The sequence below is a fragment of the Lontra canadensis genome, unplaced genomic scaffold (genome assembly GCF_010015895.1).
Source record: "Lontra canadensis isolate GAN:19392208 unplaced genomic scaffold, GSC_riverotter_1.0 scaffold7, whole genome shotgun sequence".
In the NCBI taxonomy this organism is placed as follows: Eukaryota; Metazoa; Chordata; class Mammalia; order Carnivora; family Mustelidae; genus Lontra; species Lontra canadensis.
The window spans coordinates 32,676,695-32,748,783 of record NW_022631001.1 but is presented as its reverse complement, the minus strand read 5'-3'; the positions used below and the strand labels follow the sequence as shown (position 1 = coordinate 32,748,783).

The 72,089-nt window shown below is 41.5% G+C and overlaps 1 protein-coding gene and 1 pseudogene across 6 annotated transcripts; both read right to left on the bottom strand.

Annotated features, from left to right (window-relative positions):
- Positions 1-254: 254 nt before the first annotated feature.
- Positions 255-397, bottom strand: LOC116865437 (annotated as a pseudogene).
- A 14,639-nt stretch (positions 398-15,036) lies between these two features.
- On the bottom strand, positions 15,037-71,842 carry ZNF143 (zinc finger protein 143). Of its 6 annotated transcripts, XM_032853447.1 has the most exons (17): positions 71,762-71,825; positions 60,807-60,882; positions 55,785-55,903; positions 55,485-55,577; positions 54,559-54,642; positions 53,953-54,036; positions 52,363-52,559; positions 51,725-51,799; positions 42,659-42,778; positions 41,091-41,166; positions 40,247-40,372; positions 36,677-36,856; positions 31,293-31,520; positions 26,458-26,606; positions 22,719-22,880; positions 16,603-16,749; positions 15,037-15,570 (listed from the first exon to the last, which is right to left on the bottom strand). In XM_032853447.1, exons 3-17 carry the CDS (start codon positions 55,894-55,896, stop codon positions 15,487-15,489), a joined length of 1,917 nt encoding a protein of 638 aa, XP_032709338.1. In that variant the 5' UTR covers positions 55,897-55,903; positions 60,807-60,882; positions 71,762-71,825; the 3' UTR covers positions 15,037-15,486. The 6 variants fall into 6 exon arrangements, with proteins under 6 accessions (XP_032709338.1, XP_032709337.1, XP_032709334.1 ...); XM_032853446.1 differs by lacking the exon at positions 60,807-60,882 and having other exon boundaries at positions 71,762-71,842; XM_032853443.1 differs by lacking the exon at positions 60,807-60,882 and having other exon boundaries at positions 55,785-55,899; positions 71,762-71,828.
- Positions 71,843-72,089: the final 247 nt, after the last annotated feature.

Genomic DNA, 72,089 nt, shown 5'->3' with positions numbered 1-72,089 from the left:
GATTCAATTTCTTAAAAAATATCCTGAGCAAATATATTTATCCCACGGAAGACATCTAAGGAAATACCTGTTAAAGAGTTGTTGTATGGATTGGATGAGAGAACATGTCGAAGTGCCTAGGTGCCAACTAAAGAAAGAGCCTAAATAAAGAGTAAGGTAGGTCTTACTGCAGTCTCTAAAAACAGATGGGGCAGACAGGATTATGACACAAGTCCTGAAGACCCATACCTTTGTCTTTTTTTTTTCTTTCCAATCAGGGGAGAGCACAAATGCAGTCGCCCATGACCACAAATTATGCAGTGGAATTTCCCACATCTGGGGGAATCACAAGGGTGCAATAGATAACCCTGGGAAAACCACCTTCATGATCATGGTCTTTTCACTGCCAGGGAAGTATACCCTTGCCTTTTCTGATGTACTTGGAGCTCTCCTCTCAGGTCGCTGATGTCTGAGCCCTCCTCCCCTCTCCTCGCTTCCCCACATCCCTATCCCCCCCCCCTTTTGCTCTTGAGAAAGGATCCTGAGCTTCTGTTTTCTTAGCCCAGTTACTCCATCTGAACTGGTCTTCCTTCTCTTCTCACACAAGCAACCTTGTGCTCTGGCTGCAGTCTGTGGTGAGATGCTGATAAGGAAGAGGGCTTCCAGGACCCCTCTGATTTATTATAGGCTCACTTCTAAGGGCAGAATAAAAAGGCTTCATCCATGGTTCCCAGCTCCAGAATATAACCAAGCCAGGAGCTCAGTTTGGGGGATGGGGTTGCTCACACGGGTTCCTGCCAGTGTTGACTAACCCACCTGCATGGCCATCGAGGTTTCTGAAGTAGTTAACCCTTAAGTGTTTGGTGCCCACCCTTACTCCCCACTACTACTAACAAACTTCTCTGACTTCCCCCGGCCCTGTGTATCCATATGCTTGTCAACCAGTTGTTAGAAACAACACACAGCACAGAAAAATGGCCAGTATAAAATAAATACTCAAAAAATGTTCTAGGGCACCTGGGTGGCTCAGTCGTTAAGCATCTGTCTTCGACTCATGTCATGATCCTAGGGTCCTGGGATCGAGCCCCACATCGGGCTCCCTGCTCAGCAGGAAGCCTGCTTCTCTCTCTCCCCCTCCTCCTGCTTGTGTTCCCTCTCTCTCTCTCTCTGTGTGTCTCTCTCAAATAAATAAAATCTTAAAAAAAATGTTTTGTGGCCTTACACAGTTTCTAATAATTCTTCAGTTGATTATTCTGATTTCTAGGTAGACAATCATATAATTAATAATAATTCTTCTGGTATTTATGACTTCTTTGGTTGTATTGTCTAATTGTATTAACTAGCACTTGCAGAACAACATTAAATAATAGGAGAGGTGTTTGGGGGCGCCTGGGTGGCTCAGTGGGTTAAAGCCTCTGCCTTCGGCTCAGGTCATGATCCCAGGGTCCTGGAATTGAGCCCCACATCAGGCTCTCCGCTCCTTGGGGAGCCTGCTTTCTCCTCTCTCTCTCTGCCTGCCTCTCTGCCTACTTGTGATCTCTGTCTGTCAAATAAATAAATAAAATCTTTAAAAAAAAAAATAATAGGAGAGGTGTTCAATGGCCGGTTAGCTCAGTTGGTTAGAGCACAGTGCTAATAATAGGAGAGGTGGTGAGGAGCCTTGTCTTCCTCCTGACTTTAATGGTAATATTAAGAGTAATACTGGGGCACCTGGGTGGCTCAGTGGGTTAAAGCCTCTGCTTTTGGCTCAGGTCATGGTCCCAGGGTCCTGGGATCCAGCCCCACATCGGGCTCTCTGCTCAGCAGAGAGCCTGCTTCCCTCTCTGCCTGCTTCTCTGCCTACTTGTGATCTGTCTGTCAAATAAATAAAATCTTAAAAAAAAAAAAAAGTAATACTGCTGGGGGCGTCTGGCTCTTTCAGTCAGTGAAGCATGCAACCCTTGATCACAGGGTTGTGAGTTCAAGTTCCATGCTGGGCATAGAGCTTACCTTAAATACATACATACATACACACCCAAAAAGTAATACTGGTTGATAGATGTATACACGTGTGTGAGTACACAGGCACAGGATTTCTACCTGTGTTATGTTAAAGAAGTCTTCTTTTCCTTTTATCAGAATTTTGTTAGGAATAAATATTAAATATTAAATTTTTAGCATTTCTCTTAATTATTCTGCTTTTTCCTCTTTTGATTTATCTCTATTGTGAATTGGATTAATGGATTTCCTTATACTACTCTATCATTCCTGAAACAAATAAATGTGTTTAGTCAAGTCATTTTCAAGATACCCTGGAAAATTATATTCATATATTTCATTTAGGCATCTGTATTTATAAATAGGACTGCTCCCTAGTTTTTCTGTTGTACAATCTTTTTTTTTTTAAGATTTTATTTATTTATTTGACAGAGATCACAAGTAGGCAGAGAGGCAGGCGGGGTGGGGGGGAAGCAGGCTCCCTGCTGAGCAGAGAGCCCGATGTGGGGCTCGATTATAAGATTTTATAAGATTTATAAGATTTTTTTATAAGATAATTTATAAAATTTTGGCTTCATGAAACACTGGGCTATTTACTTCTTTCTCTATGCTTTGGAATAGCTTTAATAGTAAGAATGATTGATTTCCTGAAAGTTTGAAAGAAGTTGCTCATGAACATATCTAGGTTCTGCTTTTTTTTTTTTTGGAGGTGTATAGCTTTTAACAGCTTTTGCCCATGATTATTTGTGTTTAGATTTTCTCTTTTCTTTGAGTCCCTATTGGTAATTTATATTTCCTGAGCATTACCCATTTCATTCAGATTTTATATTTTATTTTTATTTTTTAAAGATTTTATTTATTCATTTGAGACAGAGTGATACAGCGAGAAAGCACATATGAGCAGGGGGAGAGGGAGAAGCACACTCCCTGCTGAGCTGGGAGCCCAACGCAAGGCTTGATCCCAGCACCTGGAGATCAGGACCGGAGCCCAAGGCAGGACCCAACCATCTGAGACACCCAGGTGCCCCTCATTCAGATTTTAAATTACATTAGCATAGGTAGAATTGGACAAATGCTGACTGAACCCTCTCCCTTGTATTTCCCATTTTTTCTATACCCATCTGTAAATGCTTCTTCATTCCTAATTTGTGCATTTCTGTTTTGTCTTTCTTTTTTATTATGTTAGCTGGTGGCTTATTAGTTTTGTTGTTTGCTTCCTCCTGACCCAAAGAACTAGATCTTAGATTTATTCATCAATCATGTCTTTTCTCTGATTTTGAAATCGTTCACGTTTCTTGTGTGTTTGTTAACTCCTTTCACTGTCTTTGCATTTCGCTTTCTGCTGTGGCTTTTTTTTCCCCCTTCTAATTTCCTGTGTTTTCTGCTTTCTTTTTTTTTTTTAAAGGTTTTTTTTGGTTTTTTTTTTTTTTGACAGAGAGATCGCAAGTAGGCAGAGAGGTAGGCAGAGAGAGAGGGGAGGAAGCAGGCTCCCTGCAGAGCAGAGAGCCTGATGCGGGGCTCAATCCCAGGACTCTGGGACCATGACCTGAGCTGAAGGCAGAGGCTTTAACCCACTGAACCACCCAGGTGCCCCTGTGTTGTCTGCTTTCTTAATAAATTTTTCTTTTTTCTTATTTAGCAATTAAAGTGTTTAGAGCCATCCATTTTCTTGTGAATACAACTGTGGCAGCATTCCATAAACAGTGTTTCATTGAGTTGTTTTTAAAATAGCCTATGATTCAGTTTTTAAAATTTTGTGCTGAAGTATGATACACAGAAGGGCAAACACATCAACATATGTACAGTTTAGTGAATATTCACAAATTCAACACCTAGATTAACAAACTGGGGCGCCTGGGTAGCTCATTTGTTTAAGCATCTGCCTTTGGTTCAGGTCATGATCTCGGGGTCCTGAGATGGAGCCCTGGATCCCCTGGATCGGGCTTCCTGCTCAGCAGAGAGCTTGCTTCTCCCTCTACCTCTCCCTCCACTTGTGTTCTCTCTGTCAAGTAAATGAATAAAATCTAAAGAAAGAAAGAAAGAGAGAGAGTGAGAGAAGAAAGGAAGAAAGAAAGGATATTACCAATACCCAGGACTACTACATAATTTATAGGGCCTGGTGAGAAATGGAAATATAATGTTCACATTTATTAAGACCTATAAGATGCGTGACAGCAGATCATTAAAGCCACTGTGGGATCTTTCTTTTCTTTTTTTAAGATTTTGTTAAAATCTCAGAGAAAGAGGGAGCCAGAGTGCACAAGCAGTGGAAGCAGCAGGCAGAGGGAGAAGCAGGCTCCCTGCTGGGAGCTCAACACTGGGGACCGACCCCAGGACCCTGGGATCAGGACCTGAGCCAAAGGCAGCCACTTAACCGACTGAGCCGCCCAGTCATCCCTCACCATGGGATCTTTCTAAACACAGGGTCCTGTGTGCACACTAACGAAGCTGGCCCGGCCGGCATGCCTCTGGGCTCTCCGCCCATCCCTAACCCACCTCCTTGCCAGGGGTGTCCACTCTCCTGATTTCAGATGGCAAGAATAGCTTTGCCTGAGCTCTTCTGTGTCTAGTTCCCACTGCTCAGCATTATACTTGTGGAGATCATCCATACTTTCACATGTAGTTGAAGTCCATACCTTCTCATTGCTACATAGTTAAAATGAGTCTGTAATTCAGTTTTGGTTTGTTGCTGATCAAAGAGTTGTTTAAGAGAACTTGAAAATTTTCCTAGTTTGAGTGCATCAGGCTGACTAAGGACCAACTGCCTAGTTTCAGGCTCTTTTTCCTCTGAATGAGTGAGTCCTTACTCATAGAACATACCCTATGAGTAAGAGAGGCGCCTGGGCGTCTCAGTCAGTTAAACGTGGGACTCCTTGATGTAGGCTCAGGTCGTGATCTCAGGGGTCTGGGATCGAGGCCCGCATCCACGCCCAATCTGCTTGAGATTCTCTCCCTCTCCCTATGTTTCTCTCCCTGCTCATACTCTCAAAATAAATAAATTAATTAAAAAAACATATAGTAAGAAACAGTGAGATTTATTCCTTCCTCATGTTCTCCTGATACACAATGAAGAAGAAAGATGTTAACCAAAGTTAAAGGCAACAGCTTTTTTAAGCTCTCCAGGCAGAGGTTGTTTTTTTTTTTAATTTTGCCAGAGTAGTAGCACACACAGATGGTAGACAAGGGACCGAGGTCGTGCTGTCAGCCTGTGAGTTACCAAGGAAAGTGGAAAGAAATTGGGTCTTTTGTCAAGTCAAGGAAAGCACAGGGCTTCTCTCATGGATCCAAACAGCAATGTCCCCTGCATGTCCATTACCTCAGGCTGTCCTGGAGCAGTGACCAGTGGGCCCTTTCTATGTATGGGGACAACTGGCTACAGTCCTGACATTGCGAATGGCTGGATATTCGGGGATGAGACCAGATAAGTAGTCCACTGGTCCTTAAAAGATGTATCACTAGGGGCACCTGGGTGGCACCCCAGCTCTTGGTTTCAGCTCAGGGTTATGAGATGGAGCCCTGGGTCGGGCTCTGCACTGAGCAGGGAGTCTGCTTAAGACTGTCTCCCTCCCCCTTTGCCCCTCCGCTCTCTCTCTCAAATAAGTAAATCTTTAAAAAAAAAAAAAAAGTATTGCTAAAAGCCAGTCACATTTTCACACTTCCAACCTAATGCTGAAGGCTAAATTCAAACTATTTTACTATAATCAACTTGCACCAGCCAACCTTATATTTAATGAAGGCCTATAGCACAAGTTTGGTGACCAAACATAGACAATCTTTTCAACAAAGTGCTACAGGCAGAGGTGAAAGGTCTATCATTGAATCCGAGATTTATCTATTTTTAGGTAATAAAAAGCTCATAATACAAAATTCAAAAGGCACAAAAAGGTATGTAGTCAAATGTGAGCCTCCCTTTCAACTCCAGCTTCTAGCCTGTTCCTCAGGGGCAACCAGCATTATTATTTTCTTGTCTATCTTTTCAGAAATGGTCTATGCAAAATATGAAATCTTTTAAATATTTGTATAAGAACTTATAGCATATCATGCATACTGTTCTGCACCTTGCTTTTTCATTAACTGTTTCTTGGATGTTGCTGCATGTTAATATATATAGGACTAGTCCGTTCATTCTTTTTATTTTGTTTAAGGCTTATTATTTTTTTTTTTTAGTAATTGCTACACCCATAGGAGGCACAAGCTCATGACCCTGAGATCAAGAGTCACATATTCCACCAACTGAGCTAGCTAGATGCCCCCATTCTTTTCAAAGGCTACATAGTATTCCCTTGTCTAGACGAACCATAATTTTTTAAAGGTTTTTTAACATCTTTATTGAAATAAATTTGCATACCATAACATTCACCTATGAAAGTATACAATTCAGTGATTTTTAGTGAATTTATAGTTATGTGCCCTCACCACAATCCAGTTTTACAATGTTTCTGTCAGCCCAAAAAGTTGCCTTATGCCTATAATTTATCTTTTAACTATTTAGTTAAACTCTGTTTTTCCTTCTCAGTAATTCCTTTTAATGAATTAATTTAATTTAATTTTAATTCATTTAATTCATTTTTAATTCCTTTTAATTTAATTTAGTTTAATTCATTTTAATTCATACAGTCTTTTGTTTTACAACACTGGAGAGGATTTGGAATGGTGACAATGTGTTGAGAGCATTTCAAACCTTATATAGTATTGCTCCTCTCTTTCGAAGAGTCACAATTCTCCGTTTCATTCAAGGCCGCTGTGAATTTGGAAAGTGAGAAGGAGATCTTGAATGCTCTGCCAGTGAGCTGTTTGCTTTTACTCTTTTCCTCATCAAAAATGAGTAATCTTTTTTTTTTTTAATTTTTCAAGTTTATGTATTTTTAAGTTTATGTATTTTAATCTCTACACCCAACATGGGGCTCGAACTCACAACGCTGAGATCTTCCAGCTGAGCCAGCCAGGTGTCCCCAAAATAAGTAGTTGGAATGGGCAAGCATCACTCCCTCCAGAAGGTTGCTGGTCATGATGATCAGTAGCTAAGTTACAATGACTACAGATTGCCCTGGGAGAAGAGCACAGAGCTCCTCGTATTCACTAACACACTGTCTTGGGCGGGTACCCTGCATGTAGCTGAGGGTCACCGGGCTGATCAGAGAGTGTGTGTGTCTTGTTCCACTCATAGCCCATGGTCGGCTTACATAGAGCGCAATGGAAGGTGACGTCAGGAGAACACAGACTTGCAGAAGAGCCCGCAGTAGCCCTGTCGTCCTGTGGTCCAGAGCGCGAAGCTAGCATCAGATGGCTGTAGTTCTGCCTCTTTCCTCATCTCTGGTCAGTCAGCACTCTCTTGCCTCCGATGTACGGCCGTCCGTAGCTCATGCTCCAGAAGGGGAAATGTCACACTGGAATATACAGTGCAAATAAAACTTCTATTTTCTGAATCTGCTCTTCCAAAATTAGAGCATTTTTTTGTTTTTCTCTGGCCCTTTTTTCCTCCCTGGTGTTAAAACTAGAGTTATGTACCTTTCTGTTCCTGTTAATGTATAGCCTCATTTAGATATGTATTTTCAAAATCCATAATTCTCCAGTCAAAAACTAAGCAGGTGGATCCTGTTCTCTTCATCTCTCACAGGGAGGAGAGAAGGGCAGATACACAGCGTGATCAAAACAGAGCCCTAGGGGCGCCTGGGTGGCTCAGTGGGTTAGGCCTCTGCCTTCGGCTCAGGTCATGATCCCAGTGTCCTGGGATCGAGCCCCATGTCGGGCTCCCTGCTCGGTGGGAGGCCTGCTTCTCCCTCTCCCACTCCCCCTGCTTGCATTCCCTCTCTAGCTGTGTCTCTCTCTCTCTGTCAAATTAATTAATTAATTAAAAATCTTAAAAAAAAAAAACAAAAACAGAGCCCTAGTGGAGCACAGAGGAAGGGCTTCTAGGCCTTTCCCACTGTGCTGGCTCTGACCAGGGCATTGGCACTCCTAGACTGTTAGGGGGGAAGTGATTCTCCAGGAGGAAGTCATTACCTGGCCATCCTCAGGGTCCTCCTTGAGAGCGTGCCCTCCCTCCTGCTGGGAAGGACCCTCGTGACTCAACTTGCAAGTACGGGAAGACCATCAAGCCAGAGCATCTGTGTGCTTCAAAAATCCAAACTCAGGGTCCAGAAAGAACAGGAGTCTGAGGACATCTCTGTAGAAGGTGCAAATGCCAATGGACCAGTCGATACAGTTGCCCTTGTGAGAGCTGCCAGTGCGGGTGGAGGCCTTTCCGTGCCTTTTTCATGAACTAATCTCTGAGAGAAGATCCAGGTTGCTCTTTCCTCATGGCCTGGACAAGTGGTGGTTTGACTTCTCTGTCAACTCCATTGGGCTCCAACTCCAATGCCAATGCATGGATGGGGGCACCAAGAACCAGCAAAGGACGGGTTTCACCTGCAGTGGGCACTTCACTTAGATGCTGTCCTTGGTCCCTGGGTCAGATGGGCTGGACCAGTGGCCACAGTTTAGCAAGTATGGGGACCAGGAGAGGTGACCAAGACAGAGTCAATCCTTGGGAACAAGGTCAGAGCCCACTTACTAGACTTGGAGCCAAGCGCAGGGCAGCAAAGGGCATTTATCCCAAGAGCTGCTGTCTAAAAACATGGAATAGGATCTATGGGCATCCTGTTGCCTCCAGTCATGGTAGACACTGGGTCCCTGGGCTGTGCTCTGTCTTTGGGTGAGCAAGTGACTCTGGAGATAGAGGACAGTGTCCCTATAGACCTTCCACTTCCCCTGAGACTGTAATGTGATGCAGAATGCCAAATACTGCCAGCAACCTGCCCATCCATTAGGACTGGCCTTAGGAGTGTTGAGTGTTGCTAGGAATAAGTGACTGGGACTTGGGACTCCTCAGGTCTGGCAGAGATTTGCCCTGTCAGTGCTCGTGTAAGAGTGATACTCAGTCCTCTGCACATCGAAGTCACAAAGATTGCCATTGGCATCTCAGGACTGAATCTGAGACGCCCTTGAAAAAATTTCTTTAGTCAATTTGATTAGAGATCCAAAAGTGACTGTCAGGCAAGGAGACAATCTCCTGTTGGGCAAGGAGACAAAGCCAGTCTCCCAGGTCTGGTGTGGGCACGTCCTCCTTAGTATCATCCCAGCAACCTGAGGAGGCATTTGGGGTCCTTTCCCCATCACTCAACGTGTTTTCTCCCAGCATTAAATAATTTCCTTCCAGGTAGAGAAGACCACCTCCCCCCACCCCACTCTGGCCCAGGCACAGCAGGTTGATTTGTTCGAGAAGGAGGTGGTGAAGCAAGCCGCTCAATGAGCCACCCAGGTGCCCCAGCTAAGATTACTTCTGCAGAAAAAAATGGTCCAGTTTTCTACTGTTCCTGATTTTCTGTTGAAAGGAACATTAAGCAATTTCAGGATGTTAGAAACTAGCCTTAAAACTGCGGAGAAGCTGCTTGCCTGATCAACTGTATCTGGATAAAAGATCTTCTGAGTGTGAAGAGCTGCTCCCAGGGCCCTCATGGGCTCAAAAGCCCGTGGCTGACTTGGAGAAAAACTTCCCCACTGAGAAAGATAAGACAACCCCCTTGCGGCAAAAGAGATTTCACCTCTTTGCTTTTTCCATAGAAATTACAGAATTTGGGGGCACCTGGGTGGCTCAGTGGGTTAAAGCCTCTGCCTTTGGCTCAGGTCATGATCCCAGGTTCCTGGGATCAAGCCCCACATCGGGTTCTGTGCTCGGCGGGGAGCCTGCTTCCCTGTCTCTGTCTCTGCCTGCCTCTCTGCCTACCTGTTATCTCTGTCTGTCAAATAAATAAATAAAATCTTAAAAAAAAAAAAAAAGAAATTGCAGAATTTGGAGGCCACTAGAACTGAGTCTGTAACCAAGATTAGAGCTGTTTTCCACAACCCTTTCTTGGGCAGGTGGGGCTTTGGGACAGATTACCAAAAGTGTTGTTTTGTGGATGCTGCCAGTGGGCCCAGAGAAACCCTGTGGAGGTGAGGCAAACCAGGGAGACATTTGGGATTGACATTAGAGCAGGAATCCCATCCTCCTTCATGAGAATGCAGAAAAGTAACAAGAAAAATCTTTCCCTGGGTAATTTTCATTTTAACTATTTATGCAGTTTTCCCAGATCTTGAGCATTGTTTGCTCTCAGCGTGACCTTCTGCCCTTCAATTTTAGATGTGCTTCAGAAGCCAAATGAAACCCCTGCATGGGGACTGGAAGATTCTCTGTACCCCTCAAGCCAGGTGAGCTTAGAGCTGGGGGCAGCAGCTCGAGGGGACCTGCTGCTCTATGAGGCCTCTGGGAGTTATGGGGAAGCTGCAGTCCCCAGTTACTCTAAGGGAGCCCATGCTCTAAAAAGAGAAGCAGATAATGTATTTTCAAAACACAAGTCATACCTCTTGTGTGGCAGTGAAAAGAGAAGGGCTAAGAGAAGCGCTTTCCTAGTTGGGCAGGCTACAGACTCTGTGGGACTCAGTGCAAAAAGAAAATGCCCGCCTCTTGGTCAAAAAACAGGAATAAAGTTCTGTTAAAGGTACATGTAAAGCCAGACACAGAAGGTCAAATAGTGGGCGCCTGGGTGGCTCAGGGGTTAAGCATCTGCCTTCAGCTCAGGTCATGATCTTGGAATCCTGAGATCCAATTCCACATCGGGCTCCCTGCTCACCAGTGAGTCTGCTTCTCCCTCTGGCCAACGCCCCCCACCTCTTCCCGCTCATGCTGGAGTGCTCTTACTCTCTCACACAAAAATAAGTAAAATCTTAAAAAAAAAGAAAAAAAAGAAGAAGAAGAAGAAGAAGAAGAAGGACAACTAGTGATTCTACTTATATGAGGTCCTGAGAGTAGTCAAATTTATAGAAAGTGAAAGAAGGGTGGTTGCCAGGGACTGGGAGGATGGGGGAATGGGAGGTACCATTAAATGGGTAGAGTTTCAGTTTGGGAAGATGAAAAAATTCTGGAGTTGAATGGTGGGAATATTTGCACAATGATTTGAAGGTGCTTAATGATACTGAACTGTACACTCAAAAATGGTTAAAATGGCATATTTTATGTTATATATATTTTACAACCCCCCCCCCACATACACACACAGGAATACATGAGTTTTTTTCCTTCTCTCAAGGTCTCGCTCTCGACTTGTCATGAGTTTTTTTAATTTGCTATCTAATATTGTTCTAAGTAAAGAAAAATTAATCTCAAATTTTTGGTGTGAATTTTACCCTTCATCTTTTTATTGCACAATGCTAGTTTTTTTTTAAGATTTTGTTTATGTATTTGGGACACCTGGGTGGCTCAGTTGGTTAAGCCACTGCCTTCGGCTCAGGTCATGATCCCAGGATTCTGGGATCGAGTCCCACATTGGACTCCTTGCTCGGCAGGGAGCCTGCTTCTCTTGTTGCCTCTGCCTGCCACTTTCTTGCCTATGTGTACCCTCTCTCTCTCTGAGAAATAAATGAATAAATAAAATCTTTAAAAAAAAAAGATTTTATTCATGTATTTGACAGAGAGAGGGAGGCAGAAAGCACAAGCAGGCAGAGCGGTAGGCAGAGGGAGAGCAAGAAGCAGACTCCCCGCTGAGCAAGGAGCCTGATGGGGGGCTTGATTCCAGGACCTTGGGATCATGACCGAAGCTAAAGGCAGATGCTCAACCGACTGAGCCACCCAGGCGCCCCAAGTGCAACGCTAGTTTTAAATGAAAATATCAAAGTATTTAACTTGTATTTGAAATCACTGAAATTACACAATTCAAATTTTCTTGCTCCCAGAGGGTACCTCGTGCTGGCTGGAAGAGACAAACTCAAGCCAGGCTTGGGAAAGGTGGAAGGAGGAGGAAGCCAGGATCACCCGGGCACAGAGCCTGTAGAAAGAGTCCTCCAGGGCATGGGACTTCACAGGTGTCTGAGGAGGGTACATCTTGGACCTGACAGCTGCCAGGTCCCCCTCCCATACAGCCCAGGCCTCCCACAGGCCTACCACCTCCCACAGGCCTACCCCTCCAGCCCACAACAAACAGGTTACCCCCAGGTATCTCCAAAATTCGGAACTGAGAAGCACTCAGCACAGGGATGAGCCTCTTGGCTGGGGTCAGCTGCCCACCTCAAGCTCTGTGGTGCCATCACCTTGCCAGCCTCCACAGGGTGCATGCGCCCGACACCGACCTGTCAAAAGCAAGAGGGCACAGTGGCAGGTGCGGAGTGAGGGAGAGAACGGGAGGGCAGGTAGGGGACTGACAGAGAGCCCATGTAGGGTGGACGTGGGGGTTGGCACTGTGTCCTATTGCTCCACGAGACTTCACAGAACACAAACTCCAAGGTAAAACAATTAAGAATTCCAAGATTTGCAACCACAGTGCATTAAATCCCAAGGGCAAAGTCTTGTTCAACTGTACTGGTCACACATCCATGAGCCAGCCACATTCTCAGGGCCAAAGAGAGAGGGGATTTGGCTGGAGTCTTCCTTGTAAGATCTCCTCATCCTCTTTTTTTTTTTTTTTTTTTTTTTTTAAGATTTCATGTATTTGACAGAGAGAGAGAGATCACAAGTAGGCAGAGAGCAGCAGGCAGAGAGAGAGGGGGAAGCAGGCTCCCTACTGAGCAGAGAGCCCAACATGGGGCTCGATCCCAGGACCCTGAGATCATGACCTGAGCCAAAGGCAAAGGCTTAACCCACTGAGCCACCAAAGTGCCCCAGATCTCCTCCTCCTTAAGGAAACCTAAGGGTAGAGTGCTTACAGCAGAGGGGGCTGGGCTCCCTTTTCTCGCTCACCAGCAGACCTCAGCTGTGCCCTGTCCTTTTCACCCTCTCACTCCCTGCTCACTGTTGGGATATGCCAATTGTTGACTGGTCTACAGTCTTACCTGAGCTAGGAAATACTGGACCATAAGTCCCTGAATCCAGTCCATTTCAGCTCTGAGTGCGGGGTTTCCCAAGTTACTTCCGTAGTCCCAGAGCTGCCATGCTTGATGGGTAGCATGGGAGACCCTCCAAAGCTGGTTTGCCCCAGCCAGCCTGGGGGCATAGGGTGGGGTGGGGGTGGGGGCACAGGGCTCCCCTGGCCGTCTGGGCAGCTGCAGCGCTTGAAGCGTTGAGGAAGCCAAGCCTTTCTCTCACTCTATTCCCTGAATTCTTACAACTGCAGACCGTAGGCAGTATCCTTTCTTTTTGTAGTGGCCTCCAGTTGTGTCTGCGAGAGTGGGGGTTTTTCTTGGATGAAGTTTTGCCTTGAGGCCTGTCCAGCTCACGTTGCTGAGTTATGCTCCAAGCAGCTCCATCGGTAAAGTACTCTTGTTTCATCAAGTGTCTTTGGGGAATTTTCAACTTCGGAGGCCTCCTCTCTGCATCCTACACTGGGAAGAAACCGCACACCGGCTTTACTAGCAACTCTCTGCACATCAGCTGGAGTCTTCCCTTGGGGGAAATGTGCCCCTTCCTTAGGCGCCCGAGGTCCTGTTCCCAGGCAGGCAGCCAGGCAGCCAGGCAGGGGACACACCGGCAGCCTCCCTCTGCCCTCTTCTCTGGTGCCGGTAGGAAGGCATTTTCTTTCAAGCTGAGGGATAATCGGGCCTGCCAGTGCAGTCCAGCTCTGCCCTGTCCAGTCCAGCTAGCAAAGGAGCTAGGGTGAGGGAGAAAGCCTGGGATCTGAGCAAAGGCCGCTGTCAGGGGGGCAGGGAGGCTGCGAGCCTGGGTTTGGTTCTGGGCAGCACAGCGGAGGAGCTCCCGGTCAGTGGCCATGACCCTGGGACTTTGCAGTTCCTCTTCTTCCTCTGTTTTCCCACGTCAGCCCCTATCTGAGCCTCAGCAGGCCTCAGCTGGCAGTTCTAAGACTGTGTGTGCCAGTCTAAGACCGAAGACTGGATCTGTGTCTGACTAAGACCTTTTCTAATGTTAACTATCTGTGAGGAGCTTTGAAGGGAAAGCAACCAGTCCCCCGCCCAACCCCCACTTCAGATGACTGAGTCATGACCCTTTTTAACAAGACTTCAAAGAAACCTCATCAAAGATAACATTTATATTGAAGAAAACAGTACAACAGTTTTCCTTTTTTTTACTGTAAAGCTTGGAATGAAACACGAGAACCCCATTTCAGCTTTCTGGCAAACAAAGCACAGTGAAGGAGTGGTTATTGCAAGACAAACCTTCCCTCCCTCACCCCGCCTTTTTTTGGACCTTGGTGGCCCCTAAGCTGAATCTCTGACATCAGACCTGGTTTTTCAAGTGCTCAGGTCATTAGGCAATCAGAAAACACCAGAGCTCATCTTGATCATCTCTGCCACAAATTCTAATCTGAGAAGGCACAGTTTCGGTGTGGTGAAGGCTCGTGGGATGAGGGGTCACAAAGTCTGGGTTTTGCCCTGTCTTTGCCCTCCTTCTGCACAGCCAGAGGCCCCAGAAGACATTTAGCTTCTTTGGAAACTGTTTCCCTTTGTACAAAGGGGGGATAATAAATCCTTTGTATCTCACAAAATTGCTTTAAGTACATTAAAATGTATGAAAAAATACTTATTCTGTGCTTGATCAACAATATACTCCCGATATACGTGTGTTGGGTTATAATCGATGCCATTGGTGATGTTTTCTGCAACACTTTCCCCCACCCCCATACCAGTTTAATAAAACAAAGGTAAAGGTAACAATTTAAAAATCGCTGTATTCAAAATTAATAATAAACTTTAGGGTAAATAAGCTTTAAAACAAAAGTACATAAGCAAAAATAAATAATTTACACCGACCCACTAACCTAATTTTCAGAGTAAAGCCATTTTCAATTACAGCACTGTTATCCCGGGCTCCAGCCTGTGGTCAAACTTTGATAGTTCATTATTTTTAAAAAACAGTAACAAAAAATTGAACGCTAAGTAAAATCTTTAACAAAACCAAAGCACTGGATTTAACTTTTTAATTTTAAATAACCAAACTTTGTCATTTCATACATAATCCAATGTAATGGATCCAATTCAATATAATTAGCATTTCAGCTTGAAGAGGTGGTATTTTAACAGGGATGGAAAACTGTAATGAATAGTCTTCAAACGGTGAGGTACAAATAAAAACATACAAGTATACAGTAGAACAAAAACTGCAGACACTCTATTAACTTGGGGAAATATCCGAAGGCTTTACATCCTTTATTATCCATGATGGCTTTTGGAATTGATTGTTTGAAGTATAGACCCTTTGATGTTTTAGATACAGCCTTTATTTTATTTTTTCACAGTAAGTTAAAAATCCATCATAAGACTCCAAAGACTCCACTGATCTTGCACGTAGACTCTAGGAGTTTGCAAAGTGATAAAAGAGTAACGTGAAAATTTACCGTATTGCCCTAATTTCATACATCCTTGTACACAATGAATCAGTTTGGGAATCTATTCCAAGAGTTATATACACAAAAGCATCAAGAATAAAATGTTCTCCACTCTTGCATAAAAATGTGTACAGTATGTTAGGAATGGAAAAACTCTAATTTTCCTGGGCCCGGGCTCTCAGATGTCTGCTGCCTGAAGATGAAAGGCTCCTCCAGATGTAGTGCTCCACTGTTTCGAGGACTAATCATCCAACCCTGGCGTTTCTCCTTGTTGGATCCTAGATGCTATTCTGATGGCTTCTTCCAGAGATGGCTGTTCTCCAAGCTGGAACAGGAACAAACCCATGGGCATAGTTAAGATAATACCAAAGAAATAGTATATGCCAGAAGTTTAAAAAAAAAAAAAATCAAGACTTTTATTTATTTCACAGAGAGAGAAAGAGACAGTACAAGAAGGGGGAGCTGCAGGCAGAGGGAGAGGGAGAAGCAGGATCCCGCTGAGCAGAGGGATCACGGACCCTGGGATCATGACCTGGGCTGAAGGCAGACGCTTAATCGACTGAGACACCCAGGTGCCCCCAGAAGTAAAGTTTCTTTCTGTAATTCTGACAGCTGGACTTAAGACACTACTGCTGAGCCAATCATTAAGAGCTTTAAAAAAAAAATCCTTGCAGGAGAATGATGTAGCTTCTTTCTGTAGGATTTTGATAAACCTTCACTCGTACAACAGAAAAAAGATGCTCACCTTTTCCAATGGGTCACTGAGAACACCCTGTGCCTTTGGCTTCCGTTCCCATAAATTAAATTAAAACCAATGGTCAGCATTTTCCTGAATGTGTTCTCTTTTCCAAGTAAATACATGAGAAACAACTCTTCCCCAGGAAAGGTAATCTGCGCCTAGCATTCTAGACTCTCGGCTTCAATCCAGTGACTTCCCCAAGAAGAGTTTTTTTCTGTCTTCTGATTTTCCCCCAATGTAAAATACAGCTATGCAGGGACTCTCAGGGGATTAACCTAGGGTCTCTGTTTACACGAGGTTCATTTGCAAGGAGGAGCTGTTAAGTGCTTTATAGAATCCGCCTAATGAGATTTATTTGGAAAGTAAAGATGGCTGGGTGGGGGCATGCTGGGATATTTACCAGAAGCTTTTCTTTTTTCTTGTTATAAACCCCCTAAAACACGCAGAGATACTAGAGAACAAAGTGCCGGTCTCTTCGAGTGCACCGCAAACAGCAGTTCTCTTCAAGGAGCTAAGTGCCATACATTATTCTGTGTCCTACCTCCTGTGAAGGTTATGAATAAAGGGCAGTGTATGAGGCCAAGAGCTATGAAGGAGTCCGGCTGTCACCATACTCACCTGAACTGCAATCTGGGTGCCGTTGGATGTGGCCACTAAGGTCAGAGGCCTGGTTTCTGTGGTGACTAAGTGATGGCTGTGCTGTTGGTGCCCCATTTCTGATGAGGCAGTATGGAACGCTGCCAAGTCCTGAGCCACAATTGCAACCTTTATCAAAAAGGACACAGAAGGAAAGCTATGATTAAGTACATTAAACTCCGCTTAATGCAAGGGACTGTCTTTGGATCTGAAAGGAAAAACTCCCTTCTGATCACAGACTTGTAGAAGCCTAAAGCTGGAAAGGAACTTACAAATTGTCTATTCTAATCTTTTTTTTTTTTTTTTAAAGATTTGTTTATTTTATATAGAGATAGCAGAGCAGGGGTAGAGGGAAAGAGAGAATCCCCAGTAGACTCCCTCCCTGCTGAGCAAGCAGCCCCACACAGGGCTCAATCCGGGGATCGAGCCCCGCCCGCATAGGGCTCTCTCTACTCAGCGGGGAGCCTGCTTCCCCACCCCCCCTCCCCACCTCTCTGCCTACTTGTGATCTCTGTCAAGTAAATAAATAAAATCTTTAAAAAAAAAAAAGATCTGTATGTTTCATTGTGTGTAAATTTTACCTCAGTTAAGAAAAAACAGATTGTAGGCTGATATGAAAAACCTCGTTAGTGGTCAGACAAATGACAATAGAAACAGAATTCAACTTTCGCTTGTGAATTATGCAAATTAAAAAAAAATCCTCAATACTAGCAAGAAGAGTACAGAAGAACCAGGAAGCTTTTAGACCCATAACATAATTGTTAAAACTTTTTGGAAAACAATTTGGCAGTATGTAGCAAACAGCTTAAAATACTTTATACCATTAATTCAATAATTCCATGTCTAGAATTTATTCCTATGAATATAACCAAAGTCTTATACAACAATTTATGTATATAGCATGAGTTAATTAGGTCCATTTGATGGATTACTTTACAAATGATAAAAATCCTTTTAAAAGACCATTTAATTGGTATGAGAAAGTGCTCAGAATACAGTGTTAGATGGACGACAAGCACAAAATTATAATCCTAACTCTGTACACACACACACACACACACACACAAAGTAAGTAGTTAAGTAGTTCTAAATGTTGAGACTAGTTATTTTAACATCAAAAGAATATAGTAGATTTTTAAAAAATATGTTATTTTTAAGTAATCTCTAAACCCACTGTGGGGCTTGAACTCATAACCTTGAGATCAAGAGTCATATGATCCACTGACTGAACCTGCCAGGCACCCCGATTACAGCAGATTTTTAGTTTGAGTCTCTATTTTTAATTACTTTGGATATATTGCTACAAGTGGAATTATAGGATCACATGTAATTCTATGTCCATTAAGTAGGCTCTATGCCCAATAGAGAGCTTGAACTCATGACCCAAGATCAAGAGTCACACACTACCAACTGAGCCAGCCAGGCACCCCATTATGTTCAACTTTTTTTTTTAAAGATTTTATTTATTTTTTAGATTTTATTTATTTGACAGACAGATATCATAAGTAGGCAGAGAGGCAGGTGGGGGGGAAGCAAGCTCCCCGCTGAGCAGAGAGCCCGATGCGGGGCTCGATTCCCGGACTCCAGGACCATGACCCAAGCCGAAGGCAGAGGCCCCAACCCACTGAGCCACCCAGATGCCCCTATTTATTTATTTTAGATTAAGAGAGAGAGAAAGTGTGAACAGGGTAGAGGGAGAGAGAGAATTCCAAGCAGACTCCATGCTCAGCACAGAGCCTGACGCGGGGCTCGATCTCACAACCCTGAGATCACAACCTGAGCTGAAACCAAGAGTCAGACACTTAACCGACTGAGCCATTCAGGAACCCGGAACTGCTAAACTGTTTTCCATAGTATTGCACCATTTTACATTCCCATGAGCAATGTACCAGCGTTCCAATTTTTGAGTTGGATCCTCAGCAACACTTGTTACTGACTTTTGAATAATAGCCCAACCTAATGGGAGAAAAGTGGTATGTCAGTGTGGTTTTGATTTGCATTTCCCTGATGACTAATGATGTGGAACATCTTTTCATGAGTTAATTGGCCATCTCTAAAACTTTTTTTTTTTTTTTAAGATTTTATTTATCTATTTGACAGACAGAGATCACAAGCAGGCAGAGGCAGGCAGAGAGAGAAAGGAAAGCAGGCTCCCCGCCGAGCAGAGAGCCCAATGCGGGGCTCGATCCCAGGACCCTGGGATCACGACCCGAGCCGAACGCAGAGGCTTTAACCCACTGAGCCACCCAGGCGCCCCAACCCATCTCTAAATCTTAATGGAGAAATGTCTGTTCAAGTCATTTGTTCTGGCTTAAAATTGGGTGGCTTAGTTTTTTGAGTTTTTTGTTGTTGAGTTATAAAAAGTCTTTATTCTAAATATTCATCCCTTATCACATATGTAATTTGCAAATACCTTCCTCTCATTATGTAGATTGTCTTTTCACTCTCCTGGTCCTGGCCTCTGATGCACAAACTCTTTAATTTTTTATTTTATTATATATATATATTTTTTTCTTTTTCAAATTTTTCTTTAAATTCTAATTAGTGAGTGAAGTTTTTCATTTTGAGCAAGTTTGATTATCTATTTCTTTCATTGCCTCTGCTTTTGGTATCATGCATAAGAAATAATTCTCTAATCCAGGTCATGAAGAGTCTCATCTATATTTTCTTCTAAGCATTATGTAGTTTTAGCTCTTAAATTTAGGTCTTTAAAATATTTTGAGTTATTTTTCATATATGCTATAAGGTAAGAGTTGAACTTCACTCCTTCTTATGTGGATATAATTTTCCCAGCACCATTTGTTTAAATGACCATCCTTTCCCAATGAATGGTCAAATTTTAATTGTTGAAATTTAACTGACTGTATGTGAGAGTTTCCTGACTTTCTATTCTATTACACTGGGAATATTTATTACTTTCGTAATCTCAAACTAAAACAGATTGAGAGCATGGACTCTTCTCTCTCTACCTGCTAACTAGGCTTCCAGAGGCATCTACAAAACTGAGTTGAAGAATGGATGACAAGCACAAAATTATAATCCTAACTCTATACACACACACAATAAAAAAAAAAAAAAAAGAAAAGAAAAGCCAGTGAAGGACCATTTGCTTTCTTCTTGTGCATGTGAAGAACCAGGCAATTTAAGCGTTATAGATAATTCACAGGTAGTGTCTGGACACCCCAAGTAGATAGCCGACGTTTGCCCAATGGCCTACAGTTGCAGCAGCAGAAGCAGTGGGGGCATCTGGTCCTCCAATGAAACCCCCACTCCTGTTGTAACATTCCTGGTTGCTGGAAGCTGCCTGGCTTCATTCCAGCCCTCAAAGCTGCCTTTCCTGAAAATTTTCCTACTCCCCAGGCTACAGATAAACTACAAAAGACTCTTTGCTTTAGGGTCACTACCCTTCCAGACCTGCAACTCTAACTGGCATAAGGTGTATGTACCTACGCTGTACCGTGCAGCCATCCAGGGATCCTACACTCATGGAAATGACCGGGACCACTCCGTAAGACAGCCTGAAAGCTAGTGGCTGGGTTTTGCTTTTGTTTCTGTGTTTGCAGAGACTATAATTGACAAACAATAAAAATGCACAAATCTTTAGGTGTTCTGTTGAGTTCTGGCTGTTAGATACATCTGTAGAACCACCACCTAAAACAAAAGAGATGACAGTTCCTTCATATTCCATCCCATCGTTTCCTTCCCCCAGGGCAAGCAGCATTTTCTGATTTCCATCACCATGGATTTGTTTTGTCTGTTCTTGGATTCCATGTAAATGAAATCATACAATACGTATTCTAGTGGAACTGCTGGGTGGTGGGGTGTAAGAAACCACCAAACAGTTCTTCAAAGCGGTTATATCATTTTACACTCCCACTAGCATGTATGAATGTTCTAGTTGCTTCGCATCTTTACCATTTTCTTAGTCTTTTCACAGTTTTAGTAATCTTCCTGTGTCTGAAATGGTGGTATCTCATTGTGATTTTAATTTGCATTTCTTTGATAACTACAGATTTGAACACTTTTTTGTTACTGGCCATTCTTTTTTTTTTTTTTTAAGATTTTTATTTATTTATTTGACAGACAGAGATCAAAAGGAGGCAGAGAGGCAGGCTCCCCGCTGAGCAGAGAGCCCGATGCAGGGCTCGGTCCCAGGACCCTGGGATCACGACCTGAGCTGAAGGCAGAGGCTTTAACCCACTGAGCCACCGAGGTGCCCTTGTTACTGGCCATTCTTATGTGTTCTTTTATGAGAGGTCTGTTCAAATGAATAGTCAAATGATTTGCTCATTTAAAAAAAAATTATAAGGGTGCCTGGGTGGCTCAGATGGTTAAGCGTCTGCCTTGGGCTCAGGTCATGATCCCAGGGTTCTGGGGTCAAGCACTGAGGCAGGCTCTCTGCTCTGCGGGGAATCTGCCTTCCCTTTCCCTCTGCCTGCTGTTCCCCCTGCTGGTATTCTCTCTCTGTCAGATAAATAAATAAAATCTTTAAATAAAATAAAATAAAATAAAATAAAATATTGTATTTATTTTGCTCACTTTTATTGGGCTATTCATCTTTTTATTGTTGATATGTAGAAGTTTGTTATATATTCTCAATATAAATCCAGTGTCAGATATATAGTGTGAATATATTTTTCCCAATCTGAAATTTTTCTCAATCTCATTCTTAATGAGGTCTTTTGATGAACAGAATTAATTCTGATGAAGTCCAATTTATCTTTTTTTTAAATTGGTAGTGCATTTTTTATCCTAAGAAATCTTTATCCTAGGGTTACAAAAATATTCACTTTTCTTCCAGAAGCTTTATGATTCTGAGTTTTGTATTTCAAGATGTAAAGACCTTCAACTTTGTTCTTTTTTCTAGGTTGTTTTATTTATCAAAGGTCCTTTCATTTTCATGTAAACTTTAAAATGAGATTATTTAATATCTTCAAAAGAGCATGCTGGAATTTTGATTGTGAGGCTATGGAATTTATAAATGAATTTATGAAGAATGAGAGCTACTAATTTTGACCGACTCTTTCACTGAACACGGTAAGGCAGCTGCAGCAAATCTCAACACTGCTTTCAGCATAGCGTAAGAACAACTGTAAAATGTATTAATAGCCTGTATTTTGAGGGAAATGAAAAATTAAAACTACAAAGAGATACATCGGATTGGCAAAAATGCAAAAATTTGATACCACTGTGTTGACTCTACAGAAGGGAAAGAGGCAGTCTCAAATGCTGCTGGTGGTCATGTGGCTGGGCACTGTCATGTGGAAGGGAAGCTTGGCACTACTTATCACAATTATAAATGCACTCCAGGATTTGCCTAGCAGACTTACACACGTGCCAAATCACACAAGCACGAGGTGATATGTTGTTTGAAACAGCAGAAGTCTTTAACCATTGTGTTCATATAATGAAACATGGTACAGTTTTTAAAAATGAGGAAGTGGTCTGTATAATGAAATAGAAATATTACCTAGATGTAGAATTAAGTTAAACAGAAAAACAAACAAGGTGAAGAACAGTATAGTTAACTACCATAAGAAAGAAAGGAAGGGGAGAAGATAACCGTTATTTGTTCGTATACACTTCATGAATTGCTGGAAGGCTACACAAGAAGCTAGTAAAAGTGGATTATCTCTGCGGCGGCAAGAACTAGGTTGATGGAGGCAGGGCTAGGAGGAAGACTTTCCACTGCATACTTGTGTATACTTTTTGATTTCTGAACTATGTGACTATATTACATATTCAAAATATTAAATAAACTAAATTTTGCAAATCAACTTTTCCTAACTATCTGATGATGATCACTGGAGGGGTTAAGATTAACGAACACCTTAATATACACCCGGGCTTTGTATTAACTACTTTATACGCACTTTCTCATTCAGTCCTTATCTCAGCCTTCTGGTGTGGATGCAACAATCACTCCTCTTTTACAGAGGAAGAAAAACCGAGACTCAGAGCTGTGTGGCTAATGAGCTGTAAAGCTGGGATTCAATCCAAGTCTGTGTGCTTCACAACACCATATCACACTGCATATCTACATAACGGTTATAATATTGACACGTGTACTGACTCACATCCAAAGAAAATAGCATTACCTGCTGTCCTTCTGTGCCCTCGGCTGTAACCATAGCAACAGAGTGTGTTCCTGCTGAGGAGATGACTGCGTCGTGAGCTGGGACTGTAATGGGCGTGCCATCCTGCGTTACCATTGTGATGGTATTGCCAATGGCTTGCATGTCAGCTTGAGATATGTTGACCTGCAATACAATGCATTTTACAAATCAGTCTCTCTCTCTCTTTTTTTTTTTTTTTTACCAGTTTTTAAAATAAGCTCTACACCCAATGTAGGGCTTGGACTCATGACCCTGAGATCAAGAGTTGCACGTTGTACTGACTAAGCCAGCCAGGTGCTCCAAATATTTGGCAATACTTATTGAGGACTAGGCCCGATCCTTGTATAAATCTACTCTGAGGGAGCAAATAATAATAATAAACTCTTTTAGAAAGAGATAATCAGAAAAACTATTTCTTTTCTTTTTTAAAGGTTTTAATTGAGTGTAATCTCTACACTCAATGTGGGGCTTGAACTCACAACCCTGAGATCAAGAGTCACATGTTCTACCGACTGAGCCAGCCAGGTGCCCCAAAACTGACTATTTCTGAAGTACATTTCCTCCTTTCCATCTCTACTGCCCATTTAGACCTTTATTTTCCTCTCGTCTGACCTCCTGCAATAATATAACTTCTTTCTAGGGATCCAATCTAACCTTACCTAAACCATCCTTTACCCTGACACCTTTTTAAGAAAACAAATTTCAGGGCACCTGGGTGTCTCAGTAGTTAAGTGTTTGCTCTTGGCTCAGGTTGTGATCCCAGGATCCTGGGATGGAGCCCAGCATCTGGCTCCCTGCTAAGTGGAAAGCCTGCTTCTCTCTCCCACTCCCCCTCCTTGTGTTTCCTTTCTCACCCTCTTTCTCTGTCAAAGAAATAAATAAAATCTTAAAAAAAAAAAAAAACAAATTTCATTTTGCTCCCTCCTTACATCCCTAGTGACCCCCCCATCACTAGAGTTCAGACTTCTTTTTTTTTTTTTTAAGATTTTATTTATTTATTTGACAGAAATCACAAGTAGGCAGAGAGGCAGGCAGAGAAGAGGAAGGGAAGCAGGCTCCCCGCTGAGCAGAGAGCCTGATTCCGGGCTGGATCCCAGGACCCTGGGATCATGACCTGAGCCAAAGGCAGAGGCTTTAACCCACTGAGCCACCCAGGTGCCCCAGAATTCAGACTTCTTACATGGCATTTGTGACCTTTCGCAATCTGGCCTTTAACAGCTTCTCCAGACTCATCTTCTACTACTTCGAAACCAGCATCTGGCATTCCCAGCCACAACTAACCGTCTGCAGTTCCTGAGTGTCATATTCTGTTTTATCGTCGTGACTTTTCCCATCCCTTCATTCTGCTTGCCAAACTATGGAAATTCTTCAAGATCCTACTAATACATGGCCACTCTCGGGGTACCTGGGTGGCTCCGTTGGTTAAGTGTCTGACTTCAGTTCAAGTTGTGATTTCAGAATTCTGGGATGAGCCCCACTCTGGGCTCCCTGTTCGTCAGGGAGTCTGCTTCTCCCTTTTCCTCTACCCCTCCCCCCACACTCATGCTTGCTCGCTTTCTAATAAATAAATCAACCTTAAAAAAACAAAACAAAACAAATGCCCATTCTCCGTAAGGGCTTCCAACATTCCTTCAGGAAGAATTATTTACTCCTGGGGTGCCTGGGTGGCTCAGTCATTAAGTGTCTGCCTTTGGCTCGGGTCATGATTCCGGGGTCCTGGGATCAAGCCCCGCATCAGGCTCCCTGCTCAGCAGGAAGCCTACTTTTCCCTCTCCCACTCACCCTGCTTGTGTTCCCTCTCTCGCTGTGTCTCTCTGTGTCAAATAAATAAATAAAATCTTAAAAAAAAAAAAAAAAAAGAATTATTTACTTCTTCCTCCAGGATGATGCTGCGCTTTACACATCCCTCAATCATATGACCATCATTATAAGAAGTTATTGGTCATTTAGGAATAGTTCTCTCCTACTAGACTATGATACCCACCCCTACTTTCTGTACTCCCCACATTAAGTCTATCAAAATATCTGGCACTGGGTAGAATTCAGTAACTGTTTACTATTTAATTGACTAAAGGAATGGAAGAAAAATCTAATCCCTGAAGGAAATGGGAAGGCTACATCTGGAGAAAATACCTCACAATAAGGAAAATAGCTGTTCCGGAACACATGAAGGGGGATGAGACTCATTTTATCTGGTCAGAGAGGAGCCAAGATTGATTGACAACAGTAGGTTCCAGTCTGATAAACAACAGAATTATCCAACAATGGAACAGGGTGCCTCTTACGAAAGAAACTGCCTTATCTGTTTGGGGGCTGCTGTAGCGGGAAATTCTCCTGTATCAGGAGGGAGGGAGGTTACCTAGCACGACTTCAAGAGGGTCTCTGTCTGTCTGATCTAATTCAAGAAAGTCTTGGGTTTGATGCTAAATTAAAACTGCATTAGTATATATATTTAATCTTTCATGGCAACGAGCGGACAAAGAATATGGTGAGGAAGTAGTGCTGTGAGGGGGGAAGGAATGAATGGGATGGTAAAAACACCTTGAACTTGCCAATCCTGAACATGTTCTGTCTCCTAATTAACATCAGCATAGTAACAGTTACCAACACGAGGGCAGATTCATCATGGGGTAGGGAGGTAAGCTCTGAGAAAGACAGGGAAAGAGAGAGTTCTCCATGGAGACAGTTACAGGTGGATAAAGAGCCCCATATGCCTATTTATATCAGGTACTAAGACAACCTTAACTGGAGCTTAAAAATGAAATCAGTGGGGTGCTGGCTGGCTCAGTGGGTTAAGCCTCTGCCTTCAGCTCAGGTCATGATCTCAGGGTTCTGGGATCGAGCCCCGCTTCAAGCTCTCCGCCCAGCAGTGAGCCTGCTTCTCCCTCTTTCTCTGCCTGCCTCTCTGCTTACTTGTGATCGCTCTGTGAAATAAATAAATAAAATCTTAAAAAAAAATGAAATCAAGTCTGGATTATTTTAGGTTAGTGGCATCTAGAAACCAGTTGTTTGGAGAGTAACAATTACATTGCTTTACCCCGGGAAATCAAGATACTTGGTCCATTAATTCTGGGAGGTAAGTTAAGGGAAATCCCATTAACTCCAGGTAGGGAGAAAATCACATGCTGGAAATTTTACAGTTTTGCCCATTGCTAACTTCCCATGATTTTTTTTTTTTTTAAGATTTTATTTTTAAGTCATTCCTACACTGAATGTGGGGCTTGAACTCACAACCCCAACATTAAGAGTCACATGCCCCACTGACTGAGCCAGTCAGGCACCCCCTCCCAGGATCTTTTAATGCTGCTTCCCTATCCTCATCTCCTCAGTCAAGGCTCTGCTGGTTTCTCAATCTTACCTCCTGGATTTAATCAGCTACTAAATAATCCTAGCCCTTCTCTGATTTATATTTCTCATGAGCCCTTTACTTTTCAAGCCCTCAATTTCACTGTGGTTCTGACCTTTATCACGTTACCTTTGAACTATACCAGTAACTATACCAATATCACTCCAACAGTACCAATGCTGGAGTCACAGGCATCCTTCCTCTCCTAATGCCCCTGTACGAAGCCTCTCTCAGAGGCCTACTAGAACACCTTTAGGTCTCACACCGCCTAGGAGCTGATATTCAAGGCTTTCCTCAGTTGGGGCTGAACCTGCCTTCCATGTCCATGTTCAAAGAAATATTATTTAACTTGTTTGGCTTTTGGTGGATACTCACATGCTGAGTCCCATCCTGGGATATAAGTGTAACTTGTTGACTCAACCCGGACTGCGTCACCGTGGCTACTTGTGTAGATACAACATCATCCCCTTCCACGCCTGTAACATACGTGATCTGGGACCCTTTAAGAACATCTTCACTTTGACCTATTTAAAACAAATGAATCATTTGTTTGACCAACCAACAAAGCTGTTTAGAAAACAGAGGATATATTTTCTTTTTTAAATCACTTTGAATATTTCTTATTTATCTTTTCCTAAATTTTTGTTTTAATTCCTGTTCATTAACACACAGTGCAATACTGGCTTCAGACGTACAATACAGTGATTCTTCACTTTCATACATCACCTGGTGCTCATCACAATACTCCTTAACCCCCGTCCCCTATTTCACCCACCCCCTCCCTGCCTACCTTCCATCTGGTAACCATCAGTTTGCTTGGCATAGTTAAGAATCTATTTCTTGTTTTGTCTCTCCTTTTTTTCCCCTTGCTCATTTGTTTTGTTTCTTAAATTCCACATGAGTGAAATCACATGGTATTTCTCTTTTTCTGACTTACTCCACTTAGCATAATACTCTTCGCCTCCATCCATGTCGTTGCAAATGGCAGGATTTCATTCCCTTTTATAGCTGAATAACATTCCGTCGTGTGTGTATGTGTGTGTGTGTATACATCTTTATCCATTCATCAACTGACGGACACTTGGGCTGCTTCCATACCTTGGCTATTGTAAATAATGCTGCTATAAACACAGGGTGAATAAGAGCACGAGTGGGAGGGGGCAGAGGGAGAGAGAGGGTAAGAATCTCAAGCAGACTCCACACTGAGCTGGAGCCCGACTCAGAGCTCAGTCTCACAAGCCTGAGATCATGACCTGAGCTGAAACCAAAAGTCAGATACCCAACCAACAGAGCCGCCTGGGTGCACCTTGTGTTTTTGTATTCTTCAGGTAAATACCCAGTAATTCGATTAATGAATCATAGAGTTAATTCTATTTTTAACTTTTTTGACGAACCTCCATACTGTTTTCCACAGTGTCTGCACCAGTTTGCATTCCCACCAGCAGTGTATAAGGGTTCTTTTCTCACCAACACCTGTGTGATTTTAGTCATTCTGACAGGTGTGAGGTGATGTTGCAGTGTAGTTCTGATTAGCATTTCAAAAACAGACAATATTTGGGGCGCCTGGATGGCTCAGTGGTTGAGCGTCTGCCTTAGGCTCGGGCCATGATCTCGGGGTCCTGGGATTGAGCCCCGCGTTGGGCTCTCTGCTCAGCGGGGAGCCTGCTTCTCCCTCTCCCTCTGCCTGCCTCTGCCTGCTTGTGATCTCTCTCTCTGTCAAATAAATAAATAAAATCTTTAAAAAAAAAAAAGACAATATTTTAAACACGACAGAAATACTTGTATAGATTAAAGTGTATATGTGTTATATTCCAAATCATAAAAATGGCTTCCAGCACCTCTTTCCAATTCTTCCACCTCCACTTTTGTAGAGCCAAACAGAATCAAAGCAGACCAAACCAAACCTTTCCAAATCAAATTTAAATGTTCTAATTTCGAGGGCATCTGGGTGGCTCAGTTGGGTAAGCGTCAGACTTCCACTGAAGTCTTGATCAGTCCTGGGATGGAGCCCCACATCAGGCTCCCTGCTCAGCGGGGTGCCTGCTCCTCCCTCTCCCTTTGTTCCACCCCCTGCTCAGGATCTCTCTTTCTCCCTCTCTCAAATAAATAGTCTTAAAAAAAAAAAAAAAGTCCTAATTTTGGGAGACCCCTTTTATTCTTACTTGGAGTCATTCTGTGATACCATGCATGTGTGCCAGGGCATGGGGGGTACAGGACAGGAAGACTGCCTGGGAAACAACCCTTCCAACAGGGCAAGTATGCATGAAGTTCTTGCAGTCACTTAAGAAGCTGTTAAAAATGATAAGACAATCTTCATAAACATTAACCACAAAACCAGAATGTGGTGTCAACAGAAACTTCTATAATACTAAATTACTCACTCTTTAACACAAGTGACTGATGGCAAGTCATCAGTACACAATGACCACATTGTGTAAAGACAAGGTAATGACATATTATCTGGGGTAAGGTTAATCATTAAATGAGGGACAGAACAGGAACCCCCATCCACTTCTTTATTTCATAAAGAACCAGCGAGTAAACAGCAATTTCAACAGTCCATTACTGCTATACTTGGCAACCAGGAAGCCTGCTGATCCTTCTCTTCTATGGCTTTCTACCTCCCACGAAGCCAGAAAAAGGGCAAATATGGGATATTCTTTTCCCTTCAAAGAAGGACTTATGCTAATTTAAGAGTACTTCTCCACGGTAGTGGCTGACGCTTGCACGCATATGGCTCTGATCCTGGGCGTGTAATCTCCACGGCAGTCGTTACTTCACGCCTGTCTGTTCTGTGTCACAGCCATTCAGATATTATTATCTGAATGGGCTACAAAACCTCAAGAATCATATGAGAGGAAAGGAATGCAAACCCATCGGTATTCTTGGAAAAACAATCTTCGTTGATTATTTTTTTAACAAAATGTGCGCCAGTATTTCACGGACTATTTCCAGAATACAAGAAATTCAGACCATCTGCAAGATCAACTTCGAAGGAAGAGACTGAAGAAGCTTAAAAAAAGAATTTTCAGGGCACCTGGCTGGCTCATTGGGTTGAGCGTCTGCCTTTGGCTCAGGTCATGATCTCTGGGTCCTGGGATCAAGCCCCGCATCCGGCTCCTTGCCCAGTGGGAGGCCTGCTTGTCCCTCTCCCTCTGCCCATTCCCCTTACTTGTGCTCTGTCTCTCTGACAAATAAATTAAAAAAAAAAAAAAAATTTTTTTTTTAAAACCTGAGCTTGTCATCATTAAAGCCTGTTTAAACAAACAAACAAAGCCTGCTTTCTAACTGCAAGGACCCAGCAGTTGGGGGGCTACTGGACCGTGTGCACTCACAGCGCTTTGCCAAAAACACAGCACCCAGGACTGAAGGAGCTGTTACTTCGACACATGACAAACGTCTGAAAAGACAAACTAGAACTACAGGGAACCACTGCAGCAGGGAGCAAATGACGTGCTCTTCCCCTCATTCTCCAACCAACTTTTTTCACCTAAAAGTTTTTCAACGCTTCACTCTAAGAACGGGAAAATATGATTTCTTTTCATTTTCAAATCTATCTTGTTTAGGAGGTATGCGGTGACCAGCAGGACAACCTAGGTTTGGTTTTGTTTTTTAAGAAAACCTTTACTTACTCTACTTCCTCATCTATGAAATTACAGAATGTAATCCTCTAACGTTTTTTCCCAAGAGTTTATTCTTATCGAAATGAATGCTTCTGTCTCCTACAACAGTACTGAATAGCACATGAATCAACGAAGAGTTATTTGGCAATGCTACACCGCTCTAATGCTTAAGACCAACATCGTTAGGGCACCCAAATAGCCTAGCTGCTCCTCCCTTCCTTTCTAGGGCAGAAGCGCCCCACTGGCCAGACAACTTCTTCTTTTTTTTTTTTTTTTTAAAGATTGTATTTATTTATTTGATAGAGAGATAGACAGCACAGGCAGGCAGAACAGTAGGCAGAGGGAGAGGGAGAAACACTCCCCGCCGAGCAGGAAACCAGATACGGGGCTCAATCCCAGGACCCTGGGATCATGACCCGAGCTGAAGGCAGCTGCCCAACTGACTGAGCCACCAGGCACCCCTGGCCAGACTTCTTTTAGTCTCTCCAATTTATTTTGCTCCCTTCATCCTGAGGGCTTTCTGTATGTGCCCTCCCCTCTATTGGAATGTCCTCTTGACTTTGCTCGTTATTTCCCCTTCTTGCCAAATCCCTGCCTCTCCACCAAATTTACCTCCATCCACCCTCTCCCATCTCTCCTAGTAGCTGTCACTTTAACCTATTTAAGAAGTGTGCCTAGCTAACCTGTAATGAACTTTACAAAACCAGGAAGCTCACATGGCCTGTGCAAGTGATTGACTGCAACTCTTTGCCTTCACAATCTATTATACCTAGCGGTCACTTACTAAGCAGCAAAAGAAGTCACTCAAACTCAGCTCGAAGCAAGGCGAGACTGCTCTAGACATCGGGGAGGCAGTGGGTCCTTCCTCTGCTTCCCGGCGTGGCAGACCCCTCCGCTCCTACCACTCAGGCCACTGTCACTTGAAATAAGCTTAATCTGCAGGCTGGCAGGTTCCAGGACTTCTTTAGTGACACTTAAAGCTTTCCTTGCTGAACAGAAGCCACAGTCAAGAGCTAAACCCTCCCTAATATATGCAAGTGGAACCAGGTCTGACAAAAGAAAAACTGCCATTTGAGCTAAGCTGTGTGTCCTAAACCCACTCTATTGTGATCCTTCTGTTTAACAAGAGGGGAACCAAACAGGGAACAAAACAAAACAAAACAGGGGCGCCTGGGTGGCTCAGTGGGTTAAAGCCTCTGCCTTCTGCTCAGGTCGTGATCCCAGGGTCCTGGGATCGAGCCCTGCGTCAGGCTCCCTGCTCAGCAAGGAGCCTGCTTCCTCCTCTCTCTCTGCCTGCCTCTCTGCCTACTTGTGATCTCTGTCTGTCAAATAAATAAATAAAATCTTTAAAACAAAAACAAAAACAAAAACAAATCAAAAGCAAAAACACCTCCCAGACTAGGCTAACTTCCCTGAGATATCCCAGAGCACCAAGTCCATTTCCTTGACAGTACTTACTACAGTTGTAAATTCTATGTCTGTGTGATTATTTGAATAAAACTCTGTGATCTGAGAAAATGCTATGAATCACAAATTATGATAGCTGTTAATTCCCCAACATAGAGCTTTACCGGAAAGTACACTCACCTGGGGGAGGCTCAAAGAAGGCTTCCTGCTCCTCCTCGATAGGCTCAGTGTCATTGTGCGCTGTCCGTTTGTGCATGGCCAGCGTGGAGATCTGCTTGTAGGTCTTCCCACAGTGGTTACAGTTGTATGGTTTGGAATGAGTGTGAACAACATGATGTTTGTATAAACTGGAATATTCTGTAAACCTTTTGTCACACCCAGGGACTGTACAAACATATGGCTTTTCACCTAAGTAAAGAACATACACACAAAAAATCAACTTTGCATATGAAGGCATAATCATTCCATCTCTCCCACGGGGGTTGGGGAGGCAACTAATAGCAAAAATAGATAGTTCTCAGATCTCTTTCTATACCGCCATAAGACAAAACATAAGAAAAGACTCCCTTAACTATGGTTTTTGTCTTGGCTCAAAAGGTAGTCTGAATTCTGAGTCTTATCTCATGCCTGAATACCATTTTTCCCTTAATTTCAAGGGATGAAAAAAGGACGGAGATGTTGCCAAGTTTAATGCTAAGCTTTGATAAAACTCATTGATTGTTAACTACAACTAGACAAGCTAGATATTAATACTATACTAAAAAATAATAAATGCAGTTATTTTTAAAACAAATACATCTTTCCTTAAGGGTTTTATAAGGACAATAAAAAATGATTGCCTAAAAAGTCTGCTAGACATGGTCTAGACACTTAGAAATCTAAAAGGACATACCCATATAATTTCTAAAATGTGCACATGCATGTGTGTATACACGCACACGTCTTATTTCATTCTCATTTGTACCATTCCTTGGGTAATCACATTTTCTTGCATGGTTCTAAACACAGTAGAACCACCCACAAACAGTAAAATCTCAATGTAATCTGTAACATAAGTTTGAGCATAAAGTAATTGGAAACTGCTTCCTTCCTCTGCCCAGTCTATGTTCCCAAAGCCGGGTAGGTTAATGTTCTTATCTTGGTAAATGTCTGTGGGACAGACGTGGTAGGGGCAAGGCCAGGAAGGGAAATGGCAGGCAATTCCAAACAGAAAACCTGCTCCATTGATATTCAGGCTTGAGCAGAAACCGCCCCTAGGTGGCACCAAACCACAGGCAAGACAGAAGTGGATTTAAATTGGGCTTTGGCGCTCCCTACTGGCTATCTGCACAGCCTCAACTGGGTCCTCTAACCAAACCTGAAAGAATGGGTTGCATTTTACATAGCTGAATATTTGCACTCCACTTATAGCATAATGTGGGCATTTACTGTATTATCTACCTGATGATCATTAGCTAATCTTTTCTCCCACTCCAGATCTCCTCTGGGTCAGACCAAAAATTATAGCTATGTACTGCATCTCTCTACTTCACTGCTTCTCAATCACATAAAAGACCAGGTGGGTGGTAATTTCTTTATGTATTTTTACACACACACACACACACACACACACACACAAACACACCTGGAGCTTTTTAAATATATACCGATGCCTGGGCTTCATTCCATAAAATTATGTCAGATTTGTGCAGACAGAATATGGGGAATAAGTCTATTTTTAGAAAAGTGAATCCAATGTACAGTCACATTCAAGAGCAAGACTTTATTTAAATGTTCCAAAGCTCTAAACTTATTGTAGGCATCCCTCTTACTGGAATCTAATTTGCCCATTAAACATGTGGAACAGTAAACTCTTAGGTAATGCATCTATATTCCACTTGCTTTAAATGGGAAAAATAATGTTTTCCCAGCCCATCTAAAAATTCTAGCCAATGTGCGCTTGGGTGGCTCAGTTGTTAAGCATCTGCCTTCGGCTCAGGTCATGATCCCAGGGTCCCTGCTCATCAGGGAGTCTGCTTCTCCCTCTCCCTAGGCCCGTCTCCCCTGTCTTGTGCATTCTCTGAGAAATAAATAAAATCTTTTAAAAATTAAAAAAAAAAAAACCAGCCAATTTCCCCAAATATCATACAAAGGCTCTTAAGCACCTGTGTTATAATCCACCAAGAACATCTACCTAATATGAAGCACTTCAAACACCAGTTATCTAATTATTTAACATTCAGTGAACTCAGTAGTGGGTATATGATGATTTGTAATACATAATGATACAGTACAGAATCAGACAGGAATTCTGTTTTCCTTCTACAATAAAAACATACTATAATCTAAAAATCAAGTATCTTAAAGATATAAAAGAAATACACATTATAGTAGGAAAATATAATTTTTCCTTCTAATCTATGGTTTTCTTTTCCATTTTCTTAGAGAACAGTGTAATAATGGAGGGAACACGATGGCAATAACGCATACTACACAATGTAAGCACAAGACATGACTTACAGAAATATGACTTGTGTGTCCTGTGTTTTCTCAACAGACTCACTTAAAATTTTTTTCTTTCACAGAAAAATGCATCACAAGTAGATTCATTATAGTGGGCTTTCAATTTGGATCATAAATTTTGGGTAAAAATTTTGAAAATCCTTACAGCAAACATACAGATGGTTAGAGTTCAAGTGGGGAGAGAGACCCAGAGACTATAGATTCCAAACTGACAATGTTATTTTCCCTTTCTAACCTCCTCTCCCCCATTTTATGATTCACACAACCCAGATTGATAGGTTCTTCTTTACACCTCGTGACTAACCAAGTCCTGTGCTGATACCTCTTCAATGTCTTTTCATCTGTATCCTTCCCCCATCTCATACTCACTTTGAATATTCTAACAGCTCTCAGTTTACTTGCCATTGGTCTCATTTCCCTTTAACATCTCTCTATAGGGGTGTCTGGGTGGCTCAGTGGGTTAAGCCTCTGCCTTTGGCTCAGGTCGTGATCCTAGGGTCCTGGGATCGAGCCCCACATCAGGCTCTCTGCTCAGCGGTGAGCCTGCTCCCCTCTCTCTCTGCCTCTCTGCCTACCTGTGATCTCTGTCAAATAAATAGATAAAATTTTTTTAAAAAAATCTCTCAATAATATGGACTGAGTGATTTTTTTTCCTAAGAAAAAGCAAATGTTTGGGTGTCTGGTGGCTCAATCTGTTAAGCGTCTGCTTTCGGCTCAGGTCATGATCCCATGGTCCTGGGATTGAGTCCTGCATCAGGCTTCCTGCTCAGGAGGGAGCCTGCTTCTTCTCCTCCTCCTCCCTGTGTGCTCTCTCTCTCAAATATAAATAAAATCTTAAAAAAAAAAAAAAAAGGCAAACCTTCTTTAAATCCTCTTAAGGTTTCCTCTCTGCCCATGGTGATATTCAAATTTGTTAATGTACTCTCTTCAAAGGGAAGGGATTGTTGTGGATCCCTGAAAAGATTTCCAGAGATACTCAGGGATCCGGGGAATTCAGCCAGAGAAACACTGAAACTTCTGTAAAAATGTCTTTTAATTTTAAATTAATGCAAAGTTACTATCTATCTATCTATTTATTTATTTATTTATTTGTCAGAGAGAGTGAGCACAGGCAGACAGAGTGGCAGGCAGAGGCAGAGGGAGAAGCAGGCTCCCCGCTGAGCAAGGAGCCCGATGTGGACTCTATCCCAGGACGCTGGGATCATGACCTGAACCGAAGGCAGCTGCTCAACCAACTGAGCCACCCAGGCATCCCCAAAGTTACTCTTAATACCAGAAATCAAGACAATGTATTAAACAACTTCTTGAAAAACTAATGTACATTCTGCCTTAGCCTCCCTTTTGCCTTTCCCTTTCCAACCACTAAAAACACATTTGCAAAGTACGGCATCAAAATTAAAAACCTTTGTACTGCAAATGGTACCATCAAGAAAGTGAAAAGAAAACCCACAAAATGGGAGAAAATATATGTAAATCATGTATCTGATAAGGGACTTGTATCCAGAATATAATAAAGTATTTTTACAACTCAACAATTAAAAGAACCAAATTTGAAAACCGGGCAAAGGATCTCAGTAGACAGTTCCCCCAAAGACCCGCATATGGTTAATAAGCACAGGAAAAGATGCTCAACATCTTTCGGATACAGGAAAATGCAAATCAAAAGCACAATGAGACAGATACCATTTCACACCTGCTAGGATGGCTACAAGCAAAAAGATAATAATTGTTAGCTGCATTGTGGAGCACTGGAACCCTCACATGTCACTAGAGAGACTGTGAAAAAGCAGTTTGGAAGTTCCTCAAAATGTTAAATACAGAGTTGCCATGTGAACCAGCAATTCCAGGCTAAGTATACATCCAAGAGAAATGAAAATAGAATTCCATGCACAAACTTGTACATGAATGCCCAGAGCAGCATTATTCATAACAGCCAAAGTGAAAGCCACTGGTCAATGGAGAAATAAAATGTGACACATTCATATAATGGAACACTATTCAGTAATTAACAGGAAAGAACTACGGATACATGCTGTGACATGGCTGGGCCTCGAAACCCCATGCTAAGTGAAAGAAGCCGAATGCAAAACCCCCTAGGTTATAGGATTCCATGTGGCTAAAATGTCCAGAATGGGCAAATCCATAAGGACAGAACAAAGACTGCTTACAGCTAGTGGGTGGCGGTGGGAGGAGACTGCTAAGTATGGAGTTTCTTTTAGGTGAAGTGAAAATGCTCTAAAATTGGGTCGTGCTGATGGTACAACCCTGTGACTATGCTAAATAAAAGTGAATTATATACTTTAGTTAATGAATTTATTCATTTTTACTGAAGTAGAGTTGGCACACAATGAATCATATTTTTAAGTAATTATACATTACGTGAATTATATAAAGCTGTTTTTTAAAGAAGAATATAGCCACAGACTGCCCCTCCCCCTTTGCCCCATAAACACCACAAAGGCCAGTTTAAGAAACACCCTCACCATGATAGCACATACACAAGGCCCCTGCCTGCCCCTCCAACCTCACTTCACGCTTGTCTTCTACGTGTGCCCTAGGCCTGCCATATTCTTCAAATAAATCATGCTTTTTGTACCTTTGTGCCTTTAACTGTGACATTTCCCCTGTCAGGAATCATGGTCCCCCTGCCTTTTACCTAGCAAATTTTAGGACTCAGTCTAAAAGTCAATTTCCCCTGGAAAGCCTTCCCTGAATGCTTCTCCCTTCCCACAGAGATGGCTGCTCCCCTCTCTACTCCCAAAACATCTTGTTCAAGGAATGGGAGACACTCTGCACTCCGTAGCAATTGGAGGTCTATCATCTCTCCCCAGTTCAATTGCCCTTGACCATGTCGTATCTGTCTCTGTATCTCTGATGCTTGGCAGGGGAACACACAACAGATGTTCAGTGTCTGTTGAATAAATCAATGTATAAAAGCTAAAGTGAAGGTTTTTTTGAAGTTGCTTAATCCCCCTCCACCATACCAAGTGTTAGGAGGATGGAAGGAATGACTGGAAAATGGTTTATGGAAGAAAGAGACAAAAAAAATTGGAGATAGTTACCTGTGTGTATTCTCACGTGATTTTTATAATTGGTTGCACTGGCAAATGCCCTCCCACATCCTGGTTCTGTGCAGTAATATGGTCTTTCTCCTGTATGTGTCCTAATGTGCACTTTTCTGATATTTGATGTTGTAAAAGACCGACCACAGCCTTCAAAAGGACATTTAAAAGGCCTTTCACCTGAAAACACAAAAAAGAATAAATTACATGGTACAAAAATACATATAAAATTGAAATGTCTTTTTTTTTTTTAAGCTTTTATTTATTTGAGAGAGAGAGAATGAGAGAGAGCGCATAAGCAGGGGTAGGGGTAGAGGGAGAGGGAGAAACAGACCCCACACTGAGCAGAGAGCTTGATGTGGGTCTCGATCCCAGGACTCTGGGATCACGACCTGAGCTGAAGGCAGACGCTTAACCGACTGAGCCACCCAGGCACTCCAAAAATTGAAATGTCTTATCCTTCAATTCTGCCTAGGATTATACTCAAGACTCTAGCCTTCCGGTACGGGGCTTCCCTTTCAGGGTTTTTTCCTTTTTTTCCCTATAAATAGTATCTTCAACTCCAAATTTAAGTTTTTTTTTTTTTTTTTTGAGATTTTATTTATTTATTTGACAGAGAGAAAGATCACAAGTAGGCAGAGAGGCAGGCAGAGAGAGAGGAGGAAGCAGGCTCCCTGCTGAGCAGAGAGACCAATGTGGGGCTCGATCCCAGGACCCTGAGATCATGACCTGAGCTGAAGGCAGAGGCTTAACCCACTGAGCCACCCAGGTGCCCCCAAATTTAAATTTCTATAGGAAATCTGAATATTGTTCAAAACTTGTCACTGATTGCATGACTTTCCAAGATGGAGTCATCCAGATGGGCATATTAAAAAAATGAGCTAAGAAAAGTAGAGAAAAAAATATCATAAAGAAATATAAAAGAAAAATAGAGTCAAGAATAAGAATTATAGGGAAACCTGGGGGGCTCAGTTGGTTAAGGGTCTGCCTTTGGCTCAGGTCATGATCCGAAGGTCCTGGGATCAAGCCCCACATCGGGCTCCTTGCTCAGCGGGGATCCTGCTTCTCCCTCTCCCTATGCCTGCTGCTCTCCCTGCTTGCATGAGCGCTCTTGCTCTTTCTCTCTCTTGCTCTTTCTCTGACAAATAAATAAATAAAATCATTTAAAAAATTTTTTTTAAAAGAGTAAGAATAATATTTGAACAATAAAAAATAAAAATAAATTTAAAAATCAATAAACTAGAAAAACAATATCTGAACCCTAGAATCCCCCAAAAGCTTATATCCTAACTCAATTTATAATATTTTGAAAAAAATTTTTGTTTCTCTAAAAATCTAGTGTCTAACATATAATACATATCAATATACTTGCTGAATATATTATTATGCTCATAATCTAAGCTTATGAAAAAGTCTATTCTGCCAATTATATTCCTTTTCTTCATACTTGCTTTATACAAACTCAGAACTTAAAGGGCCTTTAAACTGTTAGGCAGGAAGCAGTCTTTGGTTTTGATTCCCACGTGCCCTATTTAGAATAAGCTCAAATTAAGCAAACAACTTTTGTGGTTAAAAAAAATAATCTCTGTGTGTGTAGATAAACAAATATTTACCTATATATAAAAGTTGGTTATTTTTCTTTTGGCCAAGTGAAATTATGATTTACCTGCTGGTAAAAATCATTCCAAAATATTTCTACATCAAGTATGAAATCATTTAAAAAGGAGCAGGAACCTCTAATCCTTTCTTTAGAGAAAGTTCCCCCCCCACACCAATATGTTAACCTAAGGAAAATGGTCTATCTTGGGTAAGTCCCTTCTCTCTGGCTCTGGATGACCTTAACATTTTCCCAGCTCTGACATGCTGTGATAAGGAATCTAGCATTCCAGCAATTCCCATGGTGTTATATACACTACTCCTCTGACCCTGTAGCACCTTGCTTTGTTTTTGCTGAAATCATTTGTGTTTGTAATAGACATCCCTGAAGCCCGCTTACTCAATCCAGCATCTTACCAATGAAAATACTCACGATTTAAAAACTGATGCATGACTATATGGTTTGCTAAGTGAGTTCTATCAAAGGAATCACAATTCCAATGTTTTGACCAAATATTAATGGAACTAGATTATGTTTTTATGTAACTTTTATATAACAGGTTGGCATTATACAACAAATCCAAATAGAATTTGCAGGAATTTGGAAACACTTGCATCTGATAACAATGAATAAAAATAAGTACATGAATAAAATAGAAGCAGAGATCTATAGCTTTGTTCCTGAACACTGTAAAGCAAAGCGTATCTGAGATCATATATGAATTATAAGCTAAATTTTAATGACTAGCAAGTCCTCAATGGAAATTTGCTGAACTATTTTAGAATACTTAGAAGTATCTGGGGACAAAGTTATCAGACTATGTTTAAAACATCTGTGGTAAAATTTGAAACTAAATTATTAAGCTATAAATAAGCTTAATCAATAGTTTGTAACAGCATCTCTTATCAACAGTTTCTGAGATTCCTCCAGTTCTCATCCAAAGCAAATAATTACCTTTACAATTCTACAAATAATTAAGAACAAGAAAGAGAGGGGGAGGGGAGATAAAAACAAAGTACCCTTTAGGAAAAGGAGAGGAGGAAATTAAAGGGGGTGAGAGATGATCATAAGGAAGTAATAAGCCTTTCTTTCTGTAAGGCTGTAGGAGTTCATTTTCTTTAGCAGCAACTTAACGCAGGAGAAGCAATGCTGAATTGAGAAGGAACTGGGTGCCTTAGGTTCTAGTCTGAGCTGGGCTACTAAGTAGATGTGCAATCCTGGGTAAATAAGCCTATTGCTCAGATAATACCTACAAACTGTATCTATGACTATAGTCGATTGACTATGACTATAATACCTACAAACTGTATCTATGACTATTGTTCATCCTTTTGGGACATGGACCCCTTTGAGAATCTAACAAAATTATGGGCCTTCATCCTGGAAAGATGTAAACAGCAAGGAGTTTAAGAGAAACCCTTGAAGCTAACTCTGAAATTTCCAGAGACTCCTTCCCCAAGTCCCCTCCCTGCAGATTAAGAATTCCTGGCCTCAGGGCACCTGGGCGCCTGCCTTTGGCTGGGGTCATGATCCCGGAGTCCTGCAGTGGGCCCCTGGCATCCAGCTTCCTGCTTGGCAGGGGGTCTACTTATCCCTCTTCCACTCCCCCGGCTTATGTTCCATCTCTCGCTGTCTCTTTGTCAAATAAATAAATACTATCTATAAAAAAAATTTTTTTTTTAAGAATTCCTGGCCTCAGGGTACCTGGGTGGCTCAGTCAGTTAAGCTTCTGACTTCAGTTTGGGTCCTGATCTTGGGGTCCTGGGATTAAGCCCCACATCGGGCTCTGCACTCATAGGGGAGTCTGCTTAGTTTGCTTGTCCCTCACTCTCTCCCTCTGCCCCTCCCCGCAGCTCATGGGTACACATGTTCTCTCTCTCACATACATGAATTAAAAAAAAAAAAAAAAAATTCCTGGCCTTAAATCAATCAGTCAAATCCTGGCCTACATATGGTATTTGTTCTATCAGTACCTGTATGAGTTCTGATATGTTTCTGTAGATCTCCTGAAGTTTTGAAAGACTTAGTACAATTATCTTCTGAACACCGATATGGCTTTTCTCCTGTATGAGTTCTGACATGACTTTTTAATCCATAACCTTTAAGAAAAATATAAAAGAAATTTCATTATTTGAGATCCCTCTAAGCAAGCCAACTGAGATTAAACAGTTGAAAAATATGATATAATACTGGCAAACACAACAGAGCAGCTATCAACAATGGACAAGAATATGACAGCTAAGGGTCATCATGCTAGAAATTCCATAGTTTCAACTCTGTCTAGAAGAGGTTATATGTGTTTCTTGTTTTTAAGTGCCCCAATCTTATTAGATGTTCACAACTCCTACCCCAAAAGCTTGAGGTGGAATTGAGACATTAAATGAGGAACAGGGTGGAAGTCAGGAGGCCTGGTCCCAGTGCTGGCCCTGCTGGATGTCTCCCCAGGCAGGCCCCAACCCCTGCTAAGTCCCAGGTGCCCACGGTTCCCTCAGGTCTGCCCTAATGTTAAATTCTGTGTCTGCTTCTAATGCTTGGCCTTTATTTTTCTGCAAAAAGAAAGGAGAGTGTGGAGTGAAATACCACAGTAGGCAGAGATAGGCCTGAGGAGAAAAATGGAAGCAGAAAGAGAAAGAGAGAAAATAGAGCAAGCAGGACAGGAGAAAGTTAAGGGAGAGACCGAAACCCTGGTTACTGAGCATCTACTAATTCAGACAAAGGCAAGCGGTCAATTCCTGCTCCTGGCCAGTCCCTGCCCCTGGCCAGTCCCTGCTTGCCCCCTAAGTCGAACTATGAAATGAAGAAAATTAATGTTTTTACCTGTTGCAAATGCCTTCCCACAGCCTAGATGCTCACACTGATAAGGCCGGTCTCCCGTGTGTGATCGCTCATGGACCTGTCATTAAAATGCAGGCATGAGTCTATTTTCTTCAGGCATCCCTCAGGTAGATGGTTTCAAGAGAGACCTATTTATTTTTTCCCCCCATTGAATTACAGTTGACCTTTGAACCACACAGGGGTTAGGGGTGCTGACCCCTGCCTCTATGCAGTCGAAAATCTGTGTATAACTTCCTGACCCCCCAAAAATGTAAACTACTAATAGCCTACTGATGAACAGAACCCTTACCAAGAGCATAAAGCATAATGAAAGTTTATCACGTTATCACATTATTTCCCATACTATATTCTTTCAATACAGGAAGCCACAGAAAAGAAAATGTTATTAAAATACATTTACAGTACTATACCGTATTTGAAAAAATTCACATGTAAGAGGACTGCGCAGTTCAAACCTGTGTTGTTCGAGGCTGAACTGCAGTTTGTTGTTTGTGTTGTTTTTTTTTTTTAAACAAAAGACAGCTTTTCTCAAAAACTATGGCCCACCAATTCTCAATACAGACCTAAATGCTGTATGTTAAGAAGTACTCATTTTAATTACAGAACAGGAGTACTGGAGGTGGTCAGAGGTGTCTGTATGGAACACAGACATGGTGAGAGCTAGGAGCAGACCGTAGGGAAAGGCTACACAACGTAAGGTTAAGAGCGTGGAGGTTGCTGCGAGAGGGGCCTTGCCCTGAGGCAAGGCTTCACCATGGACTAGTGGGATGGCCATGGCAGGTGCCTTCTCTAAGCCTCAACTCCTCTCTGTAAAGCCAAGACATAACTGTATCTACTGTAGAGGGCTGCTGTGGCAAATGAAGAATCACAACAGTGGCCAACATTTACTGAATCTCTACCACGCCATTTTTTTCACTATTTTACGTACATAAAATCTACTTATTTATTTCTCAGAACCGCTCTGTGAGGGAGGTGATTTACCATAAGGAAAATGAGGCCCTAAGACACCAAGTAACATGTCAAGGTTACACACCAATGAGTAATGGGGACTGCTATCCTAAACAGGCTAAGTGACCGCCTCCTGACACACTGTAAGTTATTCAGTGAATGTTAGCTACTGAGTCGTGGTATGTTGTGTGTAGCTACCATCAAAACATGTGGCCCATATATTTGAAAGACAGGGCACATTAACAGCAACTTCTGCTAGATTTCAGCAAATCACTGTTAACAGAATTACACCACCAGCTCTCCTAAACTTAACGTAAATTTCATATCTGACAAAAATATATTCAAATACACAGAGTATCTACCATGTGCCAGGTAGAATGACAGACATTAGGGAGACAGAAAGGAACAGCTCAAGCTCTCGGACAGCTGACAGTTTCTAAAATCTGCATAGGGTTTTGCATGGCCTGTTCAAGTGTGAGCGTGTGTCTTTATCCTGGTAAGTGAGGGAAAATAACGGCATTTTAATGCTATCAATATAACGTGCTGGCATTTAATGTCCTCAGTATTGTCATACCTAGATAGAGCATTTCCTTTAAACATACCTTAAGGTGATGAGCTGTTGTATATAATTTCCCACATCCATCATATTCACAGCGAAATGCCTTCTCTCCACTCTGCTGGGATTTAGCAGTTACTCTTGTCGCATGTCCTTGTAAGACAATCTAGATGAAACCAAAAAGTACGGTTTATTCATACAGAAATAAGGTAGATGAAATTACTGTTTGCAGAATAAAAAAGATAAAAAACTGTAATGTGGGTTTCCAGATTCAGATTATTATTTTACAAAGATTCTGTCATGTTGAACCAGTTAGGTTATTTCTGTTCCAGAGCTGAAGTCAGCAGCTGGGGAAGAAGTCAAAAGATGAGCTCCACGAGGGGACAGAGCTAGAGCTCACAGATCTATTCCCATTCTAGAGAATTCTATCCAGGAAGCATCACCATTGTATGCAAGTATTCCATGATAGGCTCAAGGAATATATATATATATATATATATATATATATAGGACATCTGTTCTAAAAACAACGTAAAGAGCATTTTCAACTTCAAAAGCCTTTCAAAGCACTGAAAAAAGAGGGGTTTATGTTGCTGTTACTGTCACCTGCAGGAGACAGTACAGTGCATCTGATCCTAGGTCTGTACTTATATTCAGGAGATTTTTCTGGGACTCAACATCACAAGACTTCAAACAATTTTCCTGATTTCAGAAGTTTTTAAAGATGACCACCTATTTTAGAAATTAAGATACCATAAAAATGGAAGAACAACTTTCTACTCTGTGGGCCCTGGGCTGACAGAGCTGTAGGTTAGGGCACCTTGTTTCACAGTGAAATTTAAAGGCTGAAAATGAGGAGTGAGGCAAGCAGTCCAGACAGAAGAAGAGTATGACCAAAAATATGGAAGTGTGCCTGGAAGAACTGGAAACTTAGTATGAGAGGATTATGTCTATATGGCAGTGAGTAACATGAAAAAGAAAGGGAAGCTGAAGATCACATTTGGGAAGAGCTTTAGAAGCCATTCTTCTTTCTTTCTTCCTTTCTTTTTAAGATTTTATTTATTCATTTTGTCAGAGAGGGAGAGCACAAGCAGGGAGAGCGGCAGGCAGAGGGAGAAGCAGGCTCCCCGCTGATCAAGAAGCCCAATGTGTGACTTGATCACAGGACTGTGGAATCATGGCTTGAGCCAAAGGCAGACACCCAACAGACTGAGCCACCCAGGTTTCCCTAGAAGCCATTCTGAAGAGTAAACCTAGATAATGAATGCAAAGGCAGGTATTAACATTTTTTTTAAGTTTATTTATTTATTTAACCAAGCCCTACACCCAATGTGGGGGCTTGAACTCACAACTCCAAGATCAAGAGTCGCATGCTCTTCTGGGGACCCAACATTTTTAAAGTAAGGGACTGACCAAGATCAGTTCTGTGTTTTATAAAGAGAACTCTGGTAATGGCGTGCAACAGTGAAAGACAAAAGACGCAAGGAAACTAAAGTCTGTGTAATCATGAATATGCAGGGAAGAAGTGGTGAAAACCAGCCTAGGACAATGACCACGGAATAGAAAGCAATAGATGATTCTGCAGATATTTTAAGGATGAAGGTGGACAGAGTCCAAATTTCAAAAGCTAAATGAAGAGGCAGGGCTGTATTGGTTATTTCAGTATAGGACAGACATAGTCTTTGTCGAAAGAAAAGCCTGATGTATTATCGTAAGGGAAATGTCTCAAGGGCAATAGAGAAGCTAATACCAGTGAAATGCTAATCAGCTTCTAAAACCATCTACAGAAAATGACTTCATTACTATCTTGCTTAATGTATGTTCTGGGAATTAAGAGAGAACCTCAGCTCTGCCATAAATTCACTGTGTGACCTTCTGCAAGTCAGTAGGGCTTGCTTGTCTGTATAAAGAACACATTGTCTTAAATCAGTGATTTTTTTTTCTTTTTTAAACTTTTTTTAAGGAGTTAAATTCCTTTGCTAGATGAGATCTTACACAGCATTCTACTGTGCAAAACAGATGAAAGCATTCCTGCCTCTGCTGGCCCAGGCAGGTATGGGTGGCTCAAAGCTCTGCTAGTCCCGGAGGGACGGCAAAGAAACCCTAGGACCAGCCCCCACCGAAAAATCAGAGTTTGAAAACCACCACAGGTAGGAGAAGATAATGCTAATTCCTTTCTAGCTTTAACATTCCAGGGTTCTGAGGAGGTGCAAATCCCACTGGTTAAATAAAGGGCGGAGCCTAAGACTGAATTCCAAAGTGACTTCAATACTAAAGAGGTTCACTGCCCTTCCCTGAGGGGGTGCACTTATGTGCTGCGCAGTGGGGGGTGCTTTGCCTGTGTGCTGCCTTGCTGGTCCTCCAATGAATTAACTATTTCCTATGATTTACAAATAAGAAAAATGAGGCTCAGGGTAGTTAAGTAATGTCACTTGCCCAAGGTCAAAGGCTGGGAAGTAGGACTTGAAGCAGATGAGCTCCAGAGTTCACGCTAGCGAGCCACCGGGCTTCAGGCTGCAGCAGCTCAGCGGTAACTGAGTGGCAGAGCTTCTGTGGCGGCAGTGACTGAGCTGACAGGGCTGTGGAAAACTGGTGCTTTTACTGCCTAGCTCAGTACTTGAAATTCCGTTTACTGTAAAGGTCTGATATACACAGAAGATAGGACTTTTGTTATCTGACTTATGTAAACCTGTATATGTTAGGATGTCAATAATTTATACGCTTGGGAAAGGAGAAAATTCAAGCAACCTGAAGAATTTTCAGAAGTATGCTCTCTTTCAAGAGAGGAATTAATCGAAGAAGTATGGCAACAGAGGGACCTTTAGGGAACATGGGACACATCAGAATTGCCAGGAAGATTTAAAAAAACAAAGGGGTGCCTGGCTGACTCAGTCGGTAGAGCATGTGACTCTTGATCTCAGGGTCATGAGTTTGAGTCCCACACTGGGTGTAGAGCCTACTTAAAGAAACAAACAAAAATCCTCCACAGCCATTCTAACAATGGTTATTATTGGGTAGCGGTCCTTCACTTTTTATTTTTATCTCTCTGTACCACTTGGATTTTTTTTTTTTTTTTTTTTTTTTTTTTGACTTAGAGAGATACAGTGAGAGAGGGAACACAAGCAGGGGAAGTCGGAGAGGGAGAAGCAGGCTCCCCGCAGAGCAGGGAGCCCAACGAGGGCTTGATCCCTGGACCTTGGGATCATGACCTGAGCGGAAGGCAGACGCCCAACTGACTAAGCCACCTAGGCGCTCCCCATTTGGATTTTTTTAAAGGGTACAATGAGATAAGGTTTTTTTTTAATCTAACTTTTTTTACTTGAGTATAGTTGACACACAACGTTGTATTAGCTATGGGTATAGAGCATAGTGGTTCAATGTCTCTATGTGACATGCCACCCTTACAACAATGTAGCTACCGCCTGTCATCATGCAACACTGACTAGTTTCCCTGTGCTGCGCTTTTTATTCCCTCAATGTACTCGTTCCATAATTGGAAGCCTGTATCTCCCTCTCCCCTTCACCCATTTTGCCCATCCCCCCACACCCCTTCTCTTCTGGCACCTATCGTTTTGTTCTCTGCATTTAGAGGTCTGATTCTGTTTTGTTAATTTATTTGTCTGGTTTTTTAGATTCCACACATAAATGAAACCATACGGTATTTGTCTTTCTCCTACTTATTTCATTTGGCATACCCTCTAGGTCCATCCAAGCTGTCACCAATGCAAGATCTCATTTTTTTCATTTTATGCTGCAAAATATTCCATTTTATATATACCATAATTTCTTTTATTCATCAGTCAATAGACACTTGGGCTGCTTCCATATCTTCACTATTGTATGTAATGCTGTAATAAAGATAGGAGTGCATATATCTTTTTGAATTAGTATTTTCAGGTCCTCTGCCCACTTTAATCCAATTATTTGTTTTTTTGGTGTTGAATTAAGTTTTTTTAATATATAACATGGATATTAACCCCTTATTGAATATATCATTTGCAAATATCTTCTCCCATTCAGTAGGCTGTTTTGTTTTATTGATGGTTTCCTTTACTGTGCAAAAGCTTTTTATATTAACAGTCCCAATAGTTAATTTTTGCTTTTGCTTCCCTTGCCGTAGGAGATCTGGCTGCAAAAAATGTTGCCATAGCCAATGTCAAGAGAAATTACTGCCTTTGTTCTTCTTTAAGAGTTTTATGGATTCAGGTCTCACATTTAGGTCTTTTTTTTTTTTTTAAGATTTTATTTATTTATTTGACAGAGAGAGAGAAAGAGATCACAAGTAGGCAGAGAGGCAGGCAGAGACAGAGAAGGAAGCAGGCTCCCTGCTGAGCAGAGAACTTGATACAGGGCTGGATCCCAGGACCCTGAGATCATGACCTAAGCCAAAGGCAGAGACTTAACCCACCGAGCCATCCAGGCGCCCCTCACATTTCGGGCTTTAATCCATTTTGAGTTTATTTTTGTATATGGTATAAGAAAGTGGTCCAGCCATAGCAGTCAGACAAGCAAAGAAATAAAAGTCATCTATATTAGGAAGAAAGAAGTTAAACTGTTACTACTTGCAGATGACATACTATATATAGAAAACCCTGAAGATTCCACCAAAAAAAAAACTATTAGAATGAATTAATTCAGTAAAGTAGCAGGATATAAAATTAAAACACAGAAATTAGTTATATTTCTATACTCTAATAATAAAACAGCAAAAAGAGAAGTTAAGAAAACCGGTACATTCCCATTGTACCAAGAATAACGTACCTAGGAATAAACTTAACCAAGGAGATGAAGACCTGTACTCTGAAAATTATAAAACACTGATGAGAGAAATGGAAGATAAGACAACAAATGGATTTTCTAATAGTAAACATGCTGATCTTAAAAAAAAAAAAAAAAAAGTATGCAGTAGCTATCTACATAGTAAGATAATTGGTCATTTTGGTTTTTTCCAATGTACTTCTTTGAAATAATTAAAAAGAAAAACTACTAAATGTATTTTTTGAAAAAATCCTGGGTTCTATCTCAGACCTACTGATCAAATCTCTGGAAAATGATCTTAGTCCTGGTTTTTTGTTTTTGGGTTTTTTTTTAAGATTTATTTATTTATTTTAACAAAAGAGGGAAAGTGTGAGTGGGTCGTTGGGGCAGAGGGAGGGGAAGCAGACTCCCCACTGAGTGTGGAGCCCAACTCGGGGCTCAATCCCATGACCCTCAGATCATGACCCGAGCCAAAACCAAGAGATGGAGGCTTAACCGACAGAGCCACGTGCCCCAGTCAGGGGTTATTTTTAAAAGTTCTGTAACTCAATCTCATGTTTGCCCCTGATTAATAACCACTGATCAAATACCTTCCTTTTAGAGATGAAAAGAGGCTTAGAAAAGCAAGGTTTGTTTACTCGAGATCACATAGCTAGATAAAGTACAGAAAATACGCATGGAATAGGATCTACACTAAAACTGCCTATATATACAGGCAGGTTTGGGGGTAATCACCCAACCCATGTTCTGGGAGATCTGCCACACCAGCCACAGAGCCTGATAACCAGAACAGATGGTGTATATAAGGCTGACCAGTAACCTATGCCTTACACGGCTCAACTTAAAAATCAAGCTAAGTCCATGAACTTTCCTTCCCTGGAATATGACCTAAGAAATAAAGGAAAATCTTGAGTTAGTTGTGGGTGTAAACCTGAGAAAGCATGGCTGTGATGAGCCATATGCAAATACAATGAAAACAGGACACTTATCTGCAAAGAAAGCAGAGATGCCATGGAAGAGGGGAGGAGGAAGAAAAAGGAGTGAGATCAACCTCTAGTCCTGACTTCTTTGCAATTCTGGTTCCTGTGAAGCCTGGCTATCCATCAGTTCATGCTCTTGGCTTCTTAGAAGCTCTGCTGTATCCTTACAATATCTCTTTTTTCCTAAGCTGGCTTCACTGGTTTTCTGTACTTTCTATTAGATTAAAAGTAATATCTGATTAAATCAGATCTGATCTGATTAAATATCTATCTGATTAAAAGTACGAAGCCAAAGCACTTTGATCTCCAATATTTACAATTAGTTTCAAATGAAGTTAAAATAAACTAATGGCTACCATGAAAAAAAGCCTTAGTATTCTAGTATTCTTAGTATTCATATTGTAAAGCATGAACAATGTCATATAATACTTATATAGTTAAAAATAATGTTCTCATGTGTTACCTAAAGTGTCAACCAAATGAAAATCTCATTTGGTTTTCATAACCTCATGAGATGGGTAAGGCAAGTTATTCTCATTTGCCGGATGAGAAAACTCAGATCCAGAGAAGTCAAGTGATTTGCTCAGTCATACAGCTACTACATGGCAGAGTAGAAACTACATGGACTTTTTATTACACAGGTGTGCTACTTTAATACCATGCTGTTTTCTACTTAACTAAGGGTGGTACAGCATGAGGGCAATGACAGCAGTCAGAGTCTCCCCCAAATACCTACCCCATTAGCCTTACAGTTCCCACAAATGAACACTTGGGTATTCTTAAATCGAGTACTTTAGATCACGGTTTTCAAAAATTCGGCACTACTGGTATTTTGAACAGGATAATTCTTTGTTGTGGGGGCTGTCCCATGCCTTGCAGGACATCTACCTACTACATGCCAGTAATATTCCCCCAATTTTGACAACCAAAATTGTCTCCAGACATTGCTAACTGTCTTCTGGGGGTGGGGGGGTGGGGAGGAATTCTGCCCACCTCCATGAGCACAGCTGCTTTAGATCCTCTAGGTATTTCTTGTCTTATGAAATCTGGTTTCATGCAAGAGCAACTCAGCAGCACAATTAGTATGTTTATGTCATAGATGAAAAGAAAGAGTTCTAAACTGTAAGCATCAGAATGAAAAAAAAATCTACAGCTTTGAAACAAGACTACTTAGAAAAAATCTACTGTATTAGCTACAGATCTCTTTATTTAAAGTTTAGCCAGGCATGGAGTTAAAAGTTCTTAAGCATTCTGGCAGAAGTAGGAGTACCAAGAGGAGGTGTTGCTTATTTGCAGTGGTTCTTTTGCGATATTTGACCTTTTAATACTATGTACTGGACTCTCAACGTCAACTATGGTACTAAACTGTAAGAAAGGATGGAGAATTCATGAACTTCTGGTCCAGCATTAATGAAGAGAAATAGGAGTCACAGGTGCAAGCCATGTATATAGTTAAAAATGTTCTAGGGGCACCGGCACAGCTAAGTCGGTTAAGCTCTGACTTTCAATCTCAGCTCAGGTCTTGATCTCAGGGTTGTGAGTTCAAGCCCGGTGTTGGGCTCCACACTGGGCCTAGAGTCTAATTCTAAAAAATATGTTCTACTAATGATGAATTATATGTTGACTAACTGAAAAAAAAAAATATATATATATATATTCTAGTAACCACATTTAAAATGTAAAAAGAAACAGTAACCAAGCGCCCCTGTAATAGACAGAGAAACTTTTATGGTAACAGTATAATGTTATACAGTCCAGTGGTAAATTCACTCCATTTTTGAAGACCCATTCTATGTTAGTTTATTACAAGTGTAGCTACAACTGTCTCTCTTTAAAAATATTCCATTATTTTAAAACTTAATTGTTAGTCACTAATAAGGGACAAACTCCAAGGCACTGACCTACCTCTCTTGAATATATTCATACCCCATTTGCATTTTAGTAGAACTTGACTCGGTGGATTTGACATACTGCAGTACAAAAAATATTTCTCATTTTATGACTTCAAAGACTTGAAAATTTCACCAAGAATCACACAGTATCAAAGCTGATGGGCTTGGTGAGTTGCCAACTACTGCCCCTTCATGATACCACTTGAGAAAAGAAACAGAAATGCTGGCTCTTTACCAATGTTCAGAAGTATCACATTTCTGGGGGTGCTTGGGTGGCTCAGTTGGTTAAGTGTCTGCCTTTGGCTCGGGTCATGATCCTGGGGTCCTGGGATCGAGCCCACATCGGTCTCCCTGCTCTCCGGGAAGCCTGTTTCTCCCTCTCCCACTCACCCAGCTTGTGTTCCCTCTCTCGCCCTGTCTCTCTCTGACAAATAAATAAATAAAATAAAATAAAAGAAGTATCACATTTCTACCAGTGGTTTCAGTGATTCCTGTCATTTAATCATTTACTATTATTATAAATGTAAAATCTTCTCCGTAACTTCTAATAGTATCACTCCGTGGTAAGTGGTGATACTAACGTTCAAGTTAAAATTGTGGCCCAGAAGGAATCACTTTAGAACAGGAGTTAAGTATGACAAAACTGTCAAAGAATGTGAACAACTGCCACGAGGGAACAATCGGCAAACTGTTAGAGGTAGCTGCTGAGAAAATAAGGTGCAGCATTAAAGCAAGAATATTCTACAATGATTATATAACTCCCAAACACCTACCAAACTCCCCACACAAACAGGTAATTCAAAGCAGAATCCTGAATTATGCCAGTTTGGGATTTTTGACTTGTATATCTCCCAGAAAGCATCTGCGACTACTTCGCACTTAGTATAAAACTTTTAGAGACATTGCTGCTGTGGGCTGTTGTTTGGGTAATGGATGCCCAATGACTGGACCCAGGGTGAGCATCTGAATTAAGGATAGCCAACCCGTGGCCATGTGCAGCCCGGGAAGCAGTCTGGTACAAAAAGCAGAAAGGCTTTGCCCAGTAGGAACAAGGATGATTAGCAAGGCTGGACCTTCTCTATGGAGGTTGAAAAGGAAAGTATATGGGGAACCAGGTGGAAGCAAAAGAAACAAAAAGACACAACGAGCAAAGCAGGGAGGGTGAGTTAGTCACAGTAATGGTGGTGCCTCAGAGGAAGGATCCATAACCTGCCATGCCTGCCTCCAAAACTGCCTCAGATTCCAGAACATGAACTTCATTGGGATTTCTGGGGTACTTCTATTTCTTTAGTGTCACTGTGGATCCATAATAAATCCTGAGACCGGAGGTAGTTCGAGAAAGCTACTGCCCAATATGTACACTCTTTCCCTGTGAAATCTTCCTATAGAGGTAGTGAGTTCTCTACTTTCGCTTTCACTCACAGAAGGGCCTTCAAATGCTAAGGGAAAGAAATTCTTCTGTAAAAAAGTAGCTCTACATACCTGCATTTTTTTCTCTTGTTCGTTTTCTCCAATCATCCCAGTACCTGTTACACTTTCACTGCCATCAATGGACACCTAGAAAAATAAAATAAAGCTTTGAAAAGTTTCAACTTTTGACATTTCTTTGGGTGATAAGTACACAGGGATTCATTATCATTTATTTTTGTGTGTGTTTGAAATTTTCTACTATAAAGAGTGGGGAAAAGAAACCTTTCTAAATTGTATGAAAGATATATGTTCTGTGCAAGGAAAAAAACCCAGTACTTTTGATGTAAAACTTAAAACTGAGACTTTCCTTCACTTTTTCCAATCTCTAATTTCTGCTTCTTAATTCATAAGCTGTTCCATCTATACTTTATTATTTATTTTACGGCACTCATCCTTGAATATATCTTTCTGTAACTTATCAGTCCCCATTTCTTTTCTATAAGCTCTTATTCCATTCCTGTTATCTGTACTTAACTATTTTTTCCTATACTTCACTTCTTTTAAGATAAATGCTGATCTCCTTAAGGCTGTCTGATTTTGACTTTGAATTGCTAGTTTCTTCTTCGATAAATTGACTTTTTTTTGTTTTATTTTAATGAAAAGTAAAGAAGCTATATCTGGAATGTTCTTGACATTGTAAAATGCTGTACCTTTGCTGCATACTGTTCCAGAGCACTGATGGTGTCGGGGTCAATCGTGGCATCTCCAGTGTGCAGACCTGCCACCGTCCCATCAGCCTGAATTGCCAAGATGGTGTCAGACTGCGGGACCTGCACGGCATGGTGGATGTACGCAGTGGTGCCATCTTCCAGCTGCACTGCCTGTAAGGCGCTCTGGTCATAACTGTCTGGGGGAGAGGAAGAGAAGGGCATGAAATTATAGGTAGTCTGACAGAGTTACAGATTTAAAGGAAGAAGGGAAGGAACTTTGGCTGAGTAGGTCCATGTGCCTCACATGTGTGCTCTCCTTCAAATCCTCACAACAATTCTGTGAGGTGGGTGTATGTACCACCCTCATTCAGGAAAAGGGAAACTGAGTTCTGGGGGAAGTCAAGTCACTTTTCTTAGGAACCAGAAAATGGAAAAAACTAACAATTAACAGTCAAAATCAGTATGTGGAGGAACCAGGATCTAAACTCATTCCAGGATGACTCCAAAGTCCATGGGCTTTTTTTCTCTTCTAAATAAGCATATATAGAGCTTTGTGAAATCATAAATCTAGACAATCACAATGAACCTGTGATTAAGTCCCCCTGCCAAAGAAAAAAATTCAGAGTTTACGTCTTTTTAACTTTAAATTACTTATAAATTTAAGTATTCCAAATTTTAAAAAATTTCCCCATTTGGTTTCACAACTAAAGTCTTTCTAAAACATGTAATGTCATTCTATAATATATTCTATAAGGTAATAATAGCTCACATTTTTCAAGCCTTTACTAGGTGACAAATACTGTGCTTTACATATGTTTGCACATTTTGTCCTCAAAACTACCCTATGATGTGGATACTCACTGTAACACTCATTTTACCTGAAGCACAGTTAAGTAATTTGAACAAGGTCACACAGCTAAAAGACAGCAGGCCCAGATTTGAACCCAGACAGTCTGGCTTCAGAGCTATGCTCATTACTCCTATGCATTCCACCTCAAACCCCTGGGCCTTAATAAGTTAATAAGCGTTAACATTTTTGCCACATTGCTTCAAATAAATTTAAAATTTTTATTTCGTCTTAAAGACCAACATAATAAGCCAAGGATCTTGCTTAAAAATTATATTCGAGGGGTGCCCAGATGGCTCGGTCAGTTGAGCGTCTGCCTTTGGCTCGGATCATGATCTCAGGGTCCTGGGATTAAGCCCCACATTGGGCTCCCTGCTCAGCAGGGAGCCTGCTTCCTCCTTTCCCCCGCAGCTCATACTCTCTCTCTCAAATAAATAAAATCTTAAAAAATATATATTTAAGAGGGAAAAAAATCAATAATTTAAATTTCAAATGTTTAATTTTATATTCAAATAGTAGCCTCTACTCGAAGTCTATCAGAGACCAGGGGTTTGCCCTTTCAACCTGTTACTGGGCAGCTCAAACGATCACAAAGTTTTTCCTTAGACTGTGCCTAAATCTGCCATCTTGTATTTCAGAGAACAAGTACAAATCTTCTTTTACATGACAGCATTTCAGCAAATACAGGCAGGTCTTACTTTTCTCACACTCCTCCCTTATTCCTATTTCCAAAGTTAGTTTACCTTTGGAGGTATGGTGAATAAACGCTGTTGTTCCATCTTCTAGTTGCACTGCTTGACCATCCTCTAAACGCAAACTGTCCCCTGCTCAAGAACAATGATTACATTTAGATCCCACGTTTCCTAACGACCGGGTAACTCAGCGATAAGAGTCAATAAACCATTAAACACATTATAAAAACCTACACGTGCTTTAGGAGTCCTTGAACACTACAGTATTTTCAGTAAAGCTACTCTAAGTAAGTGTTAGTAAAAAAAAAAAAAGCAGAATACTTGTTTTAGGAATATCTACTAGTGAGTAAGGAGAGTTGAAAAAAGAGGGGGATAAAAGAAAATGAGAGACATGCGGGAGTGAGCTCAAGTGATAGAAATATTCACGTAGGACTATTGTCCATTTATCTCCAGAGTGCAGTCCAGTAATTTCTTTTCTATGATTTTTAAGACAAAGTCTCAATGAAGTCCAAATGGTCTTTAGATCCTCTCTTTGCCACCTACTGATCTCCCCTTTCAAAAGGAGGACTAGAGACCTGAACCAAGTTTACACCAAGGTAGCTGGAGGCAGCAAATACCGAAGGATGCGAATCAGGAGCGTAAGTATCAAATACTTACTACTTTTAGGTATGGGTACATGTTGCACGTAGGCAGCAGAACCATCCTCCAGCTGAATGACCTGGCCGTCTATGAGTTTTCCATCTGGAACAAAAGATTTAAACCAATAAATTAGCCCAAGCAAACATTTTAAACTTTATACAATTTCAAAATGGTATCAACTATAAAAACATACACTACTTAAGATCATGTTCATCTTGATTCTTCCCTCAATGTTCTGAGGCAATTCAAAAACACATCCAGTGATCCTACAGAAAGCAGAAAATCCTCCCTCAGCCATTCTTCCTCCCCTCCAATTTTCAATTAATTAAGTTCAAGAGGAAGAGTGGCTCATCACGGCAAGCTATGGGAGCTGAATCTCTTTACCTTTCAGAGTCACTTAGGAACAGTGACCCTGACTGCAGGGAAGCTGAAACTGAGAAGACTGACAGATTCATCAGTGTATCTGAGGCCAGATGTCCTTCTCACTCCTATGTGCTATTCGTCCCTCAACTATGTATACATGCGTTCAGTAGGTTCCCATAAAAACAAGGAGTTGGGAGGACTGAGCTATTTCTTGGCAAAAGTAAACGCCGATTTACAGATAATGTTATATAAGCAAAACCAAACGTTTATACTTCCATGCATATTTTGTAAAGACATTACATGATAACTTGGAAGTAAAAAAGCAAGAGGGGTCTTACTAGAAAGTGGTTGGGGACAACCCCCCATTAATTTTGACACCCCAGAGTATATTCCAAATGTCTCACAGGTTGTCCCCAAATTATCAAAACAAATTTAAGTGAACCTGAAACTACTGAAAATTAACATATGCAATACAGAGGCTTAATGATGGGCCAGGAAGGGGGGCGGGTAGTTGCTAGGCACTCCACTCTGAGATTACGAATTGCAGGTATTAACCAATAGGCTGTGTATGTGGCACGTACCTTTAGAATTATGTTGTATATAAGCGGTGGAACCATCTGCAAGTGTTACCGCTTGCAAGCTTACACCTTCCATATTCTCTAAATTGTCACCATCTATTATAAAAAAAAAGTTATTTTCTTTAGCTAACTGTCATACGTACATGCTGTCTAAATTTTTTAAATGAAAATCAGGCATAAGGCAGATTGCTTAAGACTCAAATGGGATTTCTTCTAGCATTTACAAAAAATATTTCCCTGCCCTCCTGTACCCAGTGTCCACGGCAGGGGAATCCCATGATCCCCTCAAAAGAAACTGCTCACCTGCCACCGTTACTGCCTCTGTCAGGCACAGGGTAACGTGTTGAGCCTCCATTCCTCCTCCAGGAAACTCTGTCATTCCCTGAGAATCTCGATTTATTTGGGCTAACAACATTTTCTACCTTGAGGAAAAATACAGGCACTTGAGAACAAAGAACAATGCAAATAAAACAAAAATGACAAAGAATATTTAGGAACCACAGAAATGTGCTACAGAAATAAACAGTGTTTGGGGCGCCTGGGTGGCTCAGTGGGTTAAAGCCTCTGCCTTCGGCTCAGGTCATGGTCCCGGGGTCCTGGGATCGAGCCCCGCATTGGGCTCTCTGCTCAGCAGGGAGCCTGCTTCCCCCCTCTCTCTCTGCCTGCCTCTCTGCCTACTTGTGATCTCTGTCAGATAAATAAATAAAATCTTAAAAAAAAAAAAAAAAAGAAAGAAATAAACAGTGTTTGAAATAAGCTGAAATTTCACTTAATATGCAGGGTAAGAGTATCCATCCACAGTCCAAAGCACACTTTTCATAATCCATCAGAAAGCTATTGAGCACACTGACAACTCTGGCCTATCGGTTTTGTCCCATGTCTCGTTTTCACAACTTCGGGTTTAACATAAGATTCCCACTTATTCCCACAATCCTGTTGCCTCGATCTGCAGAGAGCTGCCCTGCTTCTGGCCACTTCTCACTTCGCTATCACTGCCCTAATTCAAGCCACTGCCACCTCTTGCCCACATGACTGCCATACTACAGCATCCTAACGGGTCTCCCTGCTGGCCCTGTGACCTCCCCACGGTCTCTTATCAACACAACAGTCACTGTGCCCTTTAGAAAGGAAAAGTTAGATCATGTCCCTCTGCTGCTCAAAACCTTCTGATAACTTACCAGAGTAAAGCCAAAAGTCTTCACCCTGGCCGATGAGCCCGATGGTCTTGCCCCTCACTTCCTACTGCTTTCCGTCTCATTCATTTCATTTCAGCCACACTGGTGTCCCTCCTTTTGCTCAAACACACAGGGTGATGTTGCCTCGCGACCTTTACATTTCATGTTCCTTCTGCCCAAAACATGCTTTACAGTCTCTTCACTGTTATTCCCTCATTTTCTTCAAGTCTTTGTTTACTGTTGTCACCCCAATGAGAGCTTCCTTGTTCACATTTCAAGCTGCACCTCCCAACCATGATATACCTTAGCCCTCCTCCCTCCTTTATATTTCTACATAGCACTTAATATTTGACATATGACATATATTTAGTTGGTTTCTTTTTGTTTGTTTGTTTTAGAGGGAGAAGGGGAGGGGGTGAAGAGAGGCAGAGGGAGAAGAGAGAGAATCTTAAGCAGGCTCCACACCTAGTGCAGAGGCCAATATGGGGCTCAATCTCATGACTCTAAGATCATAACCCGAGCCAAAATCAAGAGTCAATGCTTAACTGACTGAGCCACCCAGGTACCCCTATTTAGTTCCTTTCTTATCTATTTTACCCTCACAAGAACACACTGGGATTTTTATCTGCTTGCTCACCGCTGACTCACACATAACAGACATACAACAGGTGCTAAATAAATGGATGAATGGCTCTTTTACCAGTCACCATCACAACCTCCTTCCTCTCTTTTCCTATTTCCAGGTCCCATTATTATCTCTGTGGGCCTTGAGTTGCTTCAAACAGGAGATGGGATAACTTAGCGGCCTTGTGCCAAGGGATTGGACCAGAGGATCTCCTGAGGACTTTCCAGGTCTAAAGATCTGATTTTAGTGTCAATATTTAAAACAATGTTCAGAAAGTAATAATTTGCAATTATATTTATGATTACTTGAAGATTTTGTTTTAGAAACCCTTTGGATTAAAGCCAGAAACGGTAGTTTAGGCTCACAGAAAAGAAGCTCCACTGTGATGAAAGTCAATCAAGGACTGACTTTTTCACGGAATCCTGAAAGATTCACACCCACAACTGTTCACGGAGCAGTCTGAAACCTCAACACTTCCTTGCTGCCTTTAAGGGCTAACAGAGAAGTCTCAAAGTAATACTAGTATTCTGCAGTGAAGACGCCTGATGAGAATAGGATTGGGAGAGGTTAATTTTCAAAGAAGTTCTCTCACTCTGTAATGCAAATAAATTAAGATAAGAAAATGGAAAGGAAACACCTATAAAGATGTAGTAAGTAAGCACTGTGATTTCTGGAGTATTCTAGGAGATGAATTTTTTAAAAGGCAGATTACAAGATAATTTGGGTCATGATATTAAGAAATGTCCAAGGTTTATCATTTTCATTCAGTTACCTACAATCTCCAAATAACTACAATATATATCAATAGGTAACTAACACATCTGCAATAAATAAAAGTTCTCCTTTGCCTGAAAGCTGGTCAACTGTTAAATTTCTTTAGAAGGCTTCAGCACCTACAGTTTCGACCTAATGGGGGAAAAAAAGCTACATTAACTGAAGGAAGAAGAGACAACTGTTTTCTGGACACAAACTGGTGGCAAATACATGAAGGAGTGATGGGAGAAAGGGCTTAGAGGAGTTCAAATGGCACAACTACCAGAGATAATAAGTGATGGCAGGTATACAGCGCATTTTCTTTTTAAAAAGAAAGGACTAGGATACAAAGGCCTTTGTTAGAAAAAGATCACATGGGGGGGAAATAGGACAGTGAAGAAAAGGCATAAATGGGCCACAGACCCAACACTGCTGTTGCTCACATCCTATCCATCATGTCTTCTTGATCATTTCTGTCACTGACATTTTTGGGATGTGTGGAAATGAACATGTGAGATATATACAATATCTTAGAAAGGGCCACCTTATGAAATGTAGTCAATCTCATGTGCTTTAATAATGAATCGTGAGCCAAAATCAGACACAGAAGAGGCTATCCTGAAGCACCACAGGAAACTCCAAGAAGACACAGTATGTAATAAACAAACTTCCTGCCTTTCTGGAAGGTAATAATGCAGGTCAGCCTAAGAAAAACAAACATACCATTGGGTGCCTGGGTGGTTCAGTTGGTTAAGCATCTGCCCTCCGCTTGGGTCATGATCCCAGGGTCCTGGGTTGGAGCCCCACATCAGGCTCCCTGTCAACAGGCAGTCTGCTTCTCCCTCTTCCTCTGCCCTTCCCCCTGCTTGTGCTCTCTAGTAAATAAAATCTTAAAAAAAAAAAAAAAAGACAAATACTGCATGATTCCACTAATATGAAGTATCTAAAGTAGTCAAACTCTTAGAAAGTAGAATGGTGGTTGCCAGGGACTAGGGGATGGGGAAAAAGGGACTTGTTCCTCCCAAGAGATGCATTTTTGCAAGATGAAAACCTTCTAGAGGTCTGAGGCACAACACTGTGTATAAACACTACTGTATTGTACTTAAAAATGGTTAAAATGTAAATTTTATGTTCTGCTTTTTTACCATAATTTTTTAAAAAAGAACTAGGTGGCTCAGTTAAGTGTCCTGGGATGGAGCTCTGAGTTTAAAAAAAAACAACAACAAAAAACAAAATAAGGGCGCCTGGGTGGCTCAGTGGGTTAAGCCTCTGCCTTCGGCTCGGGTCATGATCCCAGGGTCCTGGGATCGAGCCCCGCGTCGGGCTCTCTACTCCGCGGGGAGCCTGCCTCCCCTTCTCTCTCTGCCTGCTTCTCTGCCTACTTGTGATCTCTGTCAAATAAATAAATAAAATCTTAAAAAAAAAATAAATAAAAATGACTTTACTGATGTATAATCCACATACCACAATATTCACCCATTTAAGGTATACAATTCAATGGCTTTAGTATATTCAAAGTTGTGCAAACACCACAACCTATATTCAGAATATCTTTTTTTTAAGATTTTATTTATTTATTTGACAGAGATCTGAGAGAGAGAGAGAGAGAGAGAGAGAGGAAGAAGCAGGCTCTCCACTGAGCAGAGAGCCCAACGTGGGACTTGATCCCAGGACCCTGAGATCATGACCTGAGCTGAAGGCAGAGGCTTAACCACTGAGCCACCCAGGCACCCCTATTCAGAATATTTTCATCACTTTCAAAAAGAAAACCTCATTCCCACCCTACCCCCTAAAGTTCTAGGCAATCAATCACTAAGCTACTTTCTATCTCTACAGATCTTCTTCTGGATATTTCACATCAATAGAATTCCACAGTATGGGATCTTTTGTGACTGGCTTCTTTCACTTATAATGTCTTCAAGGTTCCTCCACGTTGTAGCATAGATCAGTATTTCATTCTTTTATTGCTGAATAATGGTCCATTATGTGAATGTACATTTTATTTATCCAATCATTTGAATTGTTTGTATCTAGATATTTGAGCCATTTTACACTGTTTGGCCATCATGAATAATGCTACAAACACTGGTGTACAAGTTTTTATGTAGACATAGGTTTCACATCTCTTGGGGATATGTATGTAAGTAATTGCTGGGTCATATGGTAACTCTATGCTTAAATTTTGAGGAACTGTCAAACTTTTCCAAAGCAGTTGCACCATATTACATTCCCACTAGCAATGTATCAGCTTCCAATTTCTCAATTTCTCATCTTAGCGAACAGTTTATCAGTCTTTGATTATACCATTCTTGTGTGTATGAAGTTGTATTTCATTATGGTTTTGATTTACAATTCCCTTATGGCTAATAATGTTGGCCATATTTTCATATGCTTAATGACCTTTGGTATATCTTCTCTGGAGAAATAGCTACTCAGATCCTATGTCTATTTTTGCCTGTTTTTTAAGTTTTTAAATTTTTTTTTTTTTTAATTTTAAGTAGGCTCCAAGCCCAATGTGGAGCTTGAATGCAAGACCGCAAGATGAAGAGTGCATGTTCTACCAATTGAGCCAACCAGGTGCCCCTGCTTTCTCTATTTTTTAAAATGGGTTGTCTTTTTATCGTGGAATTGTAAGAGTTCTTTATATATTTTGGATATTAATCCTTTATCAGATGGAGGATTTGCAAATATTTTCTCCCATTCTGTGGGTTGTCCTCCTATTCAGCCTCAAGGAATACGGTTTCAACAAGGGATAAAATAAAAGATGCTCACCTTGAAGAATCTTCAGATTTTTAGTTTTGATACTTAAACTCTTGGTATACTTCATTTTCCAAACCACCAATTCAGTCTGAGAAATGGACACTATTTTCAAATTCAGTGCATATTATGGAAGATTTATCTTTATTAGCAGTTAGGGTCCTTTTTTCAAACTAAATATTATCTCGAACCCAAATATAAGAAACAGCTAAAAGTAGCAATTTATTATAAATGCATTTTTTAAAAAAGATTTTATTTATTTATTTGACAGAAAGAGACACAGCAAGAGAGGAAACCCAAGCAGGGGAAACGGGAGAGAGAGAAGCAGGCTTCTCGATGAGCAGGGAGCCCTACACAGAGCTCGATCCCAGAACCCTGAGATCATGACCTGAGCCAAAGGCAGACACTTAATGACTGAGCCACCCAGGCACCCCCATAAATGTATTTTTTAAAAAAGACTATTTAATTAGACAGAGAGGGAGAGAGCACGAGCCAGAGGAGAGGCAGAGGAAGAAGCTGACACCCACTGAACCGAGAGCCTGACAGGGGTCTGGATCCAGAAAGCCCGCAATCATGACTGGAGCTAAAGGCAGACTCTTAACAGACTGAGCCACCCAGGCACCCCATAAATGCATTTTTAAGTGCAACCCTTTGACTTTACTCAATCAGTGAGAATTAGACTGCTTAAATTGAAAATTCAAATCAAGGTAATATATGCCAAGAGCAGGTTTATGCACCCAGTATACTGAATAACCAAAAGAAACAAAAAGACAATCATAATTTACACAAGATTAGTTCAGAGGATAACCAGGTTTTTAAAATTCTCATAGTATGCTTCAGTTAAATAGATCAGCATTAAAGAACAGTATAATTTTGGGGGGGGCGCCTGGATGGCTCAGTGGGTTAAAGCCTCTGCCTTTGGCTCATGTCATGATCCCAGGGTCCTGGGATCCAGCCCTGCATCGGGCTCTCTGCTCAACGGGGGCCGCTTCCTCCTCTCTCTCTCTGCCTGCCTCTCTGCCTACTTGTGATCTCTGTTGAATAAATAAATAAAATCGTAAAAAAAAAAAAAAAGTATAATTTTTACTATATATGCATTCTGTAGGTTAAAAAAAAAATCTTCACCATATATGACTTTCATACAGTTAATGTTTCAAGTTGAATCACCAGTTGTAAAAGACTGAAGGCAGGAGTACCTGGGTGGTTAAGTGGTTAGGCATCTGCCTTCAGCTGGGGTCATGATTCCAGGGTCCTGGGATCAGAGTCCCACATCTGACTCCTTGCTCAGCAGGGAGGCTGCTTCTCCCCTTGCCTGCAGCTCCCCCTGCTTGTGCTCTCTCTCTTTAATAAATAAATAAAATCTTTTTTAAAAAGAATTTTAAAAAGATTTTATTTATTTATCTGACAGAGAGAGCAAGAACACAAGCAGGAGGAAAAGGGAGAGGGAGAAGCAGGCCTCCCGCTGAGCAGGGAGCCCGGTGGCTGGCGGCGGGGGTGGGGGGGCTGTGTGTCAGTCTCAGAACCCTGAGATCATGACCTGAGCCCAAAGCAGATGCTTAACGACTGAGCCACCCAGGCAGCCTCAAAAATAAAATCTTAAAAAAAAAAGCCAACATAAGGAAACTACAATTAGTTCTCACAAAATAATTATGTACGTATTTCAATCTCTTGTTTAAAAGTAGTTTAAAGCCAAAGCAGCAACCATCACTACAACCTTATGTTAAAAAAGTAGAAATATAAGTAGAGGGGCACCTAGGTGGCTCAGTGGGTGAAGGCCTCTACCTTCGGCTCGGGTCATGGTCTCGGGATCCTGGGATCGAGCCCCGCATCGGGCTCTCTGCTCGCCAGGGAGCCTGCTTCCTCCTCTCTCTCTCTCGGCCTGCCTCTCTGCCTGCCTCTCTGCCTACTTGTGATCTCTGTCTGTCAAATAAATAAATAAAATCTTTAAAAAAAAAAAAAAGAAAGAAATATAAGTAGATTTTGGAAGAAGGGATTGCTTTTTCTTTTTTTTTTTTAAGATTTTGTTTTACAGAGAGAGAAACAGCGTGTATGCACACAAGCACGGGGAGGGAGAGGGACCAAAAGGCTCTGTGCTGAGCACGGAGCCCAACATGGGGCTGGATCTCAAGGCCCTGAGATCATGACCCTGAGAACATGATGTGAGCTGAAACCAAGAGTCAGTTCCTCACTGACTGAGCCACCCAGGTGCCCGTAAACCCGCTCTTAAATTCACAACAGAGCAACTGCCAACTTCATGACTTTTATACTTCAAAACCTTTCTTTTCCACCTCCTCACACATTAACTATTGCAATAACATCTTTACCACTCTCTTTGCTCCAATCTCATCCTTCCAGTTAATAAGATTGCCAACTGTCTTATATTGTTTTCGTACACCATTAAAATTTTCATCGCATACAAAAAAAAAATTATTTCATCGCATACAACACTGTAATATAAATGTGAAAGTTAAAAAGAATCATTTCCAATAGCTTAAACAAATCAAATCTTCATTTTTCCTGGTTTTCTACTCTTCTTCCTATTGTATGCATACGTAATTTTCACAGCATTGTAATTATAGTATACATAATGTTTTGTATTCAGTTCTTTTCATTTCTATAGTGTTCCAAGTTTCCAAATAATCTTCACAATGATTACTTTTAATTCACATTTAACAAACTAATTTACCTCTCAAGACATTTAGCATTTTTCTTATTACATGGCAGGTACATGTCACTTTCTCATAAAAAGCATTCTTTTAATTGACATGTTTATAAATAAAGACAGGTTTTTTTTGGGCTAGGGGTATGAAGTAGATTACATCCTTAAATTCCCAGGTTTAAGATTACTGGATCAAAAAATATGAGCATTTTTATGACTATTACAATTTGCTGCCATTACTTTTTTATTTTTTCCATTACTTTTTAAAAAGTGGTACACTGGGGGCGCCTGGGTGTCTCAGTGAGTTAAGCCTCTGCCTTAGGCTCAGGTCATGATCTCAGGGTCCTGGGATCGAGCCCCACATCTGGCTCTCTGCTCAGCAGGGAGCCTGCTTTCCCACCTTCCCCCCCCCCGCCCCCGCTTGCCTCTCTGCCAACTTGTGATCTCTGTCAAATAAATAAATAAAATCTTTTAAAAAATAAATAAATAAAAATAAAAGTGGTACAGTGACTGCACTGTCACCAGTAACATAATTACACCAGTAACATAATTACTATGCTCATTTTACCACATCTTTACTGGCCCTGGCTATTATACTAGAAGCTCTAAGAACAGATGGATGATTACTCAAAAAGACTAAAGGGAAGCATGAAAATGATATATACTTTAAATATTTTAAATATTTGGACATATTCATCAATTTGACAGGTCAAGGCCCTTTCTCTGAGAATTGGATGTGTAGATCTATTCAACATCAACTTTTTTACAAAAATCACTAGCATGATGCATTCTAGTTTGGGTTCTTTATTTTTTTTAAAGGGTTTTGTTTTGTTTTTAGATTTTATTTATTTTAGAGAGTGAGAGAAAGAGCAAGGAGAGGGGTAAAGGGAGAGGGAGAAGCAGACAGACTTCCCGCCGAGCGGGGATCGAGAAGTGGGGCTCGATCCCAGGATCCTGGGATTATGACAAGAGCTGAAGGCAGATGCTTAACTGACTGATCCACCCAGGTGCCCCAAGTTTGGGTTACTCTGAAGTAGAGCAAGGACTTAAGATCCTTGCAAATGAATCCTGAGATAGAATCCTTCAGATTTGAACATTTTCCCCTATGATCGTTCATAGTTGTACCATATAGAGGTCTAAGTCCAGTTCCTTGGTCTGACATTCAGGCTACTTTCCAATCTGGTTCCCATTTACTTTTCGAATTTCATCTCCTATTATTCTTTTAGGTCTTTAAATTTACCATGATCAACTACTGAAAAAAAATGTTTGTTAGATAAGTATCTAGGACTGATATTTTGAGTAGCATATGTATACATAATATATACGTGTATGTGTATATATATACATGTGAATATGTGTATACAAACATGTATATGTATTAAGTATGTATGTTTGCACACATAAGCTTTTAGAGAGGTAAAAAAGTAGTCTTTGCCTTTAAGAAACCCATTCCATGGTGGGACACAAGTGAAAACAGATCATTAGGGGGCACCTAGGTGGCTCAGTCAGTTAAGGTTTGCTAAGTCTGCCTTTGGCTCAGGTCATGGCTCAGATCAGGATCTCAGTCTGTGTCAGGCTCCTCGCTCAGCAGGGAGTCGGTTTCTCCCTCTGTCCCTCCCCTTGGCCATGCTCTCCCTCTCTCTCACTCGTGCTCTTTCTCTCTCAAATAAATAGTAAAAATAAGATCTAAAAAAAAAAAAAAGAAAACAGATCATTAAAACACAATGTGTGGTGGCGGGGGACCCCACAACAATTAGAACTATCAATATTTTAAATGTAAATCTTCAACCAAGTAATTCTTCTTGGGACTTATTAGACACTCTCAAGTGTGCGAAGTTCATTGTAGTATTATTTACAGTAGTAAAAAATAGTCAACAACCTAAAAGTGCACCCAAAAGAATAAATTATATGACATTCATAAATGAAACATGCAAAAATGAAAAAGAATGGGATTGGGGCGCCTGGGAGGCTTGGTCGGCTCGGTCGTTAAGCCTCTGCCTTCCGCTCAGGTCATGATCCCAGAGTCCTGGGATGGAGCCCTGCATCGTTCCCTGATCAGCGTTCCCTGATCAGCGGGAAGCCTGCTTCTCCCTCTTCCACTCCCCCTGCTTTTGGTCCCTCTCTCGCTGTGTCTCTGTCAAATGAAGAAATAAAATCTTAAAAAAAAAAAAAAAAAGAAAGAAAGAATGAAAAGAAAAAGAATGGGACAGATATGAAATGGTAGGAAACAGATCCAAGATATATTGCAAGTGGAGGAAAAGCAAACTGCAAGAAGAGTATTTATGCTATGACTATATTCATGTTTTTTAAAATGTATATAAATACCTGCACATGCTAGTATTTATATTAAAAACTCAAGTAGTGGGAAGCCTGGGTGGCTCAGGTGGTTAAGCTTCTGCCTTTGGCTCAGGTCATGATCCCAGGATCCTGGGATTGAGCCCCGCCTTAGGCTCCCTACTCAGTAGGGAGTCTGCTTCTCCCTTTCCCTCTGCCTGTTGCTCCCCCTGCTTGTGCTCTCTCTCCCTCTACCTGTCAAATAAATAAATAAAATCTTTAAAATAAATAAATATATAAATCTACCTTTTAAAAGTTACTATAAACAGAAGCATTAAGAGAGTAAAAAGCACCTAATTTTGCCTCAGAGATGCAAAGATGATGGTATGTAAATTTAGGCATAAAAAGACAAAATTTCCTAGGGGTAGGAGAAGGGGCAGTTTAGGCACAGGAAATAGTTTACAATTGCCACTGGCTCTTCCATGGTGCCTCTCCCTCACTAGCCAGATCTCAGTCATCAATTATTTATTTTATTTTTTCTATTTGTCAGAGAGAGAGAGATCAAGAGAGCCAGCACAAGCAGGGAGAGCAGCACTCAGAGGCAGAAGCAGGAACCTGGCTGAGCAAGGAGCCCAGTATGGAACTTGATCCCAGGACGGGATCATGACCTGAGCCAAAGGCAGACGCTCAATCGACCGAGGCATCCAGGTGTCCCTCAGTCATTGCCTAAATCCCATAGTATTTGCAGCTAGTTAGCTTATAGTCTAGATCACTGGGAATTACCAATCACATTTTTATTATCATAGGTTTCATCTGTATATGGCTTCGTAATTTGCTGGTATGCTCTGTATTTGAATCTTGCTCAGTTCCTGGCCATTAACCTGCTGCTGAGCTTCCGTTTTTTTTCTTTTGAAAGAATGAGCAAATATCCACCTGATAGGTCTATTGTGAGAAAGAAAGTAAGTACATAAAGACCTCAGCACTCAAGATGTACTCAAAACCTGCCAGTTTTCTTTCTACAGGTGAGGAAAAATGAGGTTTACGAACCTCGTTTGTGGTTGAAAGTCTTGATTCCTGATATCTACTGCTCCTCTCTCCTCTTACCAGTCCTTAAAATCCCATGTCCAGTCTGCCCAATTAGACTATCAGCCTTCTAAGGCAGGTACTGTGTTCTGTGAGTCTTTAAAATGTTTGATACCTAAGATTATATATTCAATAAATATCTAATGAATTTAACATAACTCTGTTGCAGAGTGCTTTACAAATGTCCTCCGTTGTATACATCCAGCCATGCTGACCTTCCTGCTTTAGCACGTACTGTTCCATGTCACTTATCTAAAATATCCATTCTACCACCATCCCCTTATTCTTTACCACAGAACTCCATCTCCTTCATAGTACTTATCAGAACTTCTAAGTGAACTCTAAGTTCCATCATGGCTGGGCCCCCATCTGTTGTTCACCCCTGAATTCTCAGGGCCCACAAGAATGCCTGGCACATGGTGTATCCTTACTAAGTATTTGTTCAACAAATGAATACAATTTGTATAGAGACATGGCAAATTAACTGCCTGAGACAGGTCTAAGACTAGTTCTTCTTTTATTCCAGTGCTCTTTTCATTATGCCTCACCTTTTATATGTTATGTACTGTGTATATATAGCATATGTAAACCGCCATTCATTTAAAGGATTCCAACTTCTTATGACCATTACATCTGTACTATATTTAAAAAAACTCTTTTTTCAATACAAGGCCAAAGGCATTGTTATTTAAAGATGTGCATAAATAACAGAAAACATCCCTCCTATGCCATATTATGTACAGTACTCAACTGTATCTTTCTAGGAACTACAGACATCTTACATTTTAAAAGTTAAAGAAGTTAGGGGCGCCTGGGTGGCTCAGTGGGTTAAGCTGCTGCCTTTGGCTCAGGTCATGATCTCAGGGTCCTGGGATCGAGTCCCACATCGGGCTCTCTGCTCAGCAAGAAGCCTGCTTCCCTCTCTCTCTCTCTGCCTGCCTCTCCGTCTACTTGTGATCTCTCTCTGTCAAATAAATAAATAAAATCTTTAAAAAAAAAAAAGTTAAAGAAGTTGGTATGTTACTGAATAATAACTCTGGTATTTGACTTAAGTTCATAATAAAGGTAATAGTTTTATGTATAGGGGCACCTGGGTGGCTCAGTGGGTTAAGCCTCTGCCTTCCGCTCGGGTCATGATCTTGGGGTCCTGGGATGGAGCCCAGCATCAGGATCTCTGCTCAGTGGGGAGCCTGCTTCCTCCTCTCTCTCTGCCTGCCTCTCTGCCTACTTGTGATCTCTCTCTCCCTCTCTCTCTGTCTCAAATAAATAAAATCTTTTTTTTTAATGCAATGGATTTTTTTTTTTTTTTTTTTTTTTGACAGGCAGAGATCACAAGTAGGTGGGGCTCAAACTCATGACCCTGAGATCAAGAGTTGCACGCTCTACTGACAGCCAGCCGGGTGCCCCTGTAGCATAGTTTTAAACTGGGATTCGATTTACGGGAAAGTGTACACAAAAGTGTATCACTGCTTTTAATTTTTCTTTTCTATGAGGGGGAGGGAGATTTCTCAGTCTAAATCCATCTTACAAACAAAATCATTTTGATTGACAGTAAAGTTTAAAACACTGTCCTATAAAGGCCATCCCTTAATATGAATGCAAACTGAGCATAGTAAGGAGAAACACCACAACACAACTCTAAGAATTATGTCCTGAAATCAAGCCAGGAGCAAAAAGACTCAGAACTAGGTAAAACCTCAGCTTTAAAACAAAACAAAACAAAACTTCAAAATTAAATAATCACAAAAACCTCGGGACTCAAAGTTCTCCTGGGGCTCCTAGATGGCTTAGTCGGTTAAGCATATGCCTTTGGCTTGGGTCATGATCTCAGGGTCCTGCTCTCAAATAAATAAATCTTTATTTTCTTTTTTAAGATTTAATTTATTCTCTTAATTAATTTATTAAGACTTAATTTAATTTTCTCTTAATTTAAGAGAGACAGAGTACAAGCAGGGGGAGAGGCAGAGGGAGAAGCAGACTCTTGATGAGCTGGGAGCCTAACACAGGACTTGATCCCAGGACCTGGAGATCATGACCTAAGCCGAAGGCAGACGCTTAACCATCTGAGCGAACCAAGCACTCCTCAGATAAATAAATAAATAAAACGAAATAAAGAAAGTTGGTTAGTTCTCCTAACATGATCATAAACTCCATATGTATTGGGGCCCCTGGGTGGCTCAGTGGGTTAAAGCCTCTGCCTTCAGCTCAGGTCACGATCCGGGTCCTAGGATCAAGCCCTGCGTCCGGCTCTCTCCTCAGTGGCGAGCTGCTCCCCCTCCCCCCCGCCTGCCTCTCTGCCTACTTGTGATCTCTGTCAAATAAATAAATAAAATCTTAAAATAATAAACTGCATATGCATCATAAATAATAATAGCTAAAAGTAATGGTGGGGGTATAATGCCCCAACCTAGCTAGGTCATCATTCCGTGAAGAACATGATGAATGCTTATTCCACTGCAATATCCCAGCTTGCAGCAAAGGGCTCTGGACATTTTAATTTTTTTTTTTTTTAAGATTTTATTTATTTATTTGACAGACAGAAATCACAAGTAGACAGAGAGGCAGACAGAGAGAGAGGAGGAAGCAGGCTTCCTGCTGAGCAGAGAGCCCGATGCGGGGCTCGATCCCAGGACCCTGAGATCATGACCTGAGCTGAAGGCAGAGGCTTTAACCCACTGAGCCACCCAGGCGCCCCGGCTCTGGACATTTTACAAATCAACTATTTGATAAAGACTTTTACACAAAGTAGTCTTACAACTGAATAACAGACAATCCAATTTCAAAATAGGGGAAAAGATCCATTCTCCAAAGGATATACAAATGGCCAATAATCACATGAAAAGCACACTTAACACCACTGGGAAATGCAAATCAAAATCACAAGAGATACCACTTCATATCCACTAGGACGGCTACCCCCAGAAAGACTGATAATAACAAGTGTTGGCAAGGATGAGGAGAAATGGGAACTCACACACACTGCTGAGAGGAATGCAAAATGGTGCAGCCCCTTTGGAAAAATCTGACAGTTCCTCAAAAGACAGAGTATACTCTTACCGAATGGCCAAGAAATTCTACTCCTAGGTATATATACATATCTCAGAGAGAAGAAAACATACGTCCACACAAAAACTTGCACACAAATGTTCACAGCAGAATAGACCAAAAAAACCCAGATGTCCATCAATAGATGAACATTTAAATAAAATTTAGGTCCATACAATGAAATATTATTTGGCAATAAAAAGAAATGAGTTACTAATACAAGTTGTAACATTAATGAACTTTGGCAATATTACGCTATGAAAAAAGTCACAAAGCCCACATACTGTGTGATTCCATTTACATAAAATGTTCAGAATAGGCAAATCTGTAGATTAGTGGTTGGAGAAGGAAGCAGGCTTAAGGGTAAATGGGGAGTAATTTAACTGGCAGTTTCTTTTGGGGTGATGAACATGTTTTAAAATGGACTGTGGTGATGGGGACACAACAGAATTTATTAAACCTACCTAATTATGTACTTCAAATGGGTGAATTGTAAGGTACATAAATTTTATCAATAGATATTATTTTTGAAAAATAAAAGGGTGGTATTGAAATAATAGCCACTCAAGTATTTGTAAACTGCCAAATAATTACTTTCCAAAGTAGTCAAAATCTGCCTGGATAAAATTAGTTACTCCATCTTAGTGATGTCCTTATTACCTGTTCTCTTACTAAACACTTTTTTTTTTTTTTAAAGATTTTATTTTTATTTATTTGACAGAGAGAGATCACAGTAGACAGAGGCAGGCAGAGAGAGAGAGAGAGAGAGAGAGAGAAGCAGGCTCCCTACTGAGCAGAGAGCCCGACGCGGGACTCGATCACAGGATCCTGAGATCATGACCCGAGCCGAAGGCAGCGGCTTAACCCACTGAGCCACCCAGGCGTCCCTTACTAAACACTTTTAACAATGAACTAGGAATCCGGTAAGAGCAAACATTAAATACTGCACAGATTTTTAACTCTGCAAACATCTTCTACTAACACTCAGGAAAAAGACGACCACAACCTTGAACCTACAATTTTTCATCACACCATTACCAGATCATACCAGCTGATTAGACACTTCCAAAGCAAAAGCTTTAGCTGATTTTAAACAAATAATGGGTTTAGCAATGGTGTTCTTCCTATTTTTGCTTAACTTCGTTAATGCGGAAAAAAAACTTAAAATGTTTTTTTAAAAAGCAACAGGGGAGGGAATAAAAAATTGATTCACGTTCCACAGTAATACAGTACAAAGCAACTGAAAGATTCGTTAGTTCTGGCCAAAACCGAGAAAAAAGGCAATGGTAAAACTGCCAACTTCTAATATTCGATGTTAGGCCCCAGTCACCTAAAAATGTAAAAGAAAAAAAAAAAAAAGAGAAACAAGAAATGTGTGCACGATATAGGTAGAAGGAAAATTCTGGGTGCGATCTGCAAACGGGATCCCGTGCGGGCCCTGGGCCAGTTCTGCTGCCGGCGTCGGGCTGGGGCCTGGTGCGGACCGTGGCCCGGCGTCCCAGCCCGAGGAGCTTTGCCTCGGCGGCGTCTGGGGACTCGCCCCGCGCGGAGGTCAAGCGGAGAAGCGTCGCCAGGTTCCCGAGGGCTCCACCCTCCCCTCTTTCACTCCCTCCCCTCGGCGGTCCCCTGAGGGGAACAGGCGGGGCGCAACGCGCAGAGACAAGGGGGGGGGTGCGTCCTCAGCGAGAAAAGCTCCGCCGCCCCAGAGTGGCGGCCGCGGGTTATTAATAAACTCCGCTTCTGCCCAAGCGCGGCTACCCAGGCCTGCCGTAGGATCGGCAAGGCCTGCGGCGAAGGCTGAGCAGCCGGAGTCAGAGCCCGGGCCCGAGCGGGCCCGCGCCGCCGCGCTAAGGGCGGCGGCCGGGCGGAGAATAATGCACACTGGGTAAAAACACATTTATATACGAACCTCCGAGAAAATTTTCCAACAATTCCTTCGTCCGACCACCATGCACCAGGACAGGAAACAGCCGCCCGGCCCCCTGGCCCCGCAACCCGCATAGCGAGTCTGAGGCCCGCCCCCAGCCTCCATTGGGCGGTCATTACGTCACTCACGAGACGCTTCCTGCTTGCCATTGGCTCAAATTTAGGCGACGCGAAAGGAGACCGCCTCATTCACGCCCCCTTTTCATGACGTTAGCCTCGTCTGGCCTTGCAGCCAGCGCCTGAATGGCTTGTGCAAAGTGCGGAATCAAAGTTCCTGTGTATGACTGGTTGGCAGAACCGCTCATCCTAGA

Coding starts and splice junctions, on each gene's coding strand:
- ZNF143 (XM_032853443.1), bottom strand. CDS start 71,803: ATGGTGGTCGGACGAAGGAATTGTTGGAAAATTTTCTCGGAG. Junction 55,578..55,784: donor AGAGGCAGTAACGGTGGCAG/GTGAGCAGTTTC, acceptor TTTTTATAATAG/ATGGTGACAATTTAGAGAAT. Junction 22,881..26,457: donor CCCAGGATGGGACTCAGCAT/GTGAGTATCCAC, acceptor ATTGTATTGCAG/GTCAACATATCTCAAGCTGA.